We start from the raw sequence: 72,089 nt of genomic DNA, 5'->3' as shown, positions 1-72,089 counted from the left end.
GTGCCGTGAGTGGTATATGAGTGTGCTGTATCAAATGCAGTATTGATAATGTGATGCATCAGATCAGTATGGAGCAAATTATAGAGGGTTTTGGGACCGACGTTGAAAGAACTTACTGGAATACCGTAAATACTGAGCAGGTCCATGCTTCTCTGCATCATCCCCATCAGAGAAGTCGACAGCTCCAGAGCCTGCCCAGTGTACTCTATGGAAGCCTGCAAAAGTGTTGAAGTAATTAGTAATCTACGGAATATCAACTGAAATGAAATGAATGTACAGAATGTAAAGTATAGCATATACTGGGGTCGGGCCTCGAACTCTGACGAGCTCGTGATCAGCTGGGGAAGGAGCGATGGGAATCTGATAAGTCCCTCGAGCCCATCCTCGTCATGTCATAGTAGTGGGCAGGTCTGGCCACTTCGCCCTTTGTCCCCTCCGGGAACCCCTCCTACCATGGGCCTGGGTCATCCTGGATCCTCCCACTCCTCCTACTGTGGCTACAGGTCTCTCTCTCTCACCTCGGCGAACACTGGCCAAAGGCTGCATGAGATATGTCTGGATGATGACGGTGTAGTCACCGTCAAGTCAGAAGAAGTCGGCATCCCAACCTATTATGAAATCGGTCATCTCCTGCGGGGTGTACCTCTCTGTAAACCTCATGTGCGAAGAAGGCGGCATCGGAACCACCGGCTTGGGTAAACCAAGGCTCTGTCGCAAGAAGCATTCACCCAAGTACCATGCTCGACAGACTGGACCCTCAAGCAAAACCCAGAATCGGGAAGTCTCCCGAGCGCCCACAAACTGATCTTTAACTGCGTCAGGCAGCACTGCCCAGGGCTGCCAGGTGATCTGCAAATGACGGATATACAGGTTGTTATCTACTATTGAAAGTGCAATATAAAGCAAAGCTCAGATGAACTGTAAGGTTTGAAATACCTCCGCTGCGGCTACAGTGTCAAAATATCGGTGGAAGAATGAGAAAGACTCTCGCGGCCTTCGCTCGCATCTCACATCGTACCTATGTGGATATGGAACCATGGAAGGCATCTCTACCTCCGGCTCTGGGGCAAGCCTCGGGAAGTAGGCATATACCCACAACTACAGAATGTGAAAGGGTAATAATGAATATGTTTATCAGTAAAGCAGTACACAGATAAAGTAGAAATCAGAGAGTGATATGTAGCGTCTCGTGCAGTGTGTGCAGTGTACAACTAGCGTAAAGCAGATTGCATGTTATGCAGTGTGTGTGGTGTATAGATAATGTAAAGCAGGACTGGAAAGAAGAAGGGAAAGATGTACCTCTCAGGCTCTCCAATAGCCTCCTAGCAGGTGCCTGCTCCAGCGAGATGAAGAACTCATGTATCCATACAGTATGGCCAAGCCCGCGCCACCCCAGTCAGAGCGCTGGATGCGAGACAAGTCTACCAATGCACTCAAGAGGTAGAGACCAACGGTGTTCGCCCGGTGTGGACACCCCATTTTTGATCGTCCTCAAGACTTGGACGTCACCGTTTGAACACCTGGTGATCATCCATGTTTGTGTTCGTCTTGAGTTCCCGGAGGTCTCGGCCACGCGCCCTGCCTCAGGATCTCTCGACTCAACTATTTTGTGTTTCGTTTTGCATCAAATACTTGTGTTTTGCCTTTGAGGGGCAGGGAATGGCTTGTTGGCCATTCCCACACATCACCGGCCATGGCTTGAGGCCACCGGCTGAGTTTTGTTTCCATCGGCCAAATATTTAGTCGGTCGGCACTCTGGATGGTCGGTCGGCCATCTATTTTGGTCAAGTTGCATTTTTGGCCGACCGACCACTGTTCATATGCTTTTGCAGATATTTTTATGCCAGCTCTGCTAGCTGGCATACACTTTGCTCCCCTCCATACACGTGTATAGACGGATCCCCCTCTTGACTAGCTTACTTGAGAAGCTTTGCAAGAGGGAAGCTCTATAAGAGGAGGCCTCTCCTCCCTCTTCTAGGGTTAGAAAAAGCTCCAGAGGTCTGGTTCTTTTAGGGTTAGAAGTGTGTCTATTCTATCTCTATACTTTCCTCTCATTGTGTATAAGTGTGTGTTTGTTCATAGTTTTGCACATAAACACCTACCATTACACCTTCCCTTAATTGCTGAGGCTTTAGAGGTTTGATCTTGGACTTTTTGAGCTGGTTTTGATCCAAGAAGAGGTCTGCCCTTGTGATCTTGGAAGTGTTCTTCAAGGGTAAGTGTTCTTGCCCTTTATTCTCCATTTTTGCATAGCTTTTTGGCCTATCTTGCAACTATTTTTAGACTTTGTGTATAACTAATAAAAGTCTTGTTTTTCATTGCTTTAAATAGTTGCTTAAGGGTGTTTTGAGCTTTGAGGTTGCTTGACCCCTCTTAGGCCTTGTTTGGCCCCATTTTTGTGCTTTTTTGGTGAGCTCCGGGACCACTTTGTTTGGGCCTCCCCCCCACTGAAATCTTGAGGGATTTCAGTGGTGAGGATGGTGCCTTGAGGTCCCGAGAAGGAGAGGGTCACCCCCTCTCCTTGTTGTCCTTGAAAAGGGTCATTTTTGCCTCATGTGTGAGCACCTAGTTTAGGTCCATGTTGGCCATGCCTAAACTGTTATTTGGTAGTATTTTGCCATGTATTACCTCTGTTTCATGTTGGTTTAGGTACACCATGCTTGCTTAGCATACATGCCTTGTAATGCCATGAATTGCCTTAACATGCCTTGTGCTTTGAGCCTTGTTTCTAGCATGTTTTTCGTTTAGCTTTGTGAAGCTTTTATGCTTGTTTTAGCATGCTAAAGATCTATTTTTGGTCATTTGAGTCATCCATCTTTGCTTTGTATAGCTACCATGAAACCTCTCTTATATGCCCTAAGCATTGATCCCTCTAGCATGCCATCCTTGCTTTGTTTCAATGGTTTAGCACCACTTACTATGCCATTTCAGTCCTTATGGCATACCTATATGCTTGCATTTGATGCCCCTTTAATGTGTTAAAAGGTTGTGTCTTATGCTTCATGTTTGGTCATTATGCATGCTTTTGGATTTAAGCCATTTAGATGCCATCTAGGTGTGTTGTTGGCTTTGTTTTAACATGCTAAAACTCTGATTTTGATTGCTTAATTCATGCCATGTTCGATTTTGCTAAGTGTAGTTCAATACCCCTTTAGCTTGCCTTGAGTTTTGGCTATGCTTGCATGCTTTGCTTGTGTTGATTAGTTAGTTTGGCACCTCTTTTCCATTCAATTTCAGAGCTTATAATGCATGCTATTTGCCTATGTCTGTCTCCTTTTAAGTGAGCTTAAAGGTTGTTCTTCGATGCTTAAGTGTTGGCCCATTTTGCATGCATGCTTGTATGTGCATTTGGCCCCATCCCTATAGCTTTCGGCCACTGTTTTGGGCCTAGTTGAGGGCTGCCCAAATTGGTTTAAGTTCATTCTAGCATATGGTTGCATGCTAGCCTTGCATGTTGTTGCATACTTGGCCTATCACATGTTTGTTTGCATGCTTGAACATCCACATTCGCATCTTGCATGCTCGCTGAATGTTGATTGCTTCATGCTTTGCATGATTAATTTGCTTAGGTTGTGTGCCTAGAGTGCATTATTTGTTTACATGCTCATGTTGCATACTAGCTCATATGTCTAGGTTGCATTGCATTGACATGCATGCTTAGCCTCTTGAATTGAGTATGATAGAGGTTGAGCTCCTTGCTTGTTTATATGCATTTCATTTGAAATCAAAGTGCATAACTTGGTTTCTTGGGCCATCACGCATCGAAATGCGCGATTGGTGGTCCAAGAACCATGTCCCTTTGAGTCATAAACATGAGAAGGGATGTGTTAGTGCATACATTTGCTTGGAATGCATTGCCATGCCTTGTTTTGCCCTCTGTTGCTGTCAAAACAGGATTCTGCAGGAAGATTTGGCCGGCCGACCATCTTTAGTGCAGACCGACCAACAATTGGTGGCCGATAGCTTAATCAGTGGCCGATGATCATTTCCTTTGGCCGGTGACCATTTCCCTTGGTCGGTGGTATCCCACAGGGTTCATAGAGTGCACCTTGGGAATTTTCCAGTGATCAGAGAAGGGAAACAGTGTAGACAGAGGCAACTTGTGCATGGCAGTGGACTTCCGAGCAGAGCCGAGCGTGCATGCATTAGGTCCTCTTCTCGAGGCTATTTACTGCTTAAATTAGCTTAGTTAATTTGCTTAACTAGTTAATTTTCTGTAATATTTAATTAGCTCGATTAGTTAATTAATTGTATTATTCTTTCGGTCCCTCCGAGTGAGGGTGAATTTGTAATAAGTGTGGGTGCATGTGTGCATGTCTTCCAACCCCCACTTCTTTCTCCCTTTTACTTACCTACTTTTGACGGTTAGTATTAGGGCATATTTAAATTAGCATACCTTATGCCATGCATGCGTGCATCATTCATCAGTATTGCATGCACCGGGCTCGGCACATCATACTAACTGCATAGTACTTCAAATCTAACTTGAATACATGCTATCTGTGCATTTCACATGCCACTCTTAGATTAGCCGAGCCTATTCTAGTGACATTCTGTATGCGATGCATTAGTCATTTTAACATGAACTAGAATCATGCACGATTACTAACTAGTTCATTGTTTTGGCACGGAGTACTAGGTGAGCATTTATGCTTTAGCATCTCGCATGAGTGTGAATGTTAACATGACAACATGCTTACCATGTGGCTAGATGCTTACGTGATATAACTGCATAAATGCCTGTGGGTGAAGGGTGGATTGTTTGAGTTGGAACAACTCGTTGAAATCTGTATTTTAGCCTACTTGCGAGTAGCAAATTTCAACCACTTTTCAAACAAACGGATATGCAATGTTTCGTCCCAAATTAGACGATTTAGTCTATACTTGTTTGCTGCGCACATCACGTAGTAAATCTAGGCTAATAACCGGAATAAGAACACGTAATGTTTTCAAAACAAGATATCATGGTTAGTAGAGGCGGATCTTTGATCGGGCGAGCGGGGGTACTCATAGCTGACCTTTCCCAATCGTACGCAAGATCCCGAACCGAGGCAACTTTGGTGATGACGGACACGTGGCCTTAGGCAAACGAGTCAGGGTTTCCTAAATTTTCCTAAAATAAAATATTTAGGTGGCGACTCTGTATCTGGCAAAGCAGTCCATGTTTGGCACTTCTTTTTCTAAAAATCTGTTTTCTCAAAAACGATTTGTCGGATTCGGACTCTTTGGTTCAGATTAAGAACCGTGACACAAATCGAGTCCGAACTGTAGCACCGAGGCCCTCACACGAGGTGCATCTACACCCGGTCGGCGAATAGAGTAGTGCCAAGAAAGAACATGAGGAACCCCCGAGCGTAGTGGTCGACCTCCTCGAGGGTCCTCGGCGTCCCCCCCTTGAACTGGTCGGCAAACCACGAATATCGCACCATCCTTGGTTGGGAGAGAGGTGGGTGAATCCCTAGCAAAAAGATCTGAGCAGCATCCCACTCGCCCATATCAGTGTCATAAGGGATCGGATCACCCCCTACTCCTATGCCGGTGAGCATGGAGAAGTCGAAGGGAGTCATCGTCATCTCCCCTGCTGTAGAAAGGTGGAAGGAATCGGTGGTGTCCCACTACCTCTCCACTAAGGCGCCTAGAAGAGGCCGACTCGCAATGAGCCGCGAGAATCCCATGCAGAATACACCAAAGCCGGCCTCATCGATGATGTGCCGAACATCATCAGGTAGCTCCATGTACCAATCTCGTGCAATCGTGTTCCCATAACCCTGGAAGGCATGAGAATCTCCCTGTGTTCAAGATAAACAGATGCAAAGTAGTGTCAGGAAATATAGTGTATGCATGTGTTCAGAATTGATAGAAATGCAGTGTGTAATATGTTCGAGTTGACAGAAGTATCATGTATGAATGTGCTCAAAATGAACTAGGCATGTGATGTACAAGTGTGTTTGGACTAATCAGATGAAGAGCAATATTGGCTATCCAAGACATATGACCTACATTGCAGAAAGTAAAGAGGAAGAGCATACCTCAGCGGCGCCATAGGATAAGTGTAACTTCGGCTCGCGTAGTAGGAGGTCCTCCGGAGTAGCTCACGCAAATCTCCTGAACTAGTGAATACCGTCAGGAGGCAACACGTGTACGTCAGGATCGTACGTCGTCAGGTCGAAAGGCCGAATGTCGAGTGGCAAAGGCTCGAACTCGGGATCCATCTCCATCCCTGGAGAAGCCCCACCATGTGGAACATCATCCGCCATCTCGAGAAGAATGAGAAATATGGTCGAAGGTATGGAAAATGGGCAAGAATACCAAACGTCAACAAAAAGTCAACTCCGCGGGGTGAAAAATGGAAGAAAATGTCGAAGTGCGGAAGAGGGCACGAAGATCAAGGGTAACTCGGGGAAAACAAACCCCAAGTGATGGAAATCAAGAATGAGGCACCAAAAACACTTTTCAATCGGTTCAAAGTGTTTGAAATCTCAAGGGTTTCGCGAATCGAATGTTTGTGGGATGCTTGAAAGTGTGTATAAAGCGCGGATCGAAGGAGAAAATTGGCCTAGAGCACAAGGGGAAGAAGTTTCAGGCTTGAGAAAGTGAAAGAATAGGGTTTGGAACCCTATGCTTAAAGACCCATGGCAAAATGCCAAAACTGCCCCAAATCTGCCACTTCTGGCCGACCGGCCACTTTGTTAGCCGATCGGCCCCCACTGTTGGCCGATAGAGTTTTCTTGTGGCCGATGGATAGCAGATGGCCTCCTAGGGTGGCCGATGGACCCTCAGTTCCCTCCTTGGTTGTTTTTAGGATGGTTAATGCCCTCAGAGCTCAAGAAAGTGCAGGAAAGTGTACCTTTTGAAGCTTAAGCAGCCTCCGTGGTGACCTCGAACCGTGTTTTCCGTGTGTGGCACTCGATATGCACAAAATGTATCCTTTTTCATATCCTTTTGCATATTGCTAGATTCAAAAATTATCTTTGAATGCATGGCTTTACAATGTTCTTATCACGTTCACGAGGTTTGCATTTGTTATATGCCTTTTTCACTTTTGCATCGGACATGCATCATCGCGTTTGCATAACATATACGCGTTGTGTCAAATAGGTATTCGTGTTTACATTGCATAGAGTATGTACATTGCATGGCGCACGTTTTAACCTTGCTTGCATAGAATGTGCAGTTCTCACTCTGGCATGAAATACACATCATGGAGCATACATTTCTCGCACTTGCCTTGCTATGTATGTTTCATGTGCATTGTCATGCACCTTTTCACTTGCTTTGTTATGCACCGTTTCACTTGCATTGTTATGCACCGTTTCACTTGCATTGTTATGCACGTTCCACTTACATTGTCATGCATCGTTCCACTTGCATTGTCATGCACCTTTTCACTTGCATTGTTATGCACGTTCCACTTGCATTGTTGTGCACCGTTTCACTTGCATTGTTATGCACCTTTTCACTTGCATTGTTATGCACCGTTTTATTTGCATTATTATGCACTTTTCACTTCCATTGTTATGCATGTCTCCCTTGCGTTGTTATGCACCTTTTCGTTTTCATCATATATGCACGTGTTTATCTTGTATTGAAGTTATATCTTAATGTAACGTCAAACATGTGTTTTTACTATATTGTACCTGTCAAAGTTTCTTTTTGTACAGACACGATATTGCATGGACGGTTCATTTGAAGCTAGCACAACCAGACAATGTTGTATGTGTTTCAGTCAGAGGAACTCCGGGTGAGATCATTCCTGTTCCCTCGAACTCTCTTGGTTACCTTTCTCCTCTCGCGTTTGACATGCGTTTGGACGTATCTTTCTCCTTTCGCGTTTGACACGCGTTTGGTCATCTTTCTCCTCTCGCGTTTGACATGCATTTGGACGTACGTTTTTCCTCTCGTGTTTGACACGCGTTTGGACATACCTTTCTCCTCTCGTGTTTGACATACGTTTGGACGTACCTTTCTTCTCTCGCGTTTGACATGCGTTTGGACGTACCTTTCTCCTTTAGCGTTTGACACGCGTTTGGACGTACGTTTTTCCTCTCGTGTTTGACACGCGTTTGGACATACCTTTCTCCTCTCGTGTTTGACATACATTTGGACGTACCTTTCTTCTCTCGCGTTTGACATGCGTTTGGACGTACCTTTCTCCTTTAGCGTTTGACACGCGTTTGGACGTATCTTTCTCCTTTCGCATTTGACACGCATTTGGTCATCTTTCTCCTCTCGCGTTTAACATGCGTTTGGACGCAACTTTCTCCTCTCGCGTTTGACACGCATTTGGACGTATTTTACTCCTTTCGCGTTTGACACACGTTTGGCCATCTTTCTACTCACGCGTTTGACATGCGTTTGGATGCATCTTTCTCCTCTCGCGTTTGACATGCATTTGGACGCATCTTTCTTCTCTCACGTTTGACACGTGTCTGGACGTATCTTTCTCCTTTCGCGTTTGACACACGTTTGGTCATCTTTCTTCTCTCGCGTTCGACATGCGTTTGGACGCATCTTTCTCCTCTCACATTTGACATGCGTTTAGACGTACCTTTCTCTTCTCACGTTTGACATGCGATTGGACGTACCTTTCTCCTCTCGCGTTTGACATGCGTTTGGATGTACCTTTCTCCTCTCGCGTTTGACATGTGTTTGGACGTACCTTTCTCCTCTCGCGTTTGACATGCATTTGGACGTACCTTTCTCCTCTCGCGTTTGACACACGTTTGGATGTATCTTTCTCCTTTCACGTTTGACACTCATTCGGTCATCTTTCTCCTCTCGCGTTTGACATGCATTTGGACGCATTGTTCTCCTCTCGCGTTTGACATGCGTTTGGACGTATCTTTCTCATTTCGCGTTTGACACACGTTTGGTCATCTTTCTCCTCTCGCGTTCGACATGTGTTTGGACGCATCTTTCTCCTTTCGCGTTTGACATGCGTTCGGACGTATCTTTCTCCTTTCGCGTTTGACACGCGTTTGGACGTACCTTTCTCCTCTCGCGTTTGACATGCGTTCAGACGTACCTTTCTCCTCTTGCGTTTGACATGCATTTGGATGTACCTTTCTCCTCTCGCTTTTGACATGCATTTGGACATGCCTTTCTCCTCTTGCGTTTGACATGCATTTGGATGTACCTTTCTCCTCTCGCGTTTGACATGTGTTTGGAAGTACCTTTCTCTTCTCACGTTTGACATGCGTTTTGATGTATCTTCTCCTCTTGTGTTTGGCATGTGTTTGGACGTACCTTTCTCCTCTCGCATTTGACATGCGTTTGGACGCATCTTTCTCCTCTCGCGTTTGACACGCGTTTGGACGTACCTTTCTCCTTTCGTCGTTGACACACGTTTGGATGTACCTTTCTCCTCTCGCGTTTGACATGCGTTTGGACGTACCTTTCTCCTCTCGCATTTGACATGCGTTTGGATGTACCTTTCTTCTCTCGCGTTTGACATGCATTTGGACGTACCTTTCTCCTCTTGCATTTGACATGCGTTTGGACGTACATTTCTCTTCTCGCGTTTGACATGCGTTTGGATGTACCTTTCTCCTCTCGCGTTTGACATGCGTTTGGACGTACCTTTCTCTTCTCGCATTTGACACGTGTTTGGACGTATCTTTCTCCTTTCACGTTTGACACGCATTTAGTCATCTTTCTCCTCTCGTGTTTGATACGCGTTTGGATGTCCTTTTCCTTTCGCATTTGGTACGCGTTTGAGTAGTTTCGTTTGAGACTTTGGGTGTTCCAGATAGTCGCTTCTAGTCTTTTCTGCGTGAGCGCTGTGAAGATTGCATAATTTTCTTATATCCTTTTCTACATGAAATATAGTTTGGCCTGTAATTCCCGCGCGTGGCGTGTTCACTTACTTGCTTATGTACGAATTTGCTGCAATATTTCTTTGCATAACAATTGCATGATATTTCTTTACAACCCTCTTTGCATAATCATAAGTTATTTTCTGTATTGTGCATGTCATTTTCATTTTGCCCCAGCCCGCGGGCGCATCTTTGTGTTATTATTTTGTATGTTTGTCTAAGTCTTCAGCCTTGTCAAAAATGGTCATCTCTGGGCTTTGACATTCACTCCCGTTATCTCATGACTTTCGAGTTCTGTCAAATAAGGGCAACTGTAGACACCCCATTTTTTACCGTCCTCAAGACTTGGACATCATCGTTTGAACACTCGATGATCATCTATGCTCGTGTTCGTTTTAAGTTCCTGAAGGTCTCGGCTATGCGCCTTGCCTTGGAGCCTCTCAACTTGTCTGTTTTGTGCTTGGTTGGGGACCAAGAGCTTGTGGCTTTGTTTCTAAGGGAAGAGGGTGGCCTGTTGGCCAGCCCTATAACCCATCGGCCAAGCCCCACGCCCATCGGTCGTGCCTTTTTTCCATCGGCCATTAGTGGTGGCCGGTCGGCCTCACTGATGGCCGGTTGGCCCCTTTAATGGCCGGTCGACCTTTTTTTTTTGGTTAAGGCCCTTTTCTTTGCTTTTGCAGATATTTTCATTGTTAGATGTGCTAGCTATTGGGCACAGAAGGCATCCTCCATACACATATATGGAGGGATTGTAACAAGCTTCCAGCTTGTCCAACAAGCTTGAGACTTGTGATTCTATATAAGGGGAGGCCCCCCTCCCCTTTCAGAGGTTGAGAAAATTGGGTTTAGGGCTAAACATATCTATCCCTCTTTTGATTTCTCCCTCTCTCTCTCTATATTTGTGTTATCTTGTGCCTTAAAGTGAGTTTTCTTCACACTTTTGCACTAAAGCACCTAGTGAAACACCATTACCTTGTTGCTGAGGTACTTGAGGGTGTTGTTTGGACTCAAAAAGCTGGTTTTAACTCAGAGAACTTGCTGTCTTAAAGTTGTGCTTCAAGGGTGAGTATTTTCCCTCTTTAAGCTTTATTTTGATCAAGTGTTTAGCCCCCTTTGCATACTGTTTTAGGCCTTGCTTTCAACTACAAAAAGATCTATTTTTAAGTGTTAAGGATGGCTATTTGAGGCCCTGTGGGAGTTGGGGGTGTTTCACCTCCTTGTTTGCCTTATTTGTTAGGCTTTTGAGCCATCCTTTGAGGCTCTTGCTTTAGCCTTTGCATGGCCTTTCTACCACTGAAACTCAGAGGAATTTCAGTGGTGGAAAGGCATTTTTGAGGTCCAAATGAGAGGGGGTGGTCCCCTCTCCTCTTGTCTTGCTTCCATGCCTTGTTGGCCATGTACTTGAGCATGCTTTCCTACTTCTTTTAAGCTGAGTCCAAGCATATTTTTGTGACTTTTTGAACCTGCCATAACTCTGTTTTGGGTTGGTTTGGTCATTGGTTTCTTGCTTTTGGTACTTGTAGTGCAATCATGCTTGTTGGCCTAACATGCTTCACGCTTTAGTTCATCATTCTAGCATGTGTTAGCTTTGCTCCAGCACATTTTTGCCACTGATTTTACATGCTTGAGGTCTTTTTTAAGTGGACTTGGTCATAAATGGCTTGCTTTGTATAGCTATGGCATAGTTGACTTCACTAGCTTTGTGTTTGAGGTCCCTAGCATGCTTGCAATGTGATGTTTGCGTGGTATAGCCTTATTTCTCACATGATTTCAGAGCATATTTCATTGCCACACTCTCACATTTTCCACTCCTTCAATGTGTTTGAGAGTTGTCTTCATGCCTTGTTTGTGAGTCAATGTGTATGCATGCTTGTATAAGCTTTTGGACTCCCTTTTCAGCATGTTTTGGCCTTTGTTTTGGCATGGTTGAGCTTTGTCCAGAGCTGGTTTAGTTGTTTAAGCTTAGTATTGCATCTCCCTGTGCACTTCACTAGCCTTGTGCTTTAGGGCCTCTTGCATGCTATACTTGTGTTGTTTGAGTGATATGGCATCATTTAACACATAATTTCAGAGCTTATAGCCTTGTTATACTCTCATGTTTATCACTCTTTCAATGTGTTTGAGGGTTGAGCTTTGTGCCTTGCTTGCGAGTCATGAGTTGAGCATGCTTTTCTTGCTTCTTGTGTTTAAGTTTCAGCACATTTTGGCCATTGATTGGGCAAGCATGAGGTTTGTTTGGGGTTGGTTTAAGTCCTTTGAGCATTGTATTGCATGCCTCTTGTATGATGCTCTTTACTTGCTCTGATGCTTTAGCCTCCAAACATGCCTTGCATGCATTGCTTATATGATGGAACCTCATAAGTGCCACTTTAGCATTGATAGATAGCATGTTATTTGCATGTGTGATGCATTACATGTGTTTGGATCGGACGTTAATCCAAACACGAGAAACGAGGGACGTTTCATACTTGAAGTGATGAAACGTGCCTCATTTCTTTGTCATCGTCCCCCTTGATTGTGCATGATAGGGTGGAGGCCTATCGAGTCTTGTGTGTTACTTGTGCATTCATCAACATTGTGCAAGCTTGACTCTTTGGCCATCATGCATTGAGATGCGTGATTGGTGGCTCAAGAGCCGAGCACTACATTCCTTTAAACTTGAGACATGATAAGGAGTGTAGTTGCACACACATTTCCTTGTAAATACACTTGTAGACGTCCCCGAACGTCCCGGGAGGGAGATCCCCCCCGTTTTGTTCATTTATGTTCACTGCAGTTCAGGACTCAATGTCACGGTCCTGTATCTAATCTCGCAGAGTGCAATGCAAGACCGATGAATCATCAAAGAGTCCAAATCCGGCAAATCATTTTTGAAAACAGATTTTTTTGAAAGAAGTGCCAAACATGGACTGCTTTGCCAGATACAGAGTCGCCACCTAAATATTTCATTTTGGGAAATTTAGGAAACCCTGACTCGTTGCCTAAGGCCACGTGTCCGTCATTACCAAAGTTGCCTCGGCTCGGGAACTTGGGTACAATTGGGGAAGGTCAGTTATGAGCACCCCCGCTCGCCCGATCAAAAATCGGCCTCTATTAACCATGATATCAAGTTTTGAAAACATTATGTGCTCTTACTCCGGTTATTAGCCTAGATTTACTATGTGATGCGCACAGCATACAAGTATAGACTAGATCGCTTGAATTGGAACAAAACATTTCATGTTTGTTTTTGAAAGCGGTTTGCCACTCACAAGTAGGCTTAAAATATAGATTTTGCCACCCTCGGGTGGGCTTTAGAAAAGATGATTTTGCCACTATCTAGTGGACTTAAAACTCACAGTCAATGCATTATTCCAATTCAGATAATCCAACCTTCACCCACAGGCATTCAGGCAGATATATCACACAAGCAATTGGCCTCATGGTAAGCATGCTATCATGGCCATCACTCACACACATGCAAGGATGCTAAAGCATAAACACTTACCGAGTACTCCAAGCCAAAACAGAAGCTATGTTAGAAATCCATGCATAATCCTAACTATACAGAAATGCCTAATGCAACACATGCAAAAATGCAACTACAATAGGCTCGGCTATTCTAAACATGGCATATGATGATGCTACAGCTAACACGTATTCAATTTGGAATTGAAATACAAATGCAGTTAGTATGATGCGCCGAGCCCTGTGCATGCAATACAGATGAATGAATGCAAACATGCGAGCATAAGTATGGTAATTGAAACATGCCCTAATCTAACCATCATAAGCTGATAAATAAAAAGGAGAAAGACGTGGGGTTGGAAGACATACATCACACACACGCACACTTATTACAACATTGCCCTCGCTCGGAGGGTCCGAATAAATGATATACAGTCCGAATAAATAACAGCTACAGCTAATTATTACACAACATTAACTAATTAACAAACTAGCTAAGTAAGCATGTAAACTTCATGAATGTGACTGCCTCGGCTCTGTTTTCGGTGACGATGGATGCATGCATGCTTGAGTCGCCTCATCGGGAAATTCCATCACAATGCCTCGTCTCGCCTTTGTTTGCAATTGATTTCCGAAAGTTGCACAAGGCTCCAGAAGGCTGAAACTCCACCCTGGGAAGGCTGCCGACCAGCTATTGGCTTGGGAAACACCTGCCGACCACCCTTTGTGGTGGATACCAAAAAAAAGGTGGTCGGCCTGCTAGAAAACCTGGTCGGCCAACCCTTTTCTGCCCCTGGACCCTGGTTTTCTGCAACACAAAGCAAGAGAGAGATATGGCAAGGTATTTTCAACAAATGGGTGCACGACCACACTCCCCGTCTGATTGCATAAGCTCTAGGGAGCGTTGTCCTCGATCCTCGGGCCACCAATCACGCATCTCGATACATGAGGGCCAAGGGACCGAATTGCACAACTCGATATGAAATGAATGCACATGAAAACACAACAAGACCTAAACTCCATCATGGGTAATCCAGAGTGTCGGAGACCGGGAATTGAGACACATTCCATCACTCGAAGTACAAAATATCCCTCATTTCCCGTGTTTGGGCTAACTCCTATCCCAAACACAATGCAAATGAGATGGCATACATAATGCGACTAACATGCAACCTAGCATACACAAAGCTACGAAATGGCATACACAATGCTCTAACATGCAACCTAGTATACACAATGCTATGAAATGGCATACACAATGCAGGATGGACTTACACCAACATGAGTGAACCTCAGCCACACTCACATCAGTGGCCATTAGATGAAAATGAGACAACCGAAATGCGTACAAACATGCACGGATGCAATGGACCGATCCTAAGGCACAAATGCCATTCTATCAAAGCATGGCAAAGGATGCAAGATGGCATAGAATAGGACATGATACATCTCTGAAATGGCATAGAAGATGGTCCCGAAACATGCAAATATGGCACACAATGCAAGCTAGGGGGCCCGGGTACCGAAACTAGTGAAATGCGTTACGCTAAAGGTACCCAAAGCAATGCACCAAAGGCAAAACCAACCCCAAACAGACCCTAGGCAGGTCTGAAACAGTGGAAAATTGGCCTAAAATGATGGCTCAACAAGCATGAAAATGAAGCTCATTCAATGGTCGGTAAACAAGGCATTCAAGCCCGACTCTCAAGCACACTTAAAGAGATGAAAACATGGCAATATGGCATTCATATAGGCTCTTAAATGTGATGTAAAATGGCCTCCAAACATGAAAACACCTCAGCACATGCATGCAATGGACCTCAAATCTCAAAGTTAAGCATGGGTATTGAACTACAAGCATGCAAAACAAACATCATTCAATTATGAGACCCAAAAACAGAGCTAGGGCAGTCCAAAATAAGCACAATATCAGTTTATGACATGGCCAAAAAGTGCTAAAATCAAGGGCCCACAAAGCATGCAAAGAAAGCTAGTGAACCATGAGTTGTTCTACAACTATATGAAGCATATGAAAGCTCATTAAACCAGCCAAAAACAGATGTATGCCATGCCAAAATATGCCCAAATAACCACTGAAACTGAGTCAATGCATGTAAAAATGATGAGCTCCTTTGGAGGGCCATGCAAGGGGTTACTCAACACATGCATCAAGGACACTTAGCATAGCAAAACTAGCTCTGGAAATCAAATATGACAGCCCTAAAACTCCCCAAAAAGGGACTGAAATGGCTCAAGGAAGTATGCAATGAAAGGTCCCCTTGAAAGGCCTTAAGGAGGATTGCTCTACACATGCATTATAGACATAAAATATGGCAAAATGGGCTCTGGATAGAGTCAAGGCAGACCTTAAAACTCACCAAATAGGGCCTGAAAAGTGACTTCACAACATGCAAGATGGAGCCCCTTTGGAAGGCCAAAAAGGCCAACAAACATGACAATGAGAGAGGGTGTCACCCCCCTCTGATTTTAGGGCTCAAAGACACATCTAAGCCACTGAAAATCCACTGGATTTCAGTGGCTAAAAGGCCAAACCAAGGCCAATGCAAATGCTCTAATGCATAGCCCTAAACATGAGGGAATGAAGCATACAAAGGGGAAGGTGACCCCAAACAGAAAAGTGACCTTAAGTAAACATGTTTATAAGCTCAAAAGGAAACTTTTTTCAGTTTATGACAAATCTCAAAAATGCTCACAAGTAGGGCTAAGATATGATGCAAAATAAGCCTACAAAGAGGGATAGAGCATACAAGGAGGTAGATGGCCTCAAACAGAAAAGAGTCCTTAAACAAACATGTTTAGAGGATCAAAAAAAGGCTTTTTCTAGTTTATGTCGAAACCCAAAAATGCTTGCAAATAGGGCTAAGATAGGAAGCAAAATAATGCTCAAAAGAGGGAAATGGTGTGTTACCCTTGAAGCTCGAGAAGACAGCAGAAAAAGGGGTCCAAACTCTGAGCTAAAACTAGATTTTGGAGCTCAAAATGATCCTTAAAGAACCTCAGCCCAATGGTAGTTGAGTTTGATCAAGGGTGTCTAGGCAAAGGAGAGGTATATCTCCAAGTATAGCTCTTGCTATGCACACAAAGGCAAGAGAAGGAAAGAGAGGCAGAGATTTGGCTCTGGAATTTCTAGTGAGAGAGGGATTTTTTAGAGTGAGAAGCTCCCAAAACTTTCTTAGGAAGATTGTCCTTGAAAAATGAGAGATATAACTCATATATAGCCAAAAATGAGAGTTGGCTCGAAAATATCTGATTATCGGACAGCTGGAGGTTGTGGAGGAAAGCTGGAGGGAAAATATCTATCAATTCTGAGCTTTGTGGGCATAAGTGGTCGGCCGACCACCTTTTTTGGTCGGCCTGCCACTTTTTCTGGTCGGCCGACCACTTTTTCAGGAGAGGGTGGTCGGCCAGCCACCTTTTCAGGTCGGCCAGCTAGTTTAGGAAAATTCTGCTTTCCAGGTCCAATTTCAAATGGCCATAACTCCTTCATATGAACTCCTTTTCAGGTCATTCTTGTGTCCAAATTGAATCCCCGGAAGTTATCTTTCCAATGGAACCAGCCTTGCATTAAAATTCCGCTTGTGCAAAAAGTTATGTCTGTTTTGGTGAAGCCGCGCAGATTCGGTCCAACCGGATTCATGCCGAACTTCTCCCAAACTAGTTTTCCTCTCTCCTTTCCTCTTTTCTTCAACTCCAAACCCCTAAACAAAGTGTTTTGAAAGATTTTTCAAAGATTTCATCTCACTTTCATTCATTTCTACTTTGTCCTTGCTTGGTTTACCGAAAAGCGCAACATTTGACGAAATACGAGCGTCGAAACATCGTAGGAACTTTATTTTCAAAACATTTTGAAAGAGAGGATTTCAAGGTCCAAAATCTTTTGATCAAGATTGTTTCGGTACAAAAGGGGTGTGAAGTTAAGATTTGACTCTCTCCTTGCTGAAGAAACTGAACCTTTGCCTTGCACATCTTTCTCCACCAAGTAAACCATCAGTAGTGCCCAAGTCTTAAGGGCGGTCAAAAATGGGGTGTCTACAACACTGCCATACCTCTGTTTGTGCTCAGTTGCAGCAAAAGGAGAAGTGGTCGATGGTCAGTTGCAGCAAAAAGTAGTGGCTGACCGGCCATCAAAGCTGCCGACCGGCCACCAAGGCTGCCGATCGCCTATCAGAAGTGGTCGATGGTCATCCCTCTTGGCCGACCATCCTTCAGCATGTTCCTAACGTGGGACAGAAGCATTCTGGAAGTTGGCATAATTTTCAGGAGTACAGAAGCATGCAAACAGAAGCATTTAGAGGCAAGGTAGTGGATTTCCGGGATGGCGCCAAATGAGCATGCATCTTTTTCTCACCCGCGAGGCCATTTCATTGCTTATGTTTAGTTCGTGTAACTAGTCATTTGATTTGTTTTGTAATATTCTAATTAGCTTAGCATAGCTATTTGTTTCAATTTTGATTGTAATATTTAATTAGCTAGAGTTAGTTAATTAGTTTACTTGTAATAAGTAGCTTAGTTTAGCTCTTATTTATTCAGACCCTCATTCGAGAGAGCGAATGTTGTAATAAGCATGCGTATGTGTGATGCATGTCTTCCAACCCCATTTCTTTCTCCTTTTTACTTATCAACTTTCGATGGTTAGTTTAGGGCATGTTTCAATTAGCATACTTATGCTTTGCATGCATGCATCATTCATTCGTCTTGCATGTACCGGGCTCGGCGCATCATACAAACTGCGTTGTACTTTAATACACTTTCTTGAATACGTGTTTCAAAGCATGTTATCAAGTGTTGCATTCACATGCCATTCTAGATAGCTGAGCCTATTTAGCTACATTTTTGTATGTGTTGCATTAGGCATTATTAGCATAGCTAGGATCATGCATTAATTACTAACTAGCTTCTTTTTTGGCTCGGGGTACACTGTGAGTGTCTAGGCTTTAGCATCCTTGCATGTGTGTAAGTGACTGCCATGAGACTATTTGCTTAATTACTATAACTGTATGAATCCCTGTGGATGAAGGCTTCATTGCTTGAATTGGGACAATTCATCAAAACGCGAGTTATAATCCCACTTGAAATGGAAAATCATCATGTTTTAAGCCCACTTGAGGGTGGCAAATCCGCACTTTAGCCTACTTGAGGGTAGCAACTTCAAACCACTTTTCGAAAAACAAACATGAAATGTTTTGTTCCAACTTGAGTGATTGAGTCTATATTTGTATACTGTGCGCATCACATAGTAAGCTAGCTAATAAACCGGAATAAGAACACATGTGTTTTCAAAAATAACATATCATGTTAGTAGAGGCCGATCCTTTGATCAGGCGAGCGGGGGTGCTCATTTCAGGACCTTCCCCTCTCGTACCCAAGTTCCCGAGCCGAGGCAACTTTGGTGATGACGAACACGTGGCCTTAAGCACAAGTCAGGGTTTCCTAAATTTTCCAAAAACAAAATATTTAGGTAGCGACTCTGAAATCTAGCAAAGCAGTCCATGTTTGGTGCTTTTTGATTAAAATCGATTTTTCAAAGTGATTTGCCGGATTTGGACTCTTTGGTGATTTATCAGTCTTACATTGCACTTTGTGAGATTAGATTCAGAACCGTGACAGAAGTCCGAACTGTAGTAGCTAGAACTACAATTCGTGCCCTCGCGCGTGGAGCGAGTTTGGGCGGTCTACATATATATATATATATATATATATATTTTGTTCTTCAAAAGATGGGAGGAGAAAAAAGTCCCACTGGACGTGCCAGAATTTGTAGACACAAATTTTAAAACATGAAGTGTTTCAACACATTTCAAAATTTTATGTTACAAATGTCCACTGTTTAGTTTTTGGACTAAACAGTGCTAATTATTTGAATAGTAGGTTCCTATTTCTGATCTGTATTCTAGATCATTAATTACACATTTTATATAAATGAAACCTCCGATTAATGAAGAACAAAATAAATAACGAAAGACAATTTAAGAAAAATAAATATTTTATTGAAATTGTTATGGGTTTTGAACCCTCGAATACAAAGTATAGTTCTTGGGTTTGGAACCCTTTACATATTCATCGTCATTCTGCGTTTGTAGCGTAGGCTCTTTAGTTCTCTGGGTTTCTCTTCTTTTTTCTTGTAACGACTTCTTTAACTCTTAATTTCTTTCTGTCTCTCTCTCTCTCTGATCTTCTCACTTTTGATTTTCTGATCTTTGATCTTGTGTGATGGTTCTTGTATTTATAAAGGACCAAATAGGTGATAAGAATGTCTCATTCTCAATTTGAATTTCAAACTGAACGATAGCACCATTTGAATTTTAAATAATAGCGCTATATGATTAATCGTATATCTGATTAACCAAATTGATCTTTGGAGTTTCATCATGTGTAGTGTCCTTGTTGTAGACTCTACAGATGTCATCTCTCATAAACTCCACGTGTCATTTGAGTATCTTGAATAACGTCATTGAGATACAACGTTGTTTTATTTATACACTTCAACGGAACAAGTTGATCATTTTGGGAAATGATTGCCTACAACAATCTTATCATAGGCTTTATGTGTGTCATTGACTGTATTTGAAATTTAACATAGATTTTGTTGAAATTTATGTGCCAACAGGAGGAGCATTAAATTAGAAGGTAGGTTTATGTAGATGATTGCCTTTTCACATATTTCCATAATTTTAGTTTGAAATGTATTTTCTTCTAATGTATGTGTGTAGGAATAGTATATGTTGATTAGGAAGATATACTAGTAGAATTTTGTATTGTCACGTCACATCTCTGGTTGGAAAACAGAAGAAGGGATTAAATTAAACTATATGAAAATTGTCTATGATGCTCTAATTCTCTACTACTTTTTTTATGCTATTATTTTCTAATAAAGTGTGTTTTGTGCTTGTGTTGTATAATCATGGATAAATTTACTTTGTGAAAAGTAACTAGGGTGGTTTAGTGACTCAAGTACATCCGACTTAGGTGAAAGATTAGGGGGTTGGCAATCACAATTTCGAAAAATATTTCTATAAATATAATGAAGGTCTAGTATCTCAATTAATATAACTGTTCAGTTAACTATTCTGATAATTCCAACTTATTTTCAGTAAAATGGTTTTCATGTTCCCTTAAATGACGAGTATGAGTGAAGAAGATTTACAATGAGATTGTATAGTATATTTGGCAAAGATCTAGCATCAAATCCATGTAATGATGGAACCACTGCCTATTTTCTGTTTAAGAAACAAATGTACTCTAAACTTGTTTTTAACAAGAAAACCCTTGGTGGAGTTCATTGAAACTTTCTTATTTTTGCTATTTGCTATCTCAAGGTTTATGTTTTTTACTATACGACACATAGTGAGTGAAACCATTTTCTGAAATAGCCAAGAAAATTAATGGGTTACATTGCGTAGTGTTGCGTGCACCATTGGTTTCTAATGAGTTTTATTTTTTCCATCATTACAGTTTCTTTGACTTGATTTGGGTGCTTACTGGTCTTAAGGTCATTGCGTGCCATTTGCACATGCACACACACGTAACCAAAAAAAATACTTTTCTTTGGTGGTTGCAGTGGCGACTCTAGGAATTTTTGTCAGTGGTGTCAATCAAAAACTTAAATATCATATATCTTACAGAAAATTCACATTAATCATTATATCACCTATGGAGAAAAAAATCAACAAATTAATTTAAATTTTAAAATTATAAACAAAAATATTTCAATATATTGATACTATTGTTTAAGCAAAAAGACATACTAATATCTAATATGAGTTCAAAATTGGTGGGTTCAAAAGAGTAGGACTTAAAACTATGGGTTCAAAATTGTATTTTAGTGGGTTCAATTACTAATTTTTTTCCTAAAATCTAATATTTATATAATAAATAAATAAATAAAATTCAGCCAGGGGGTTCAGGTGACACCCCTAACCAAGCCTTGGAGTCGCCCCTGGGTGGTTGAAAGGACAGAATTTAGACAATATCAGGTCTATGCAGGGTTTTAAGCCTGTTTCAATGGTCCATTATTCTCTTTATTTCCATAATCTCTGTGTAGAGGAAGAAAAAAGAATGATGGGTGACTACTTGCATTATGATCTCTTTAGTTGATGTCCCTCCCATTACAACAAAGTCATATCCTTCAGTGATTCACGCTCATCTGCAAAACATGGTATTTTTTGTTAAAATTGATGTATTATTGATTGATGTATTATGTTTACAATGAGTCCTATATATAGAAGATTAGAGGAGGTAGGTATGTAGTAGGTGGAGTAGTAGGTGGAGTAGGTGAAGTGGGTGGAGTAGGTGTAGTGGTAGGTTTTGGTAGGTTTTAACAGCCCCTCGCAAACTCAAGGGGGATAGGAACTAACCAACTTGAGTTTGGAGAGAGTAACAAAACAAGAAAATAGACTAATACATAAAATAAAAGAGGATAGGAGACACTGTATGGTCGTGTCAGACCGTTGGTGAAGACACTGGATGGTTGTGTCATAACGTTGTAGAGGACACTGGATGGTTGTGTCATAACGTTGTAGAGGACACTGGATGGGTGTGTCATAACGTTGTAAAGGACACTGGATGGTTGTGTCATAACGTTGTAGAGGACACGGGATGGTTGTAGCAGACCGTTGTAGCAGATAAAGTCTGGACAGTTGACAAGGTCACACCGGACCGATGGAGAAGCTAACCGGAATCAATGTCGGGACAGTTTATGGGGTCATGTCGGACCGTTGGAAGAGTCGCACCCTCAAAAGGTGTGCCCAATCTTTCAAAAGGCGTGCCATCAAAAGGCGTGCCCAATCCATAAAAAGGTGTGCCGGACATTATGGCGAGGCGCGTGACTACCTTGGCTTGCGTGCCCGTTTTGTCGTCTGGTGTCAAGTGGCGCACGATGCGCGTATCTGCCTTGGCTATTTAACCAAGACGGAGGCTGAGGCGGAGGCTGAGGCTGAGACAAAAAACTGCTAAAAACCTCTGAAAAAACTCTTCGTTGTCTGAGAGAGAAACTCTGTAATATTCTGTAACACTCTGTTGCCCAGAAAATGGCCTCGTCTTCCCGTGGTCTGCTCACTCTCTTTCCCGACCTCAACGAGTCAACAAGAGAGATAACTGGTGCGGGGGCCAATGAACCTCAACCAAACACCTCTGGTTTTGTTCCGTTGAACTTTCCGATGCGGTCTGTGGAGCAAAAAATGGCAGTGCAAACGGATATTGAGGCCAATCAGTATACATTGAGGTCATGTGTGGAGACCATGACGGCGGTCACAAACTTGTCGCACCGGCTTCAGAGTTGGACAAATGAGGTGCAGCAGTTAAACGCCCAACTGGCTCTGCTCCAGTGCATGTATAAGGATGCGCGAGCAGAGATAAGTGTGCTAAAGGCGGAAAATAAGGAGCTGAAGCGGAAGGCCACCGTGATGTTCCGATTTGGAGGTCCGCCATATGCTGCAGTGGAGGAGTATGGGGGAGTGAACGTGCTCGGTGGAGGAGGAAGCACAGAGGCAGCACCGGCAAGGGCCGCTCAGGACGGAGGCAAGAAGAAGAGACCAGCAGCAGAGTAGAGAAGAAAAATCCCGCTGTGGGTGTGGTTTTTTTTTTTTTTTGTGTTTTGTGGAAAATGGTGATCGCCCCTGACATGAATAAAATGAGTTTGGTGTGCAGTTTTGCGTCTGCTTTTTTTTTTTTTTTTTGTGTAGGGAAAGTAATAATAATAATAAATAAAATTAAGTGTTGGAAGCTAGTGGGGAAGATGAGTGTAAAGAAAAGTTGAGTGAGGGGAGAATGGGGACAAGCCCATGTGAGTGAAAGATGGGTTTAAAGAAAGTGAGGGAGTGGGTTGATTAAAAAAAGGATTGGGGGTTGGAAAGTGGAAAGGTGAGAGAGACAGGGAGTGAGACCACTTTCAGGTTTTTTTTTTTTTTTGAAAGAAGGAAGATAAAATAAAATAAATAAAAAGGATAGTGGGATCAGATGGAGTGTTTGGGTAATATAGTATAATAAAAAGATATATATATATATATAAAATAAAAAAAGTTGGGGAGAGTGGGAAGCATAATAATGAGTCTGTGGTGTGTTGTGTATGGGTGTCTCTTAAAATGGGTGTTGTGTATGGCCCTCTCCCTCCCTAACCCGAGAGAGAGAGAGTGAGGTGGCAGTGTGTGTGTGTGTGATAGTTGAGTCAGTGAGACTGAACCAGCATCACCCTTCATGACTCCATGGCCTCGAAGAGAGAGAGAGAGAGAGAACCCGTGTACCAAAAGTCATGTCGAGAAGAGAGAGGGAGAGTTGTGTGTTGCTCTGTGGTCATGCATGGTGACCGAGAGAGAGTTGATAAATGCATGGTTTGATCAGGAGAGAGAAAAAGCGACTCGGAACAGCATGGCTCTCGTCCCTGCACCAGCCACCGACGGACCACTGTTCACGGAGGTGGATATGGGCGGCAGCGACTCCGCTCCGACGGTTCGAGCCACCGTGGTCCAAGCCTCCACCGTCTTCTACGACACCCCTGCCACCCTAGATAAGGCTGAGAGATTGCTGGCTGAGGCAGCCTCATTTGGTTCCCAGCTAGTTATGTTTCCGGAAGCCTTTGTGGGTGGTTATCCTCGTGGCTCAAATTTTGGTGTTACAATTGGTAACTGCACAGCTAAGGGTAAAGAGGAGTTTCGGAAGTATCATGCTGCAACCATTGATGTGCCTGGACCTGAAGTTCATCGATTGGCTGCTATGGCTGGAAAATATAAGGTATATTTAAAATGGGTGTGTAGAAAAAAACAAGCGGACTAGGTTGAGGTCCGGCGGGCGGCCAAGGCGAGGTTGCCGTCCGCCGGTGAAGTGAAAAATACTAAGTGCTTAACCTTGCTCTGATACCATGTTAAAATTGATGTATTATTGATTGATGTATTATGTTTACAATGAGTCCTATATATAGAAGATTAGAGGAGGTAGGTATGTAGTAGGTGGAGTAGGTGAAGTGGGTGGAGTAGGTGTAGTGGTAGGTTTTGGTAGGTTTTAACACTTTTAATTCCCCGGTCCTAGTTTTGCTGCTGAACACCTTAATCACTCTCGTGCTAAAACTAGGATCGCTTGCAAGTAGAGGGTTCTTTTCATTGTCCTTTTCTTTTGACTGTCTAAACTAGTATATTGGTGTACACATTCTCGATATTGATAATTACTAATTAGTTTGTTAACATTAATCTGCAATATTATTGTTAGCAACTTGCCTATCTGTCTATCAACTCCACTTTACAGGTATTGCTTGGGTGGCTAAACATGCCAACACCTTCATTACCTCCTCTGTGCTGCAATGTGCACTGCCGCACTCATTTATGCACATTAATCTTTTCACTAACTATTTTATTTTCTTCTTCTTCTTCTTCTTCTTCAGGGGTTAAGGATCTCTACACAGCTCCGGCTTTGACTCCAACCACTTTCTACTTTTATTTTCTCTCCCAAATTTTGCACTGCTATTACATATCACTGGTGCAAAAAAGATGGTGAATGGTGGGCATAATCTATCTCGTTTTGCTGCACAATTTAGGATTCCTTCCACAGGTGCAGTTTTTGTTCCTTATGATTTGATAGAGAAACAATGGCAATGTTTTGGTAGAGTACATAGATGATATTGAGTGACACCTATGCACGTTCTAGAGACACTCCTGCTCTTAATGTATTTTTACAGAAGATGTGTGATTTATAATTTTCTAGAAAGTACGGATACAGATACGGATAGGATACGATACGGATACAACAATATAGCAAAACTTTAAAAAGTAGGATATGGGTAAGGTTAGAATACGTTTGTAAAACATAAAAAATAAAAATTATTAGCAGTGAGTTACACATAAGCTCAAGAATGTTGAGAAACCACAGTAACTTTATAATGCAAAATACTAATATTTAAGAATTAAGTATTAATTTAAGTCAGTAACTAGTGTGGTTTTTAAATTTTCAATAGGTCTTGCAAATATTTCATTTCAATATCAAGTCTAATATGTTGATATTATAATATCAAAACAATTCACAACTTTACCCTATGCTTTTTCCTTTTGCACTAGTCAAAAATATTCTATGTAAGTTTATTTGCTTATTTATTTGTTGTTATTTAAATGTATTATTGTTATATTATCTTATTAATCCTTAATTCTATGTAGTTGTAGGGGACATGCATGATACAATGAAGATATGTCAATTTGATGAATTCTATTACTTTAGTTTACTATGTTATTTTTATAAAAAAAAAAAAAAAAAAAAAAACTAAGCAAAGTATTGTAAAAATATTCTTTTTATCCTCGCAATTATATTATATTATGATGCTATGCAAGAAATGATACAATTCTAATTTCGTAAAAGAAGTAATACATGACTTGGAGTATTTGATACTTCAAAATCAATTAAGAAGTATCTGATAATATGTGACTTGAAGCATCCGATACTTCACAACTAAGTATCTGATACTTCAAAATTAATGAAAAATTAATTAAGAAATATCCGATACTTTTAATAAGTATCCGATACGTATCCGTAAGTATCCGAGGAGTATCGGTATCCGATATGGATATGATATGAGCACGTCTTCCTATTTGAAGTATTTGTGCGTCATAGATAATTTTATACGCCTACCGTTACTTTGTTTTTTCATCAAATTTAATATAATTTGAGTTCTTACCTCTTGGATGTTTAAATTTTAATTCTAGAATGTGGTTCCTCCTACCATTACTTTTAATAGAATATGAACATAGAAATTTAACCTCTAGACTAACGTCTTATTATATAACCAACGCCAATTTACTTTGTAACTACATCACTTTGAATATAACTAATACCACATTTATTATAACATGGCCACTTTAAATCATAGCTAGAACCACATTTGTCATAACCATGACTATCAAACGTGTAAAAAGTCTTTGGGCACCACTGTGATGAGTTGATCATTGATATATATATATATATAACTCGAGACAATGACCCTCTGTAAAAAATTATTATATTGACAAATCTTAAGTAGCTTTTGGTAGAGTTTTAGAATTATGATTTGAGAATAAAATTGTATTTTGAGTTTGTGAGTTTTAGAATTATGATTTAAGTGTGAAAAATTTATTTAGTTATGAGTTTTGAAAAGAGTTTTGAATTAAATTTAAAATTTTTGATGCAACATATGATATTTTATTGAAAACCATACAACTCATAACCAAATAAACAACTCAAAATTCTATTCAAAGCTCATAAAAAAATTTTTAAAAAAATCCAAAACTATATATATTTTAAAATATAAAAATAACAGGTGCCAAAAAAAAAATACTGTTCCGGTCAACCGGCCAGACGTCTTGGGGGACATCTGGGAGGATGACCAGGTAGACATGTTTTCAAAAGTGAGTATGAAATCAATGTTTGAAAATTGCAACCAAACAACACACTCAAACCAATGTGTAGAATTAAGTTTCCAAAACTCTACCAAACACAGTCTTAAGCTCTCCATCTCCACTCTCTAAATATAGACGTCTAACAAAGACATCAAAGGATCTTTGGCCGGCACTATACCAATACCCTAAAGACTCGTCTCATCTTCTTTTACAAGTCATCAGATCGAATCCATACAATTTGATTATCATGAAATATAATCTCATTTTCATAACAAAAATCGATTTCCAAGCAATTAAGTGGCACTTGTCAATGCTCACTCTAATCCATAAACTAATTGATTGTTAAAATAAAATAAGAGATAATATACTACTAGTCCATTAACTAATGGATTATGACAAACAAATAATAATAAAAAATTGCAGAAGAAATCGGCTCAGTGGGTAATCCATTTTTTATTATTAGAATATTTAAAGTTTTTTTTATCATTTTATTATTATTTTTAAATCTAATGGTCCAAGTTGGGGGTGGGCGCGGGTCGGTTGTGGCCACGGAACCTCCAATTTTCCATCTGTCCACTAAATAGGCAGATTAGAGAAAATCAATTCGTATCCGTCCGCCAATTCGGTGGATGCGGATTGAGCAGATTGGCGGATGGATACGAATCGATTTGACAGTTTAAAATTTTATAAATTTTCAACATAATTCAACTTGTGCACTTCTTCACAAAAAATATATATATATTACAATCAATGACTTAAAAAAGTATTACAATCACTGCATACTTCATCCAAAGAAAAAAAGTTTGAAACTTTAGAATATTACATTATTGCATGTCTCATCCACATATTACAATCATAGCATGTCTCATCCACATGAAGTATTACAATTTATGATTCTTAAAATATAAAAACAATTCAAACCACCAAAACCATAAACAAAGCAGTAGTAGAGATTATATACCTCTGCATTGTTACATCTATATCTGTTTTTGAAAATAAAAACAAACCAACATATATCATCTTTTTTATTTATTATTTTTAGAGTTACATTTAAAAGCCAAAAAATATAGATAAATAATACATTTATTTTTTTTCAATTCAAAAAATATATTCGAGTTAAAAACTCTTTTTTCAGCAGAATATATTCAACATAATATTTAAACTCTTTTTCAATTGAAAACATAAATAAAATTTATAAACAAATTGAAAACACAAAGTCTTACAAATTACTAAGGATGCTCGTGGTTTGGTGGTTCGGTTGCGGCCAAAGGAATCTCAAATCCGTCATCCATCCAAAACTAGAAGGATTGGAACAAATCAATCCGCAACCGTCTGCTCGTCATCACGCATCCGTCCAAAATCCGGTGGATCGGTTCAGTTCGATTGGTTTGGGCAGATCGGTATATCCACTACTCACCCCTAGTCCAAGTATAAGGCGCCCAACATCTATTTAACGGGTGTGTATTGCTAAAAATAAAATCTTTCAGTGTGTTTGGTTTCAATTTTTTTAATTCAATTTTTTTGAAAATTGAATTTTTATTTTTCGTATTTTTTTTTGTTTTTAGTGAATATTTTTAAAATTTTAAGCATTTTTTTTTTTTACTTTTTTAAATACACCTTACTTTTTTTTTTTTTTGGTGAATAAGACATAATACACCTTACTTAGATGTATCTAAAAAGTAAAATATTTGTGAAAAAATATTTTAAAAAAATAATAAACATACAAAAATACAAAAAATATACTGAATTTTTATTTTTATTTTTTTGTATTTTTGACATTTAGTGAATTTTTTAAAATATTTGTTTCACGAAAATTATACTTTTTAAGTGTATTTATGTTAGGTGTGTCTAAAAAAATTTTAAAAATTGCTTAAAATATTAAAAAAATTGAGCAAAAACAAAAAAAAATATATAGAAAATAAAAAAATAGAATTTCTGAAAAGTGTTTTTAGAAAACCCAAACCAAGCAAAGTGATTTTTTTTTTTTTTTTAGTTCACTATCTTCCTAATCTAGCATATCCTTAAGGCCATGTTTTTTTGGGCTAGTTGGATAAGGAAGGATTGTTATCTATCGGACTATTAAATCTTAGACATATAGTCTCTGAACTATTTGATTGAAAAGAATGTGTATCCCACGCTTATTTTTTTATTGGATTAGATGTCTGCAAATGACTATTTTATTGAATTTAATATTTGATTGAAAGATTATAAAAAGGGATAAATGCTCAGACTATTTTATTCTTTTCAATTGTTTACTAAGTAATAGCAATACTAATCTGTCTTTAATATTTTAATTTTTTTGGCAAGATTAAATAAATTTTTTTTTTATTTTTTTTTTTAAAATTAAATAAATTGAATAAATAAAACATCAATAAAAACTTATGTTATTTTTTAAATAAAATTATTGTAAAAAATAGTAAAATTAAATAAAATACCAACAAAAATTTAAAATAAAACATCAATAAAATTTAAATAAATTTATTTTATTTTATTTTTTAATTGAGATTTTTTTATATTATTTTATTTTACTAAATACAATATATAATGAAATCAAATACTTGGAGAGCAAATGCGTCATTTTATAATTTAATCTGATGAAATTACAATCCCACCATATCTATCTCACATCACCCTAGGACATAATAGTCCAACATATATGGAATTCATAGTTCGGTGGCACTCTTAATTCAGCCTACAAATTCTCAACCAAACAATGGACTCCATGATGGATTGGACATGGAGTCCAATCCCACCCTCCAATCATGTGTTTGGAATCCACCTAAAAATGTAACATATTTTTCAGCATTTTTGTGCCTTGAGTGATTTCTTTTTAAAATTTGTCAATTTTTTTTGACTTTTTTTGGTTTGTCTAGTGTTAAAATAAATCTCAAATAGTGACCTCATAAACTGTTTGATTATCCGTTTTTTTCTTATGAACCCAAATGTCTAATTCTAGTGTGAATTACATAAAGGACCAAATATAAACACTTGTGTGTTATGTGTTGGGGGATAAATGTAGATTTGCTCATAATGTTAAAATTATTGAGCGTAACATTCCAAAAAAATTCCTTAATGTACTTTTACCAAACGTAACATTCCAAAAATATGACATTCCAATGTAACACACTAAAACTTCTTAGTGTACTTTTCTTAAACGTAACAACATAATATTCCAAAAAAACTCCTTAATGTACTTTTCCCAAACATAATACTTCAATCAATGTAACGCACAAAAACTTCTTGGTATATTTTTCTCAAACGCAACAACGTAACAATTTTAAAAAACTCCATAGTATATTTTTTCTAAACATAACACTCTAATTAATGTAACACACAAAAACTCCTTAGTATACTTTTTCTTAACGTAGCACTCTAATACAAAACCAGAAAATCATACTAATAGAAATATAGATTTTGACGCTCAACAACCAACACTTCAGTCACTACTCCTCCCAAAAAGAATCTTCAGCACCTCACATTTTCATTCTCATCCCAAAAACAAATTAGAAAATTGAATCACAAAAGGACATTCACTTATTCAAATAAATACAACTTTTCAAAACAAACGGACTAATTGGTTTAGAAGAAAACTCTTAGAACTAAATGGATCACTACAGGAAAAATGAGATATAACCACGTTTTTTTTGGTGGCGTTTTTGACAAATGCCGTCCAATCTATGAACAAATCTTTTAAATTCCCGATTATGCTATACTAGTTTATTGGCAAACGGTGGTATAACATGGTATGAAACGGAGGGTAACATTTGTGCCAGTGAAACGGCACAGTTTTGTGTATGTGAAATAGGGGATTTTTTTTGCCCTTTTACAAAGGTAATTTTACCTATCTAGATATGCTTTTCGATTTCAATCGATTCAACAGAGACTCGACTTGAGAGAGAGAGAGAGAGAGAGATCGAGGGCTGGTTCTTTGATTTCCATCGATTTTTGGTGATTTTGATCTAGAAAATCTTGTTCTCTCTTCTGACCTGAGCGTATATCTTCGAGATTGTTTGAATCCTTCTGATCTAAATCGATCTAGGGCTCACGGTAAGGGTTTTCTAACCTAGATTTGCTAAGTTCACTCAAGATCTGTAAAATCTCATGGTTAAAACAACGATTTGGAATATATTTTTGGTTGATGTTTGTAGATTCACTTGCATTTTTTCCCCAAATCTAGCTTATTTCTTGCATTTTTGCTTTTGTTTTGTGTTCTGTCTCTTCGTTTGTGGTCTCTTGCTCTTTCTAGCCCATGCAATGGGATACATGGAAAGTTTTTCTCGTTCATGGCGAATGAATTTTGTCTAGGGTTTCGCGTGCAATGTCAATGTCTCCAGGCAATTAGCGGTTTAACGATCTAGAGACGTAGATCTTATTCTCAGATCTGCTATCTCTTCGATCAGATCTGTAAATATCAGCTCTAAATTCTGTTTGTTACTTTCTTTTAGTGTTGATTGGATTTATGTTTCAGCCACAATACTATTTTGAGCAGGTGGAAATTGTGTTTTATGTTAGTTGTTGACATAGAATTTAATTTGTTGACATAGAATCAAATCCTCAAACCAAACACAGCCTCAAGGATTTTTAATTTTTATTTATAGTGATATTTAGAAATTCCTAATTCCTGAAGTTTAATGTTAAAAGTTGTTGATTTTTTCTTTCTTTTTCTATATCATCTCTTGACCGACCACTTGATCAAATTCTACTGGTCTATTTATTTTTTTTAGTGATTTTGGAGCTTTTCTTGTACATATATATTGCTTTGCCCTGCTTTTAATTCATACAAATGTTGAAGTGTGTGGAAATTATTAGATTGTTGGCAAATGTTGCAAACAATAGCTTTCATGATTTGGAATTGTGTTGAATTTTAGTGTTTGAGGAAACGTGCAATAATAATCTTTTAGTATGGTGAAAGCTTATTGAGCTATGATGTAGCAAGCAAAGGACCATTTTTTATTGTTCACTATGCAATTAATTATTGAATGACATGAGTTGTGATGATTGTCAATTATCCATTGAATTTGAATGCTGAAACTTTTGACAAGGAGATAAAAAGCATGATTACAGATACTTTTTGTTCACAGGTTTTGAAAGTGTTCCCATATCCAATAACTATAACCACCGTTCAGTTTGCCATTGGGACTATACTTGTTCTTTTCATGTGGACATCTAATCTCTACAGACGGCCAAAAATTAGTGGTGCACAGGTATTGTTATGTATGACGGGATGAATGTCTCATGTATTTAGGTTGCCATTATCATGATGACTCTGATTAATATGTCTTTTTCTATGACAGCTTGTAGCAATTCTCCCATTAGCAGTGGTGCACACCTCAGGCAACCTTTTCACAAACATGAGTATTGGAAAAGTTGTTGTTTCATTCACTCACACAATTAAAGCCATGGAGCCCTTCTTCTCAATTGTCCTCTCTGCTATGTTTTTAGGGGAGGTGTGCATTTCATATGTTTTCTTCCCATCCTGAAAAAAAAAAAAAAAAAAAAAAAAAAAAAAAAAAAAAAAAAAAAAGAATAGATAAATATCAATTTTGTTAAAAATTATTTTGTAAAATTGAAGTTATGGGATTTTAAAATTTTTTAGATCAAAATAAATACAAGGGCAAATCTGTCTAAAAAAAAATAATTTCCTTTTGGTTTTAAGAATTTAGCGTCTGGTAGTTTTACTTATGCCATCAATTTATCTTCTTACACCATTTTTCTAATTACACTTTTTACAAAATTGAAATTTTTAAATTTTTCTCTTACACTTTCCATAATTCTAAACCAATTAATCCTCATTATTACTATTTTTTGTTAGAAAATTTTAGAAGTGAATGGGAATTGACTCTATTTGAATGATTTCTCTCCCTTGCCATCTGGTTGGAGTGACAAATTTTTTTTAATTATTATTTTATTATATAAAATAACAATGAAGTTAGTACACCCATTTAATTTGCCATCAATCATTTTTTTATATGTTTCTGAAAATATTTGCTTGTAATTTCTTATTTTTGTTGTTGACTACTATTGGTGGTGCACACAACACAACATAGGAATGTTGTATGAAATAATTTAATGATTTGTAGAGTTCATAATGGCAAATGTTCATTATTGTGAAAGTTGTGTTTTAACTTTTAACCAATCTATTTCTTCTGTTGCAAGAATAGATACCCACCTTGTGGGTGGTTGCTTCTCTGTTACCAATTGTTGGTGGAGTGGGACTGGCGTCAATGACAGAGGCATCTTTTAATTGGTGAGAAAATACACACACATTTGCTTTAAATTGTTACTCACCTTTCTTGTTGTCAAAGACTCTGAAAAAGGGGGAAAAAAAGTATATAGAGATCACACAGCATTCTGCCTGTAGGTTCCGTTTTACCCATGTCCAGTTTGGATTTTTCTATATATGATCAAAAGTAGTCGAAGTTGTTATCCCAAATTCTCATGCACAATCTCACTTATTTTTTTGTTTTTCTGTATGTGAAACAGGCCCGGGTTTTGGAGTGCAATGGCTTCTAATTTGACCAACCAATCTCGTAATGTCCTTAGCAAAAAGTTTATGGTCAAGAAAGAGGTATTCACTTATGGTTTCATTTCCTTGATGTCATGTACTACTAACTTGGTATAGTTTGTTCTTTTCCTCATTGATGAAATTTGATAGATCGAAGTGCTGTAAGGTGGAACAATTTGTTATTTTCTTTATTTACTTTGGGTACTTCTAGAAAGTTGGTAGCAACAAATAATTTGTCATGATTATATATATAGATAAAATTATTCTTGTTCCCCAGTGAAAAGGAAGATTATTGTGTGTGTGTCTATCTCTGCATGTGTTCTATTATTTTATTTTATTTTCTCAAGTACGTAACTAATATTGATCTTTTGCAGGAATCTTTGGATAACATTACTCTCTTCTCAATTATAACAATTATGTCCTTCTTCTTGTTGACTCCATTTACTCTTTTCATGGAAGGAGTCAAGGTCACCCCTGCATACCTACAATCTGCTGTGAGTAAATCTAGAATGCTACGAATTGCTTCTGTTCAGTTATCTATTTGTTCACATAACATGCATCATTTTTGCATTAGGTTTTCTGATTTTTTTTTTTTTTGCTTGTCAGGGGTTGAATGTCAGACAGGTTTACATTAGATCTCTCCTTGATGCACTCTGCTTCCATGCATATCAACAGGCAAGAAGTTCAACTTCAATGTTTCTTTCATTTTCGATTTTTAAATTCATATATTATATGTTCTTGACGTCTTTTTGTGCATAGTTTGTGATCAGTAATTGGTTCAAATTAAAGTTTGAAAATATTATACTTGTTGTACCTTGAACTTGACTGTAGAACCCATTGCATTGCATTATTAAACTGTAACATTTACTTTTAATATTTCTTTTCTGTACCAGAAAATTGAAAAAAAATAAAAGAAAAAAAACGAACTATGTAGAAGAGTTAAGATGGTCTGAATGTTGACGAGTTCAATTGAACTGTGTAGAAGAGTTAAGATGCTCATGGAATCAATGTCGGAGATGTGAAGAAGCTTCAAGATGCTGGGATCTACACTTGCAATGGCTTGATGATGCACACAAAAAAGGTACATTGATTTTCAATTTCAATTTTGTGAAGTTTTTAAGTTTGGCATTTGCATTGATGTTCAGGTAGCCAAAACACGTTTGATGATTATTTGATGATTTTGTAGATCAACTGATACTCAATTGGAAGAAAACTTATATATATATATATATATATATATGTATTTGAAATGTTTAGTTGAATTAATACCTGTTGAAAATTTGATGAAATTTTTTTGCTATGTTAAATTAAATCTAATATTTGGACTTTCGAATTGGTCATGCTAGCAAAAAGCAACTACATTTATTTGTTATTTATTTTAGATTTTCGATCATATGATCAAATTCTCCTAAAACCGAACTAATTGGTACATATATATGTACCAGATCTGGTGCAATGCATTTTAAACAAATCGAACAAATCAGACTTTGGTAACCAAAACCTTTCTCTCATGTAACTTTGTTAGAAAAAAATACCACCTTTTTGTGTCTTTTTTTTCTTGATTGGCAAAAATATCACCTTTTGTTAGGAAAAAAAAAAAAGAAATATTACCGAAATTTTTATACAAAATTAGAGATTGCCCCCATGTAGAGGAAAGATGTGCATGGGAAAGCGGCCAAGAATGGCACAAGATTTCCCATATTCCATCCATCAACATATCCCACATTGAAGATTATCCCTGAGATCAGTAATTTCCAATTGCCCATATTCATGATTTCTTCTCTTCTCTTCTCACCCCTATCCCCACCACCCGTTTCTTTAATTCTTCATAAGATCTATTCTCATGAGTCATGATTTTGAAAATGAAAAGATCATTCAACTGTTACTTTTGTAATGCTCTACTGAACCATACTGTGTGTGTATGGATGTGTTAAAAAAGTAGCAAATTGAAATTGTTATGTAAAGTAATTCCATTGACATGATTTGTTGGGTTTCAGGTTATGAGACATTTGTGTGAGATCAAGTGTAACAGTTTCCTCTGCAAATCCACTTCTTCAAGATCAAGCATGAAAAGTCTTCACCAATTATGTAATTTCTCTCTGTCTCTAACCAAACAAACAATTTAATTAACTTCTGAAAAAAGAATTAGTTAACATCCTCTCTCTCTCTCTCTCTCTCTCTCTCTCTCTCTCTCTCTCTAAGGTCAATTAGCTATAATCCAACTTTAGTACAGAGGTAATATGTGGTAGAGTTTCTAACAGAGTGCACAAGGTGATCCATCATTTACGTTTTGGGATGGAATGATAGCGTCACATGATATTGAATTGAATGCCTTAATTTGTGAATCATCATAACTGAGCAGTTCTTTAATCTAGTGTAGTACCACCACTGTTAATTTGCTTTGAATTGATGATATATGAATTTGGACCATATTGTTCATCTGAATCTTGTTAATTTTTTAATTCTGCTTCCTTAGTGGAGTTCATTCATCTTAATATGAATTTGGACAAGGTGTGCTCCCTATTTATGTTGTACATTGATCATTAGTTTTTGACTCAAATGTTTGTACTTTTGCATTTTGTTAGATGACTAAGATTCTTCTGGTAGGTAGAAAAAATATCTAATATTTCCTTTGGTGGACTAGTTTCGTTAAACTCTGAACATTGGCATCGATACTAATATTTTCTCTTACAGAGCTTGGTGGGATGGATTGGACTGAGTTTCCTTTTTACTAGAAATACAAGTGTTGCTACTATAGTTTGCCCCTGTTTATTTTTTCTTTTATTTTATTTTCCAGAACTACTCCTCAATCATTTTCGTCCATCCAGAAGTCATTGATGGAAGACCAGGGACTCTGGTAATAGAATTCTTTGTAGTAGACGTGCCCGAGGGAAACACCAAGGATGAAACCCCCCTGAGGTCTTCTGTTGAAGTGAAAAATAAGGATGGAGTATAATCAAATGCTTATTGTGTTTTTGAATTATTTTGTTTCTAATTTTGACAGAATTAAGCTCTATTTATTTATTGTTCTGCAGATCTAAATTTGTTTTTGCTATGAGAACATTATTTATTTAATTTTACATGATTCTCATCTGTGTCTGTATTGTCTTTGGGTATGCCCTTTTCTTTATTTAGTGCTTCTTAGTATGTGATAAAATCTTCTTGTTAGTGCTTCTTCAAGTTTTAAGTACTGTTTATAAGTATTGGGTACAAATTCTTCAATTTGTGTTTATTTTGGTGAATTTGATTGCAGTTTATGTTCTGATGTAGACATGTAGACCAGTGAAGACTACAATTTTTATGCTAAGACATGATTTTTGGATATATGTTAGTTTGTGGTTAATGTTAAAACATGATTTTTGGATTTTGGATATGTTGATTTTGTGGGTAATAGTGATTGGATATTAATTGAATGAGAAAGTGAATTAATGGGAGTTATTATTTTATATTACTACTATTATAGGTATTTTTTTAGTTCAATCAAATAAAATTAGCACAATTTTTTAAAAAAAAAAGCGGGGGGGGGGGGGGATATGACGGCGTTTCTACAAACGCCTCCTAAACCATGCTAACGGTTATATTTTTAAAAAAAGATACGACGGCGTTTTTCCAAAACGTCGCTAAATAATTAGTTAGTGAGTCAGTGTGCATTGTGTAGGACATTTGGCGGCGTTTGTTTTGAAAACGCCGCCTATACTAAATATTACGACGTTTTTAAACCGTCACTAAGCTACAGCGACGGCCGCGTCTTCGGCGTTTGGTGCAAAGCGTCGCAAAAAGAATTGGCGGCGTTTTTCACCCTTATAGTGGCGTTTTTTAAACGCCACTAAATATTGAATTTCCAGCAGTGCAACATTCCCTCATATAGAATTTATCAGTAAATTTTCTTAAAATTTTTTAAAAATAATTCACTATAGATTAAAAACAAAAACAAAAAGCCAACTGCTTTTGGCTCTTTTATTTTTTTGTCTTTAAGATTTTTTTTTAATTTTTTTTTTTACTTTATTATCCGTCATATTGAGTAAAATCCAAAAATATAAATTTTTAAGAAAATTCCAAAAAAAAAAATCCTAAGATTTGACCTTAATAACAAATAAAACCTCACATTTTCAATTGTATCAGTTTACATCCGGAATTTTTTTTTTATTTTTTATTATTATTTTTAAATAGACTCAATTCCAACCATCCGTTAAATAAACTAATAAAAATTTTGTTTGTAACACACGTGACACTTTATATAAACGGAGATGAACGGATGGTTAGGATTATATAAATGGAGATGACCAGGTGGTTAGAATTGTATATAAATTTAAACTGTAGAATTTAAATTGATACAATTACAAATGTGGGGTTTTATTTGTTATTGAAGTCAAATTTTAGGATTTTTTTTTTTTTGTAATTTTTCCTAAAATTTTATAACAATTTTTTGCAAAAATTCACTAAAAAAAAATGAATGTAAAAGTTATAAGAAAGACATTACTATACAAGTTTAAAAATTAGATCCAATTTTTAAGCCTAATTATAACACTTATATATCATTAAATCTAGAAAATGAGTCTAAAAGATGGACTTGTATATCCATTTCCAAAAGAATGCATATCACCTATCCCAATGAATTGAACTTTTCATGTCCCATCATCAAACTCAGATTTTTTTTTTTTTTAAATGGCGAATTATATTAATGATCCATAGTTTGATACTTGTATCATTTTGATTCATGACTTTTCAATTGTGATACAATTGATCTTGAATTTTGAATCTTATTCTAAAGAAAGACAATCGAAGATATTATTGGCAAAATAGTCAATTTGATAAAATATAAATTAGTTTGAGAAAAATAAATTTTAAAAAATTATTTTTAAATTTTTTAAATTATTTCTACATACCAAAGATAGAATTATATAAAAAAAGATAATTTTTTACATTTTTATTTTTTTTATTTTTTTACCAAATTAATTTTTAGTATATGTTTGAATGATGGTCATGTAATGAGCAGTTGTATTTGTTGATTTTTTGGATGATTAACATGTAATATATAGTTATATTTGTTATTAACAGATATTTTTTTATGGTTATCATTTAATAGATGATTATTAGACTTTTAATGTGTAATAAATATGTTTATTATACAAAATGTTTTCAATTTTAGATTTTTTGATTTAATGGATTGCTTTAATCAGGACATCAAATTTTTCACCATGTTTGACTTTTGAAAAAATAAAAACTAATTTAACAAAACAAAAATATCAAAAAAAATTATTTTAAAAAATTATTTTTACCCTCTCAAAAGATAAAATTATATAAATATTATGTGTTTTTAATTTTGATTTTTAGTTTCTTAAAAGATATTTGAAAATAGATTATGAAAACCAAACCAAACACAACTTTATTACCAATAAAGTTATAACATTATTCATTAAAAAAAAGAAGAAGACCATTACATTTCAAACATACATACAAGTTAACCACCACAAAATAAATTGTATGAGGATTTTGCCCTTAAAATAGACCATTTGTAAATGAAATATCTTTGATTGTCCTTATTTGAAACAAGATTTAAAATTTACGATCAAATGTATCACAATTGAACATAAGCCCCTACAAGGACTAATTAGCCCTTAAAAAAAATTAAACCTCAACCATACAATATATATACATATATACTAATTTAAAAAGGTCCGTGCAAGGCACAGATTGCTATTACAATATGTTTAAGTACAAGAAATGGAGAACGGTGGGTGGATACCAATAGCGAAGAAAAGGAAAAAGAGTGAAGTATGGAGTAACCAGGGCAGTAAGGGCTTATTTAGCGATCCCAGTTTTCCCTTTCTGTAATCGTCGTGTTCCGGACTTTGGTTCCGTGGAGTTGGTGGTTGTATACCTTATTGTCATCCTTTAAATTCCTTATGTTTGAGTTTTAGGATGCGTTGGGCATGTTTCGAACAGGTAGGATGAGTTTTGGTCTCTAGTGTTATTGCCCAGGTTTTTGGTGTTATGCTCGAGCGGGTCATTCTGCGCTCGAGCGGAGTTTGGTTTTTGGTTGTCCGCTCGAGCGGTTGTTCTGGTGCTCGAGTAGAGATTGCACACTCCCAGTATTTCGTCTCCCTGCAAAACTTCTGCAGGTGTGATTTCTACGCTCGAGCAGGTTTCCTGCGCTCGAGCGAGTCGCGCTCGAGCGGGTTTGTCAGCGCTCGAGCGGGTAGTACTGTCTTGGTGAAAGTTCTGGGAGAGGGAAATTTGTGCTCGAGCGGACTGGTTTTCTCGCTCGAGCGGATGTACTTTATTCTTGTGTCTTGGCGCTCGAGCGGGCCTTCTTGCGCTCGAGCGGACCTAGTTTTTGTTCTTGACGCTCGAGCGTTGTGTTTTCCGCTCGAGCGGGAATGTCGTATATCAGTTGGCTGTGGGGCATTTTTTTAATCACTTTTTCTCATTCTTTCTCTCTCTCACTTTTCCGAAAAAGCCATTAGAGAGCACCTCACTCTAAAACTCAAACTTCTCTCTAAGTATTGATCTAGTAGGAGTTGTTTCCTCACCTTTGGCCTCTGTAAAAGTTGGGTTGATCGTCGAGGGCTACGTTTTGATCCGAGAAACTTGTGATTTGGAGCAACTTCGTTTTCGTCATCTTCTTCGTTGGGTGTCATCTTTTGAGGTAGGGATTCCTACTCACTACTATGGGTTTTGACCTAGATTTCAGGCATTTTGTTAAATGGTTGATTTTGGGAAGTTAGGGTTTGAAAATGTTGAAAAGGGGTTTTGTTATTTTGATTCTAAAATGTGTATTTTGGGTTTCAAAATAATGATATTGTTGTTGGTTGTCGATATATGGACCATTGGGTCATTACTGAAAAAGGGGGTAAAAAAACCCTAAATTGTTGTATAAATTAATTGGTATAATTAATTTGAGAAAGTTGTGATCATATGGAATTGAGTTGGAAATAATGAAATTGGCTCATTATATGGTAGAATGGTGGAGTAAGATTTATTAATCGCTCACTTTTGAAAACACTGATGTTTTATCTGCTGGAGCTTTTATTATCTGTTTAGAAATAATTGCTTGGGCTACCGGTGGAGGGTAGTTTGGATTGTTGTAGACAATGCATGACGATTAGGTAAACTAAAACTAATCAATTGAACGTGTCATATAGTATGATGGTCGATAGAATACATTTGCGTTATGTATTGATTGATTGTGTATATGACCTATGTGTATATACGTTGTGTGTGTGGGAGGAGATAGGGGATGTACTCCACGGTTTAGAGGGAGATAGGGGATGGACCTCTAAACCGGATGTTGTTTGGGAGGAGATAGGGGATGGACTCCACTGATACAGCTCATATGCTTGTCAGATAATGTGGTGATACAGCTCATATGCTTATCTATAGAAGTGTTGATATAGCTCATATGCTTATCTGTTGAAGTGTGGATACAGCTCATATGCTTATCTATTGAGATGTTGATATAGCTAGTAGGCTTATCTATTATGTAATGAGAAACGTTTAATATGAGTCACTGTCTCATGAAATTGTTGGCTAGGTTCTGAGCCGTTGTTGTAAATGGGAAATTGGATAGGAATGGAAAATGAAACAAAACATGGACATAGCAGTCATGTAATGGAAATGGGTTATGAATTGATTTATGGGAATTAAACATTTATCATTTGCTAATGTCTTAGTTATTGCTCATACTGTGTTTAGCATATCTCTACTGGGCGTTGGCTCACCCTATATGGGACATTATTTTCAGGTACAGGTAGAATGCCACCTCCAAGGACATAGCTTGGATGGATATAGAAGTTGAAGACTCTTTTTGATTATTTTGTTTGTATTACACGTATATCAAGCCAAGGGCTTACTTTGTATAGAGTTAGTACTCTTCTTTTGTGTAACCAAGTGTTGACTTGAAAAGCTATAAGCCTGTAGGGCATTTGCTTTTGTTGTTAACATGTAATACTATTGTAAGAACTACTCTGATGAATAGAAATGGTTGATTTCTTTTGTATCAATGCATGTCTAAAGTGATGGATTCTATGTATTATTTTAAGGGCGTTACAGCTTAATCTCTATTTTTGTGGATAACATCCCTTCCAATATGGATCCAAAATCATTGTTTCATCTGCTCTCCAAGTTTGGTTTAGTGAAGGATGTGTTTATACCTCAAAGGAGAAGGAAGAATACCAATACTCGATTTGGTTTTGTTAGATTTGATTGCTCAGTAGCCACAAAGGTGGCTGTACAGAAAACAGATGGTTTGTGGGTGGCGGATAAGGAACTTAAAGTCAATATAGCTGAGTATGGTCGTATTGCGAATAGATTGGTGAGAAGGGATCAGGTTGGAAGGAATAGTGGTGATAAGGTCGGTGAAGGAAGGTATAATAGGGATAAGGTGGGTCTTCGAAGATCATTTGTTGATGTGGTAAAAGCAGGCGCTAAGGGACAAGGGGGTAATGAAGGATATACGATTCTGGTTAATGAAGAAGGGCATGGCTGGTTGTATGATAGTGTGTTGCTAAAGTTCAAATCGGAGTTCTCGATGCAGGGTATTGCGATGGTGCTAAAAGAGAATGGACTGGGGCATGTGTTGGTTAGAAATGGGGGTGGTAGGACTGCTATATTGACTTTCTCATCAAAGGAGGATATGCTGTCACAGTTCAAATTGATAAAAGAATGGTTCAAGGAATGGTGCGAATCTGTCAAGCTTTGGGAACCAAGTGTATATACAGAGCAAGAGAGGTGTCTGTGGCTCAGGTGTTATGGTGTTCCTCTGAGTATGTGGAATAGAAACACCTTTAACAAGATTGAGAGTATATGGGGCAGTGTGCTTAGTTTGGATGGAAATATCAGTCAACCACAGTCCTTTAGTCATGGAAGAATTAGAGTTGCAGCGCAATATATGGAGTGTATAAATGAAACGATCAAGCTGGAATGCAAAGGTCATTTTCATTCAGTCTTGGTTTGTGAAGAACAACCGCAGATTGTAGTTGACTGTGGTAGCATTGTGTCCAGTGAGGTGAGGGAGGATCGGAGCTCAAACGAGGTAGTCCAACATCAATCTGTTGGGATAGATGTTGGTGATCAATCTGGTGTTAATTTGGTTGTGGAAGATGAAGCTGTTGATGATGCTCAAGCAACCAAACAGGAGGACACAGTGGTAGAGGAGACGGTCAGTGGAGTGGGGGACAACTTGGTGGTTGAGGAGCGTATGGAGATGGCGGTGGCAGAGGGCAGCCTACAAAACAATGATGATAATCTATGTGCTGATGAGCAGATAGCTACACCCGGGTTTCTTCAGTGTATGGGTGGGTCAGCCAGAAATAGGCCTGGTATTAGCTTGGAAGTAAACTTGGGCCATATTCAAAACCCAGTGGTGAATAATAGTGTAGGTGCTGGGGTGAGAGGCCCAAATTTAAATCTCACTAGTACTACTAATTGGGCAGATACAAGGCCCAGTGGGTGTATGGGGCAAACAAAGCATGAAGGTTGCAATGGCAACATTTCTAATGGGCTGAAGACAAAAAACAAAGGGATAGCATCGGAAGTGGATTTGGTTCATACCCAGTGTGATGGGCCTAGATTTGGGCTCATGGGTAGTCATTGTAATTCAGATAATGAGGTGTTAAAGGCCCAGGATGTTGGGTCATCATCACTTTATGTTGAGGCTTCAGTTGATAGTGGTAACACAGTTGGTAAAAAAGGGGAATTAAAACAGAGGAAAAAGTTAGTACGAAGGAATGGTAATAGAACCTCGTTAGACAAGCAAGGGAGAGCCAGGGGAGGGAGAGATGAGAGGAAATGAGGTGCAGTGGGTATGGGAAGCTGGAGCAGAGGTGCTGTCCTAAGAGGTAAAGCTGGGTTAAAAGCAAGATCGGATGCACAAAGGAAAGTCACAAGTAAAGATAAGTCTGGGGCAAGATCATAATTGGAGGTGATTGGGAGAAACTTTCATAGAGATTTGACACCTCAGGAGGAGGCAGAAGCAACAATACGTATGGGCAAAGCCTTAGGCATATGTATTGGTGGGAAGGAAGAGGAGGTGAAGGAAAAATTAAAAGCTATGGAGATCAAGGATAAAGTTCAGGCAGCTTCAAGGGCTGTACATGCACAGTTGGGAGCTGATGTGCAAAATTGATTGAATGTATCAGGTGGTTACAGGTGATATATAATGTGTCTCTATGAAGCTCTTATCATGGAATGTAAGGGGTTTGGGTAAATCTGTAAAGAGAATGAGGGTCAAATTACTGCTCAAGGATAAGAAAATTGATTTTGTTTTTTTCCAAGAGACAAAGAAAAGTGAGGTTACACCAGATTTTGTAAAATCATTATGGCCTGTGGATGAAATGGAATTCATGGCAGTCAACTCTGAAGGGAGAGCTGGTGGGCTTCTGTGCATTTGGAAACCAACTGTTTTCAAGCTATCCCAGTGTTGTAGCACACAGCATTACATTGTACTCTCAGGTACTCTTCTTCCAAATTTTAACTATGTTCTTGTCAACGTTCATGCTCCTAATGAAGTTAATGAGAGAAGTAGATTCTGGAATGTCCTGTTTGGGTTGAGATCTAGCTTCTATAATCCCTGGTGTCTAGTTGGTGACTTCAATGAGATACGGAATCTTGGGGAAAGAAGGGGGTGTTCTAGAAGAGACAAAGGGATGAAAGAGTTTAATTTATTTATAGAAAATATGGAGCTCCTTGATTTACCCATGTTGGGAAGACAGTTCACTTGGTGCAATTGTAATGATGGTGAAAGATGGAGTATAATTGACAGAGTACTCATGTCAACGGAGTGGGTGGAAAAGTTGAATTTAAAGTTATGGGGTCTAGAGAGAAGTGTTTCAGATCATTGCCCCCTGTTACTGGTCGAGGATGGCAGGGATTAGGGTCCAAGGCCATTCCGGTTCATAAACGCTTGGACTTCACATCCAAAATTCGGAGAAGTTGTGAAAAAGTCCTGGGTTGATTCTGCTTTTACTGGCTGGGCAGGTTTTTTTATTATGAATAAGCTGAAGGTTCTACGTTCAGTTTTGAAAAATTGGAATGTAGAGGTCTTTGGCAATGTTACTCATTCATTTAAAGCAGCGGAGGAGGAACTCCATGCAATTGATCTAGTGGCTGAATCTAGAAGTCTTATGCAGAATGAGGTTAAAAAAATGAGAGAAGTTCGAAAGGAAGTATGGTCATTAAATAGGAGAGAAGAATGGTTATGGAGGCAGAAGTCTAGAGTTAATTGGAGTTTAAAAGGAGATAAGAATACAAGATTCTTTCATGTCATAGCTACAAGCAGGCAGAATAGAAATCTGCTGAATTCAATTGAAGTGGATGGGAAGATTCATGAGGATCCACAAAAAATCAAATTTGAGGTAGCTAAACACTTTAAAAACAGATTCTGTGAAGAGTGGAAATTTCGACCTAAGCTCCAAGGTGTTTTCAAGTCCATTGGGCATGATAATGATTCTAATGGGCTGGTTATTCCTTTTTCAGAGGAGGAGATTTGGAGAGCTATTAGAGAGAGTGATGAAAATAAGGCACCAGGACCTGACGGTTTCAATTTGTTTTGCTTTCAAAAGTGTTGGAAAGTTTTTAAAAAGGATATCTTGCAATTCTTTCAAGGAATTCTATGATAATGGATGCTTAGCAAAAGGTATCAATAGCTCTTTCATCACATTGTTACCTAAGAATGAGAATCTAGGTGGTGTTTCAGATTATAGACCAATTAGCCTTATTGGATCTCTGTACAAAATTTTGTCTAAGGTTCTAGCTTCTAGACTAAAAAAGGTATTGCCTAAAATAATTGGAGAATCTCAGTCCGCTTTCATTGGGGGGAGGAACATTTTAGATGGGATTTTAGTATCCAATGAAGTAGTGGATTGGTGGAAAAGGAAAAAGAAGAAGGGGTAATTTTGAAACTAGATTTTGAAAAAGCATACGACACAGTAAATTGGGAGTATCTCTTTAATATGATGTCAAGCTTTGGATTCCAGGATAAGTGGATTAGGTGGATGAAGGTGTGTATACAATCAGTTAGAGTTTCAGTTCTTGTTAATGGTTCCCCGACTAATGAATTCTGTCCAGAAAAAGGACTCAGGCAAGGGGATCCGTTGTCTCCCTTTCTTTTTAATATAGTGGCTGAGGGTTTGAATATATTATTCCAAAGAGCTAAAGCATTGGAGGTAATCAAAGGTGTTGTGATTGGCCTAAGGGAGGTTAATGTTACCCATTTGCAATTTACAGATGATACAATTGTGTTCTGTTAGGCAGAAGAGAACGACATTTTGAGCGTTAAGAGAATCTTGAGGTGTTTTGAAGTGCTCTCTGGATTGAAGATTAATTTTCATAAGAGTACAGTTTGTGGAGTAGGTGTACAGGAGGCAGAGGTAAATGTTTTCGCAGGAAGATTGAATTGTATGATCCAAAAGTTACCTTTCAAGTATCTTGGTTTACCACTGGGGGCCAGCCCAAGGAAGAAAAGCACATGGTTGCCGGTAATCAATAAATTCAAGTCTAGGCTGGCGTCTTGGAAAAGGAAATTACTATCATTTGGAGGTAGGTTAACATTGATCAAAGTAGTGCTATCTTCTTTACCAGTGCACTACCTCTCTTTGTTTAAATTGCCTGCAAATGTATCAAAATTGCTGGACAAAATTCAGGCCAGGTTTTTGTGGGGAGGTTCAGAACTTAAAAAGAAGATCCATCTGGTAAAATGGGAGGAGGTTACCAAAACAAAGCACTTGGGAGGTTTGGGGATTAAGAAATTGAAGGAAGTCAATGATTGTTTACTAGCTAAATGGTGGTGGAGATATGGTAGTGAGGACCGTGTGTTGTGGAAAGACATTTTAATTAGTAAATATGGCAGCTCTGGAGGTAAGTGGAGACCAGATTCTGGTAGCAGTGACCAATGGTCAAGAGTCTGGAGTGATATTCTCAGCTTGGAACACAGCAATTCTAACCTATTTTGCTTCTTTATGGATAATTCTGTCATTCAAGTAGGGAATGGTATGAGGGTTAGATTTTGGGAGGATAGTTGGGCTTCCAGCAAATGTTTGAAGGAGGATTTTCCTCGATTATTTGAGTTGTCAGTAGAAAAAGAGGTCACTCTTAAGCAGATGATGGATAAAAGAAATGGCTTATCTGAATGGAAGCTGAGTTTCAGAAAGAATCTGAGAGTTTGGGAGGAGGTTGAGATGGAAAGACTACAGTCCATTTTGCTTTCATATGACCCGTCTTTATTAGAAAAAGCTGATGCATTGGCTTGGAAGGCGTCATCTTCAGGTGTGTTCACAGTTAATTCAATGTACAATAGAAGATGTGTAGAGCAGAGCTTGGGGACATCAAGGTTGATTTGGAATAATATTTCTTCACCAAAAGTTCAGTTTTTTGGTTGGCTCGCTTGGAAGGGTCGAATCAAATCAAGAGCTTTCCGCCAAAGAGCGAGGTGTCTTAGTTATGAGGCTCAATTGAACTGTGTTTTTTGCAGCTGTGAGGTGGAATCAGGGTGTCATGTTCTGGTGCAATGCCCTTTTGTTTGGAGGATCTGGACAAATTTGCTGAATTGGTGGGGTTTGATTTGGGTGATACCTGAAAAGCCCAAAGGGCTATTGGATTGGTGGAAAGGGTACAAATGGAGAAAGATTGAATAGAAAATCTGGGAGGCAATTCCTTTGGCAGCACTGTGGTCTGTGTGGAGGCTTCGAAATGAGTGTATCTTTAATGAAAAACAACCTATATTGAAGGAGGTTTGTGAGCTAATTAAAACTAGAGTTGCATTGTGGATTATTGCAACCTCTAGCGAGTTCCAATACTCAGTGCATGATGTGGTGGCCAATTTGGATCAGGTAAGGCATGCATTACATTGTGGCTGACTTGGTGGTATTGTTGGGGGTTTTATTGTCCACATTGGTGAGCAAATTGGGGTAAGTAATATCAATAGTCTGAAGATGTGGAGGGTCCCGAACATATGTTCTGGGTTGCCTAGAGGCAGAGAAGCATGAAGTGATCAGAAGAAGCCTATCTGATGGGGGCCTCAATAGGTGGTGACTTGCTGTTTAGAGTTGCTGCTGTTGGTGATGAGTTGTTGCTGTGTTTTGGTGCAGAGGTATTTCTAAATAAAATTGTGTATCATGTTGCTGCTGTAATCTGCCTGATGCTGATCTGGGTTGAATAGAAGTGTCCAAGAGTCTAATATTGCAAGTGCTACTTATTGAAGTGTATTTGTTCTACCTCTGGCCAACTAGCAGCAGCAGGCAATGTTTGATGGTGGAGATGGTTAGCCTACATCCTCATCTGGATTGCTGTTGAAAGCAAGGAAGAAGACTTCATCCTCATCTGTGTTGTTGTTTGTTGAGCTTGCTGGTTGCTAGTATGTCCTGTTAGTGGGCTGCTCTGCTGGTTTGCTTTTGTTCTTGTTCTATGAATGGTTGTAGCTGGTGTATACCAGAGGTTGTCTAGCTGCTGGTTTTTTGGTTTTCCCTTTTTCTCTTTGTTTTTGGTTTCTTTCTTCCTCATTGGTTCCTCACCAACTTGGGGGTGCTAGCAAATGATAGGATGGGCTTTTTGGTGCCAACCTAGTTAGGATCATTTAGCTCATTGTGATGCTCCTACACTCCTCTTTTCTTTATTGGTGTATTGTATTTTGTACCTTGTACTAATTTTACATCAATAAAGCTTCTTTTTTTGCTGATCAAAAAAAAAAAAAAAAAAAACAGTATGTTTAAGTTTTATATTTTGATCATTTTTAAAAAAATTTCAACTATTTTTTTATGAAATTGAATAGAATAAATCATTAGATATATCATAGAATTATGTGTTATGATATGTATCAGTTTTTGATTTGTTATACACTTAATGATATAGACTCCAATTCTATTACCATATCATTTTGAGTGAATTTATGAGTTTTTAACATTTCTTCCGAATTTATAAAAAAAAAATTATGGTGTATAGAGCTTTTCTCAACAGATAAATATAAAAACAAATACTAAAATAATTCTCTCGTCTAAAAAAAACTACTAAGATAATTCACTGAACTAATAAAGAAGTAGAAGAAAATACATACATATATATATATATATATAAATGACTAATTTTATTAATACATAAATCATTAAGTAAATTGACAATTTTTAATGATATAAAAAATATTTTTTAGTTAATCATTTTGTTAATAAATAAATAATTTTTTTTTTTATCGGCAAATGTTAATTATTAATTGTTAGATTAGCACCTATGGGAGAAAATCTTCTCACCCTAGCAAAGCACCTAAGTGCTTTCACTCCCTTAATTCAACCTCCCCAAAGGGAATTGAACCCATGACCTCTTTGGGACTAAGCCCTAAGGAAGGCATGGTAGCCAACCCTAGTTGGTTGTTAATAAATAAATCATTAAGGCAATTAACAGTTTTTAATGATATGAGAAATATTTTTCAATAAACAATTTTGATAAGTTATTATTGAATAGGAGGATAGTTTTTTTTTTCCCCAGAGTATTATGTTAAATTAAAATTTATAACAAACGATAGTTGTAATTTTTAGTATTATAGAACCGATCCATATTTTAAATAAACCTTATAGGTGTATTTGTAATTTATTGAAAAATAAAATATTTATGTTTCATAATTGAGGAAAATTCTATTTCCACACTCTTAATTATCTCAATTCACATCATTTCTCAGTACACACATTTTATAATTTAATTATTAATTAATTTTCTCAATCCACACACTAAATTTATCAATTATACCATTCACTCATATCATTGTAGACACAGCCCTTCAACCCTCCTTCCATACACTTGTCCTTCCTTTCACATACACTGCTACTGTTACGGTTTGTTTGGAAATTTGTAGACCCACAGTGCTACAAAAGTCAAAGTAAAGATCCACAATGAAGAACTTTGCTCTATTGAAAACCTCCCTTCTTACAGTGGAAAAAAAAAAATTTCCTTAACCCAGTATCTTCTTAATTAATTTTAGTTCCTTAACGAATTCTTCGATCATAAACCAAAAGAGATATGCAGAGAGATAAAATTAAATACATAAAAAAACTAAATTGACCTATAAATAGATATAAGGAATTGACCAAATCCAAAACCTTAGATCGATATAAGTAAAGAAAACACCATGACAGTACTCAATCTTAGATTGATTTTTTTTTTTTTTTTTTTGAGTATTTATTTAGTTTGGTTGGTTCACACTTACCATTGATTGGAGAATTAATCGAGTGTTGATTTCAAGGAATCAATGAGTGCGAATCGTTTGTGTTGTATGTATCATATCATCGTCTCATTCACTCTCTCACAGCAAAGAACAGAGCATGTTTACTATTTTTTTGAGGACTGTGCTTAGCTGGTTGAAAATCCTTAACCCAATTCTTCAATCTTCTTAATTAATTTCAGTAGAATCCCGTCCCCCCCCCCCCCCACCCCAAAAAAAATGCAATCTCTCTCAACAATGTGACAACAATGGAAAAACTAGGATTTACTCTATTTTTTTTAACTCAAAAGGTGTATATTGAGTTTTTTTATTCTTAAAAGATGTGTACATAGAATTATTTCATATAATATTATAGATGTTACTGGATATCTATTAAGGTCATTTTTATTTATGATATAATTATCATTAAATTAATATTTCATTAAGTGTTTGCCCTAAGCTAACTATGCGTGTGAAAATAGAATTTTCCCATAATTAACCAAGAATGTTTGCGTAATTATGGAAAACCTATTTCATAATTAACAAAGAATGTTTACGTAATTACAAAAAAATCTTCACTCAACATATAGACCACCCTTAGTAAATTATTCAAAATGAAAGGACAAAATCGAAAAGAAAAGACGAATCTCAAGCAGCACGGGCTATTTTTACAATATGTTTAAGTTTTATATTTTGATAATTTTTTAAAAATTTCAACTATTGTTTTATGAAATTGAATAGAATAAATTATTAGATATATCATAGAATTATGTGATATGATATGTAGTATCATTTTTGGTTTTGTTATACACTTAATGATGTCTATTCCAATTCTATTACCCTATCATTTTGGGTGAATTTATGAATCTGTAACATTTCTTCCGAATTTATAAAAAAAACAAAAACAAAATTATGGTGTGTAGCTTTTCTCAACCGATAAATTTAAAACAAATACGAAGATAATTCTCCTATCTAAAATAAACTACTAAGATAAATGACTAAACTAATAAAAAAGCACAAGAAAATATATCCATATAATGACTAATTTTATTAATACATAAATCATACTCAGATAATAAATGATTAATTTTATTCATAAGTAAATTATTAAGAAAATTACCAATTTTTAATGATATGGAAAATATTTTTCAATTAACCATTTTGTTAATAAATAAATCATTAAGTCAATTAACAATTTTTCAAGATATGAGAAATACTTTTCAATAAAAAAATTTGATAATTTATTATTGTATAGGAGAATAGTTTTTTTTCCTTGGGTATTGTGTTAAATTAAAATCTATAACAAACAATAATTATAATTTATAGTATTATAAGACTGACTCATATTTTAAACAAACTTTACGAGTGTATTTGTAATTTATTAAAAAATAAAATATTTATGTTTCATAATTGACCAAGAATATTTGCATAATTACGAAAAAGCATATTTCATAATTAACCAAGAATGTTTATGTAATTAAGAAAAAACCTGTAACATGATTGACAAAAAATGTTTGCATAATTACGAAAAAAAACTTTCACTCAACATACAGGCAATCATTAGTAAATTATTCAAAATGTAAGAACAAAATAGAAAAAAAAAGAGGAGCCATGGAGAAGAAAGAGCTTCTTGTCTATATATATATATAGATATATAGAGGATTTCAAAAATCAGATGGCAATTCAGTGTTTCAATCCAACTGTAACTATAACTCCAACTTGTCATCAATTTTACACTAACTAGATTTCTATGATATATACTCTAGATTCTCCCCTGATACTTTTGTATCCGATCCACCATGGATTTCAAAAAGAGCAACAAGAAAACAAAAACAAACCATGAAAAGACCGATGAACCAACAACATCTGCTATGATAGAGAGACTACCTCTTGATTTAGCCATCGACATTCTTTCAAGGCTACCCATAGCCTCTCTCATTCGATTGCGATTCGCAAGTCGAACCTTTCAAATATTATCAAACTATCCTCATCTCGCTGAACTTCAATATTACCGGACATCGAAGAACAAACCGTGTCTGATGTTCCATAGTTATGATCCAATCCGCAACCAGCTTTGCTTTGCGGAACTCTCTGATCACAACAATCAGATTGTGAGAAAACTCAGCACGCCTTTCTCTGATGTGTTGTTGCCTGAGTTCAACATAATAGGTTCTTGTAATGGTTTGTTATGCTTATCAGACAATGTAAATGGCGATACAATGTATATATGCAATCCTTTTACAAGGGAATTCAAAGAGCTGCCAAGAACAATACAGTTTGGGGAGCAAAAGGTCGCGTTTGGATTTGGGTTCGATCATGTGAGTCATGTGTACAAGGTTGTTAAACTGATTTACTATTGGAAAAGACATAACAAAAACCCGCCTTCCCCCTATTTTAGAATCCATAATTACCGTGCACGATCAGAGGCCTTCGTATACAGTAGTTGGAGTCCTTGTTGGAGAAGTCTCTGACGAGCACGTTTGCCTTACCAGCTTGAGCAACGATCATCAGAAGCACTGGTGAACGGAAGACTTCATTGGTTGACTTTGCGGCATAAATGTGAAAGTCGTTATGCACGGAGCATAGTATCTTTCGATTTAGGTGATGAAAAGTTTAGAGAGGTCCCAAGACCGGGTGGGCAAGAAAGATGTGACTATCATTTGATAGTGCTAAGAAAATGTCTTTCCGCAGCATTTTGTAATTACGAGGATTTGGAGATTTGGGTTATGAGAGAGTACGATGTGAAAGAGTCTTGGATCAAGGAGTTCAACATTGGAACTAGTTCCGTGCCTCGGGTGGAGTTGAAACCAGAATTGAAGCAATTGTATGCGATTTGGAGGAAGATTTCGCAGGTGAGACCTGCTCAAGTTCTCTGTCTTTTAAAGAATGGGAATGTTTTGGTACAGCATAGAGGTAGAGTTTTGGTGTCTTATGATCCAGAGAGTGGAAAATTTGAGAAGCTAACGTTTCAGGGGATGCCAGAACTGTTTCAAACAATTGTTCATTTTGGTAGCCTAGCTTAATTCAGTTGATACTCCTATCACTGTTTTTGCTCTTTATTAAAAAAGATATAATTTGAGTTTTCTTAAGCATTGCTTTGTATGAATTCTCAATGACTCATCCATGGTTTTCAATATTGGCCAATTTGCATCGCATAATTGATCCTATTTAGTTATACTAGGGTGTGCTATTAAATTTGTAAAATATAAAATTTGATTTTGAGTTAGAAATATATGTAGTGCTTGTTGATCAAGTGGTGAGGCTATTATTTTTCAAAGTTAAGATCTTAGGTTCAAATCTTGTGCACTTCACTTTATAATTTTGCTTTTTCTTTTTTGATATAAAAGCATCCACTTGGCAAAATGAGAGAGTAGACTTCAAGAGACTAAAGTGAGTTGTTCACATATATAATAGTATAGATGCATATCCCAAATACATATAGTCGATTCATAAGGCAATTCACAGCCGATGAGGGTGAGTGAAAGAGTTTTACTACGTATGTAGCGAATACAATGAGTCTGCTCGCTCAAGTCTTAACACAATCCTTTGAAACAAAAGCTTTCAATACTATAAAACTGAAATAAGCTAATATAAAACCAGGATTCAACAAATAGAAAATTGGGTCAAAATAGACCCAAATGCAAATAACACTTTGGACCTAGCAACATTTGTGACCAATGTCAATAATGGATAATAAGCATAATTGAGATTGAATTTGAGACACATCCACAATAAATCTCATCATATTGGATTCACAACTGTTTATGTAGTTCTAGTGCAACTCTGCCTAGACAAGCATGACATTCTGTGTGTGTTTTGAAGATATCAAAAGAATGACATTAGTTTCCCAAAGCAGATCTTGAGTGTACTGAACTTCCTATGAACTCCATAGAATTGTCACATTTACAAGTCAACTTAGCAAGCATGGAGGGTTAGAGCACGATTTGGAGCAGAAGAACAGAGTAGCATTGTTTTTGTACAAGGCAAACTCAACAGTACAAAAAAGTGATAATCTCTACTTTCTTATGTTACATAACGGTAGGAGTATTCATCCAATTGAGGCTGCCCACATGAGCAAACAACAATACGAAACCAATTTGGCATCCCCTAAACTATGATCCAATCCTTGAATGTACCGCTCACTGGATCATAATTAATCAGCCAAATGAAGTGAAAGAAACTATTAGGAATTTAGGATGAAAAACATAAAACTCATTGGAAATCAATGGTGGATGCAAGGCTACCAAGAAATTTTCTTGCCTATTTCAGAAAATGATTCTCTCGCAGTGTTCCATATAGTCAAAGCCTAATTCATGAGATAGCAATTGGCAAATATAAGAAAGTTTCAATGAACTCTACGATTAGTAAGTAGTAGTTCAGTCTTTTGCATATAGTCTGGGGATATCCGAGTTAGCAGAAGCAGAGGTATAGGAAGTGATCTGGGTTAGGTAATGGAGGCTTGGGATTCATGAGAAAAGGAAGTAGAAGAACAAAATGTGTGATTTACCTAATGATGATTGAGGGAAACTATGAAATATGTGCCACTCTAGGTTTGGCCTGGTCTGGGTATTGGGATTAATTTGGCCATCCCAAATCCAATCCTAGAAACATTCAAACCCCAGACCCGCCCATTATGCCATTATATATGGCTTTAAAGTGAATTTGGACTAATATGTTAATATTTTGTAAACTTTCCACTGATATGTATTTTCTCTTAGTAGTATCAGTTCAAATGCCAATCCTGTTCTAAAATGTAAACTAGGGGGTGGAAAAAATGGTGACGTGAGGTACATATTATCCCTCTGAATGGAAGTAGATGGAGTATGACATCTTTTATTGATTTCATTTTTCACTAGCTTGACTTCCACTCACTTGTGCTTCACTAGCTTGACTTCACTCAATCGTACTGTGTGGGTTGAGAAACATGGCTAGTGTGAAAGCAATGTCAGGTACATAAGTCCTGTAATTGTAAGTTATTGTAGTATTTAATTATGAGCTATTGTGGTGGTGGAACTAATAAATAGTCAAATCAAAGTTGGTTATGTTCTGCTATGATGTTTGATTTTGTCCCAAAGTAGTGTTGTATGTGATCTGTTCTTTGATTATGACTAAAGTGATTTTCGATTATAATGCATATTAGTTTTAGTACTTTGGTCAATGACTGAAATTTATTATATATATATATATATATATATTTTAATTTAATAGTTTAAGGTAAAGATGCATATAGTATGTATATTTTTTTGGGGTTAATAGTAGAACCTCAGGCTTGAATAGAGAATCTCAGGTTACAATTCGTGCTTAGGCGGGTCTGACCATCTCTGAGCATAACTTAGACTGGACTTAGACAGCCTTTCAACCTGCTCAAATTGCACCTCTAAATAGGTCCTTAGCAGTTTCTTTTCTTTTCTTCCCCGTATGGATTTTGATAGTCTTAATTTGGAGTTGGAGACTTTTCAAGGATAGAAGTTTGTTGAAAACTTGGTAGCCCAACTTCCGAAATTTGGCTGTTGGGTTGGAAGTCTTCCCAATTTGTTGATTTTAGAAAACAATCATGCTGCAGACTCCAGTTGGGGGTGACCCCCACCATCCCCACATACACATGGGGGTCCAAGAGAGGATGAAAAACAAAAATATATATATATATATATATATATATATATATATATATATATATATATTTGGGCCAATCAGCCACTGGGGGTGCTGGGGTCTCCCCCATTTTCCTTTAAAAAATTTGTGTTGCATACTCAAAAGAGTCGGTTCGTAAAACGTGGCCCCATATTGAGCCTAATTTGGCTATCCCAAATCCAACCCTAAACAAAATTCAAATCCTAGACCAGCCCACTGTACTAATATGTATGGGCTAATTTGGACCTTTGAACAAATCTTGCTATAGTCGAATTATTTGAAATATGGCAAGCCTTATCTGAGTCACATTCTTCAAAGTTTTGTTTTAATTACACAACATATAATATTTATTAGGGGGAAAAAAATTACACAACTTAAATGACTAGCTTATTCATAGTATTCCAAAAATATAATAGTAACAAAAAAAATAAAAAGCATAATTTCAAATTATTCAGGGTGGAAGTTCAAACTACCATTACTACCACTACTAAAAAAAGCTTCATTTTGTCCAAATAGTTCTACTTTCACAGCCTTGAAACAATAAGAAAACTAATCATAGCACAAAGAACATTCCAACTCCATGAAATTCCGACATGCAAAGAAGTTGTTTTTCTTTGACAATCTCACAATAACACCTATAGAAAATATACAAAGAAATTCGTAAACATGGTACAGAATAAACAAATTAAAGAATATTTTTTTACAAAAAAAAATAATAATAATAGTAACCGAAAGGAGAAAGGGTAAAGGGGGCTCACCCCTCAATCCTCACTGATACAACACAAGTAATAGTAACCGAAATGAGAAAGGGTAAAGGGGGCTCACCCCTCAATCCTCACTGATACAACACAAGTAACATAAAAAACATAGGGGAAATACAAATAAAATAAAAGGAAAAGGTTTTATTAAATTTTGTCCAGGTCAGTATCTACCCCTTGAACACAGGCATGGGGATTTGTAAGGGCTCAAGTCAGTCCCAAAAAGCCTCCAAGTCAAAGAAAAAGAAATAACAACGTTTTTAAAAAATAAAAGAATTATACTAACAGTTTTTGTAATTTGAGACTTATGCTATCTTAGTTCCTAATTTTTCAGTTGTGATATAATTGACTATGAATTTTGAATTTTATTTCAAATGAGGACAATCAAACATATTTCCTTTGTAAACAATTCATTTCAAGAATAAAGTTGGTATACAACTTATTTTGTGTTGATTAACTTGAATGTCATTTGAAATGTAATAGATTTTTTAATGAATAATATTGGCACTTTTTTGGTTATAAAGTTCGGTTTAGTTTAGTTTTCAGAATCTATTTTCAAATTTTTTTCTAACAACTAAAAATTAAATTGGTGAAAAAAATTAAAAGCACATCATTTTTATATAATTTTATCTTCTTTTGGGAGGGTAGAAATACTTTTTTAGATTTAGTTTTTTTATATATTTATTTTCGTTAAATAAGTTTCTATTTTTTCAAAATTCAAACATGGCGACAACTTAAATGTCATTATTAAACCAATCTATTAAATCAAAAAATTTAAAACTAAAACCTTTCATATATTAAACATATCAATTATACATTAAAAGCCTAATAATCATTCATTTCATTATGACCATCCAAAAATATTTGTTAACAACAAAAACAACCATCTATTACATGATAATTATCCAAAAACATCAATAAAAACAATCACCCATTACATGATCATCATTCAAACGCATACTAAAAATTAATTGGGTAAAAATATAAAAATGTAAAAGATTTATTATTTTTATAAAATTTTATGTTTTGGTGGGTAGAAATAATTTTTAAAAATTCAAAATTAACTTTTTGACATTTATTTTTGTCAAATTAGTTTATATTTCATCAAATTGATGAATTTGCCCTTGAAATGAAGCATTTTTTTTGTTTGCAAAGGAAACAGTATCTTCAATTATTTTTATTTGGAATGAGATTCAAAACTAAGAGTCAAATATATCACAATTAAAATATTAGGAATTAAAGTAACACAAGTCCCAAATTAAAGGAATCATTAATATAATTCGCCCCAAAAAATACATGATTGTTACTGGAATTTTTCTAATCCTACCTTATGTTCACATGATTCATATAGTAGTATTGCCATGAAGTTAGAGATTCTCTATACCCAAAATCTCATGATCCTTGTACTTAATGAACAATCAACCATATGATATGTCAAGAATCTCAAAATACAGAAAACTCAAGACACAATTATGTGATTGAGAGTGCTGTTAATACATGGGAATGGAAATTTTGGGTAAGAGGATCTATGCCATTCTATAAGTAGAAGCTAGCTAGAGTACACACTTCATCCAAAAATATATCGTGAAATATTTATACATAAATAATTCAATAAATTTAGAAATGCACCCCAAAGGAAATAACTTGTGAAACAATGCATAATCAACTTCGATTTCCGTGTCCCCTCCTTTTCTCCCTGCTCAGCTTGAGCTGTTTCCTTCCAAAATTCTCGATGAACCATTCATGATACCTTGTGGTTATTGTGTGCCCAATAACCACCCCAACTACTATCCCACTCACATATCCCGCGCATATGAAAATCCATTCAACTTTACTTGGGAACGCTAAATCATTATCTTGTTCTGAGTTCAATGGTGGTGATCCCTCTAACTTTCCACATTTCCTTGATAAAGGGTCTCCGCACAATCCTGAATTCTTTGCGTACGAATTGTTCTCGAATGTGTTGAATTGCTTCCCATGTGGAATGGGTCCAATGAGATAATTATTTGAGACATTTAAAAATTCAAGGAACGTGAGAAGTGCTAGTTGCTGAGGGATTTCTCCCGACAGCTTGTTTTGAGAAATGTCCAAAGATTCAAGGTTTGTTAGGTTCCCGAAGCATGATGGGATTACACCATTAAGGTTATTGTTGGAAAGGTTAAGCAGCTTAAGCCCCTTAAGGTTTCCAATAAATTCTGGAATCAACCCTTCAAATTTGTTGCTTGAGAGATCAATGACAGTGAAGATATTCAGGATCTTCTGATATTCTGTATTTGTACCTTTATTTGTAATGTTCATTGTGTACGAATAACTAAAACCCCCGCTGGGACCTGCAATGAATGTGTACATATGTGTCATCTTGTCGACATCAAAAAATTTCATTGCATTCCAATTTTGAAAGTATTTTGATGGCAAATCGCCTGTAAAACCATTATGAGAGAGGTCAATGATGTGCAAATTTGGTAACTCAAACTTAATTTTGGAACTCCCTATTGCACCATAGAATTTGTTGGATCGCAAGATGAGAACCTGTAAATTTGTAAGATCTCCTAACCATAAGGGGAATGTATCGTCAATCAGATTATTTGAGAGATCAAGACTCTCAAGCTCGGTACAACTTGCCAATGATCTTGGCATCTTCCCCTGTAATTTATTATCACTGAAGTCAATCAACTTCAATTTGTTTCCTCTATTGTATGAGTGAGGAATGGGACCATGAAAGTTGTTGCCTTTGAGATTTACAACTTTCAAAGAATCACTGAAGTTACTCAAACATGGAAGAATAGTTCCAGTCAAGTTGTTATTAGACAAATCAAGAACATAAAGAGAACTCAATCGACAGATCAATGGTGGAAGTTCTCCGATCAATCCGTTGTATGAGACACTATAAAAGCGGGTGGATAATGGTGGAATTGGCAGTGGTCCTTGCAGCCTGTTATAAGAAAGATCTAATATGACTAAATTATCCCATGGAAGGATATCTGGATGTTGCTCAAAGCCTGTTAGAAAGTTATTCTGAAGACATATCCACGCTAGAGTTTCTACACTTGTGTTCAACATCCATGCCGGAATTTCGCCATGAATTTTGTTTTCAGCAAGAAATAAAATATCAAGTTTGTCTTGGAAGCGCAAGAAATTTGGGAATTCCCTCAAGTTGCACGATTCCAACACTAACTCCTTTAATTTGTTAAGAGTGTTATTTGAAGTTTTTTTGGTTAGAACTGTTAAATTGTTACCAGACAAATCGAGAGAAGTAAGATTTTTGAGCATCAGAAAAATTTCAAGTTCCAAGCTGCCGAGGTTATTGAAAGAAAGATCTAGAATTTCAAGATTCTTTAGCTCAGAGAATGACCTTGGGATTGGGCTTCGCAATTGATTAGTTGAAAGATCTAGCGAAATTAGATGGGTTAGGTTGGTTATATGAGAAGTTATTTCACGACTTAGGTGATTGGAGGACAGGTACAAATGAGTAAGTTGAGTTAGGTTTGAAAGAACTGATGGGATCGAACTGTATAGATTGAGGCCACTAAGGTCCAAGTGAGTGAGTTCAGTTAGCTTACCAAGCAATTGTAGGGTCCCTACATTAAATTTGTTGAATGAAAGCGACACGTAATTGAGTTGGGTCAAATTACCGAGTGAAGCTGGAAGGGACCCTGAGAAATTGCAGGCAGAGAAATCTAATTGATTCAAGAAATTAAGATTTCCAATCGAAGACGGTATCTTTCCCAAAAAACTAGTCGCAGAAAGCATCAACTGCTGAAGGGGGCTACTTGGGTGAAATTCGGACAAATGGCCAGTGAGATATATATTCCAACTTACATCAAGAACTTGAAGGTTTGGTAGATAAAATATGCTTATTGGAAACTCACCATGCAACCCACAATATTCAAGAACGAGAGTTGTCAAGGAAGTTAAGTTGGCCAATGTATCAGGTACTTCAGAAGATATGCTTACGTCACTGAGACGAAGCACTTTGAGGCTAGTCAAGTTTTGAAGTAGGCTTCTCAGACCAGGCTTTTCAAGTTTCAGTCCTGAATATGATGAGTCTACATTGAAAGAGAGATCAATGGAAACCAATTTGGACAGTTTTGAGATTTCCAAAGGGATTTGACCAGAAAGTACAGAGAAGGAAAAGTTGAGACTTGTTAGCCCTGAGAGATGGCCAATTTCTGACGGAATACGAGAGTAATCGAAGTCATTATCAGCAAGGTTAAGTCGCTGAAGGTGAACTAGGCTGAAGAGGCTGCTGCTTGAATTGATAGAACCGTGGAGGAAACTGCTGCTGAGGTCTAGGCCAATCACATGACCCGTATCCTCATCGCATTCGACGCCATCCCATGAGCAGCAATTGCCACTATCTCCTTGGAGCTTCCATGATGCAACCTTGGGATAAGAAGAAGGATCACTAGAAGCGGATTTGACAATTGAAAAGGTTTGCTTGAATTGCAACAGGGCGGAGCTCTCGTCTGCATGGCATAGTGGCTGCTCAGCAGACAAAGAGTTAGCCATTATTATTATAAGATGAAAGCAAGAGAGCGATAAGAAGAGTAAATGCATGAACAGAAAGAGGTGCAAAGAGGAACCCATATTCAGTTAACTTGATTTCTCTAAGCACTCTTGGATGAAAGAAAGACAATGCTAACATGGAGCTTTTTATAGACAAGATTTTGAGTGTTGGATTTGATATGCCAAAGATCTTTGTCTATAAAAGAGATTACCAAATTAAATATTACACATTTGGTCAAAATACATTTTATTAGTCGATTTATTTCTATTATTTTATAATTTTACATGTTCTTATATTTTTATATATTTTGAATATTTATACAAATATTAATGTAAATAATATGTTTTAGATATTTTATATATTATTTATGTATTATAAAATAAATTAAATAAAATAATAAAAAAAATATATCATCCCCCTTCCCACTCATATTATATATATATATAATTATATTATATTTTATTATCATATTATATTATATTATATTAATTTATTTGTTTTGTTTTGCAGGTGAAATTATCTATAAAAGGCAACGCTGGAGTTCAACGGAGGAGGAGAGCTCAACGAGGCAGAGGCTTCGGCCAACGAAAGAAAGGAAGAAAATAAAAAGAAAGGAAATGTGGGAGAGTAGTTTGTATATATTAGAATAATGTATTTATAAGTATGTGGAACTAATATTTTTTTTAGGGTAGAGGTGAAACTTTGATCAAATAATTAGGGTGAATTGTATTTGATATTTTTAGTTTTAATTTGATTTAGATAAATTATATAACTTTTAAGATTATCCGTGCAATAAATATTTTATTTAAATAATATTATACAATTATTTTTACTGTTGTTTGTTAAAATTATTAGACGAGTCATACCTAGTAAGACAAGTCGTGCATCAACCATAGTTTAGTTTAGTTTATAGTGACGATCCATGCTAAGCGAAAATGATTCGTGACTGTCAAGTTTTAATATACAAATCTTCTTGACGATGTATTTCTGATCAATTTACATTATTTTATCCAAATTAATGATTTTTTAAAAACTAATACAATTATCTCTGATTATAAGGTTAGTAATGGATTCAAAACCCTAAGATATTTCTTATTTTATTTTGTTTATTTTATGTTTTACTATTTTCAAAACCAATTTCCAAAATCAATCTTTTTAAAATAATTTAGCTATTATTTTTGAGTCAACACAACTCGATTACTCAACAGCTGGTCTTAACCACTATACTTCAGAATAGTAGTTATTACTTGATTATAAATAGAATATTTTGGTGTACAAACAACATAATCATTTTTTGGCGTCATTGCTGGGGATTAAAGGTAAGTTGTTTGATTCAGAGGTAATTTTTATTGTAATTCATTTTTTAAAATTTTTGCATATATTCTTTTTTATTTTTCTTGTGCAGGTGTTATTAATTTTTTTTTTCCTTCTCTTCTTGTGTGCAGATTGTCTTATGCAGGTGAACAAATATATATATATATATATATATATAATTTTATAACTTGATGTTGAAAAATTATCATTACCTATGCTGGACAAATGATATTTGGACTACTGTAAAGGACTAATTATTATTATTATTATTATTGGGGGCACTTTTTCATAAATCCCTTTTTACCTACTTATATTCCATTTAGTTCACATTATTTTTTTATATTCCAATAAGTCCTATGAGTGACATAGTTACCAAAATACTCCTAATAATATTCACATTTACAATGTCAATGTTCCGTGATGTGAATGTTCACAACGTCAATGTGAATGTTCATACTGTCAATGTGAACATTCACACGTCAATACGAATATTCACATTGTAAAATATGAATGTTCACATCACCAAATTACAAACCATTCAAAAAATATTTGTAAAGGTAGAAATGTCCATAAAATACTTTAAATATGATAATTATGATTTGGTAGATCAAATGTTCAAATAATAGGACATATTATAATACAAGAATATCTTATGGACTAACTGAGACACAAACACTTGAAAAAAGATTTTCTAATAAATCTCCCTTATTATTATTGTGTTTTTGCAAGATTTTTAGAGCGGACTACCACCTAATAGTCTCGTAAATTTTTGTTGTAATTTATTTTTCGCAATTTTATTTTCCTTAAAGGGTAGTTTACAACTCCCTACATATTGTACATTTATTTTATTTTATTGTGTTCTTTACAAGATTTTTAGAGTGGATTACTGCCTAATTATCTTATACAGTTTTGTTCTATTTTTTTTTTTTTTTTGGGTACTAATTCACAGGTTTTTCTTTTGTGTGTTTTTGGAAGGAGGAAACCAAAAAAAAAAAAAAAAGAAGAAGAAGAAGAAGAAGAAGTAGTGAGTTGTGCATTCTTGTAAAATCCTTTTGACGGAAGTAAGGGTTGGAACTATCTAGTGTTTTGGAGTCTTGTGTATAATTGTCACGTCCTCAAAATAAACCCATTATATATTTATCATTGACATGCATTATTTAAAGAAAACAATTCATTATCTCATTCATCAGAGTATTACTAAATAAAAGCATTACATGTAACATCAAATTAAATGCCCTATGGGCTTACATCTTTCCAAGCCAACACTTGGACACAAAAGTATGAGTTCTAACTCAAATACAAGTAAAGCCCTAGGCTTGAATGTTTACATGTACTACCAAATAAAAACAACTAACTAAAGATAGTCTTCGAAATCCAAAAGTCAAATCCTTCCAAGCTAAGTCCTTGGAGGTAGCTTATCACCTGAACCTGAAAATGATGTTCCCATATAGGGTGAGCCACAGCCCAGTAGAAATATACTAAACCAAATATAACCATTGAATAAAGCAATGGCATTCAATAGATGGTTAACCAAGATAATCAATTATATCATTTTACAGTCTCATGACACTAATGTCTATGACACGTTTCACTTTCCATTATTACCAATATGGCTCAGAACCTGGCCAAACTTACAACAGTGAACTATATCTCATATTCACATTACTTTCAATATCAACAAAACAAATGAGACTCAGGCTCATATCAAAACACTTCATACTTCCCGTTTGATACACATTTTAGTGCTGTATCAATAACATGTAAAAATACTTCAATATCAATAAGCACACATAATAGTGATGCTAATGGAGTCCATCCCCTATCTCCTCCCAAACAAAATCCGGTTTAGAGGTCCATCCCCTATCTTCCCCTAAACCGTGGAGTACATCCCCTATCTCCTCCCAAACAATATGCATATGCAATGCTCAATCAATACATGTATTTTCTGTATTAATTCAATAGTCTAAATTTATGACTTAAACAAATTGATTAGTTTCAATTCTTCCCTAATCCACATGCAATGTCTACAACAAACACGACTATCCTCCACCGATAGCCCAAAACAGTTATTTCTAGACAGGAAATAAATATATCAACAATTCAATAGGCGAGTGATTTAAATTATCCAACTACACCATTTAATCAGTGAATTCCTCAATTTCATGAATTTAACCAAATTCCCCAATTTCCTTAAATTGATTTTACAAATTAATTTATTAATACAACTAGGGTTTTTCCCAAAATTACCAAAGTACTCCCAACATATCAAAATACCAAAACTTAGAACAAAACTTATAAGATGGAGTAGGAAATCCCTACCTCGAAGAAAATAACCCGAATGGAGAAGATGGAGATAATGACCCAAACTCCAAAGTGCTCCAAATCCTCTCTTTTTCAAATTAAAAGAAAGCCCTCGCGAAGCTCTACCTTTCTTCCAAAGAAACTAGGGTAGAAGACCACTGGGAATAGATCAAATCTTAGAGAGAAGGTAAGAGTAGAGAGAAAAACTCTCAAGGGGCGGTTTTTAAAAGTTAAAAAAGAAAAAGTAGGTCAAAAAGTGATCCAAAAAGTGAAATCTCGTACTGATGTAGTCGACTCCCCGCTCGAGCGTCCAAACTCCCGCTCGAGCGTCGAATACGCACTCCTAGTACTTTTGCAGAACCAGGTCCCCGCTCGAGCGTCAAACTCCCCGCTCGAGCGGCACTCACACACTTCCGCTCGCGCGTCCAATCCCACGCTCGAGCGTCCAACACTGCACAGGAAATACTGGATGGGTGATAATCCCGCTCGAGCACCAAAACCCCCGCTCGAGCGGACAAGCAACAAAAGGGATCCCCGCTCGAGCGTCAACCTCCCCGCTCGAGCGGACAGGTCAAAATCTGGGCAACTAGTTTTGGCATCTAAACTCAACCGACCTGTAACAGACCCGCCCAACACATCCTATAACTCAAATACAAAGAGATTAAAGGACAACAACAACCAATATATAATGACAGGATACACGGAACCTAAGTCCGGATATAATAATCTAAAGGAAAAGACCGGGGTCGCTATAATAATGAAGTTATGGCGTATTTTAGAAATGATTTTTGGAGATCTGAGAGTCAATATGTCGATTATTTTGAAACCCCTTTTGATTATTTTCAATATCAATGTTATACTCTACCTCCACAATATTCTTCCTATTTTGAAGAGACAGTGTTGCAAATTCTTCAAAATATGGTACCCAGTATACAATTGTTATAGTCCCAAATCTCACCTCAACAAAATTCAAATCACAAGGATAGAGTGTTAACATTTCTTCAAAACACCTTAGATTGCACCAATGAGTTATTGCATATTCATGGTCAATCGATTGCCAAAATGGAAGTCCATTTAAAGAAAATAGCTAATAGTCTCGCTAGGAAAGAAGAGACTGTCTCCCATTTTCCAATAGAAAATTCTTTAGGAGAGTCTCTGGCTTATTTTGATTTTGATGACAATGATATGGATGAGCCATTGTCTACCCTTTTTAGAAAATCACAATTTTCTTCCATTGAGAATGATCCACCCTCAACCCCATTTTTATATCATGTGTAGAAGTACCCCATTTGGAGTTAAAACTTTTACCTGCACGTAATGAATTTTTAGATAGGGTCGAGACTATCTCCACGAATACTCTTCCACCTGTTTATCTAGTGTCTGAGAAAATAATGAGTGAGTTGAGTGGATTAGACAGTGATTTGGATTGGGATTTCTTGATTGGTAATGATCTTTTGATCTTTGCTCCTAGGATCTATTTATATGATTTCCTACTAAAAGATACATACCCTAAGTTTACATATATTACTCATGTGTTGTTAAAGAATGAATTTTTAACTCACTTTTGTCCACTTTTGGTTGGGTTACATACTCTTTGTTGGAATGACGCATATCTCATAAATTATAAGAAGCAAAAAAAGCGAAATTGCTGCACCCAGGTAAAATAGATTAGTTTCTTTTGTTTGTTTTATTTTTATTTTATTTTGTGTGTTTTTAGTATTGTGTGTCAAGGCAAAATAGACGAGTACACCTTTTAAGGGAACCGCTGAGTAGGACCAAAGAAATTTGGTCTGAGACGGGTTACTTAAAGGAGGATAAAATTTGCAACTCTAAAACGTTTTGGAATCTGACGAGAAAAGACCAATTTTAATTTTTATTTTTATTTTATTATGTTTTCCTTCTCAGTCCTTTGTGGCATATGCCATTGAGGACAATGTCATTTAAGTTCGGAGGAAAGGGTTTGTGTTTGAATTGTTTATTTTTTTTTACTTTTATTTTTGTTTTCAGTTTTATTTTTATTTTTTGTTGTCTTGGAAAATAAAAATAAAAATTTTAAAAAAAATTAAAAATTTTAAAATATATAAATATGTTTTGTTGTGCTGTGTGTCTCGTTTTTGTTGTGTTGTGTGTGTCGTTTTATTAAAATAAAAAATTTGTGTGCGGTTTTGTTTTTGTTTAAAAAAAAAAAACAATAAAATTTTTTTTTTTTTTGTGCTGTGTTAAAAAAAAAAAATCGATTCATTATTAATTTTGTTACCTTAGCATTTTAATTATATCTTATTATACTATCTTTTGATTAAAAATAATTTTTTATCTCATTTTCGGATGATCTGCACATGCACATAGCTACTTAAATATTCTTTGATTAATTTTTGAATTTAGACTGAAACATCTTGATGACTAATGTGGAGATTATAACCCGTGTAAGATTTTGAGCTTAGCATTCTTTTTGGAGAGTTATATTACATTTACTCTTAATTTTTATTTGACAGCTCATTATGGCCCCGTTTGGTAGAGCTGTGGAAAAGTGATTATAGATTATAACTTAACAGATTATGACTTATAGCTGTAAACATAAGTTGTTAACCTGTTTGGTGCAGCTATGTGATTATGGATTTAAGCAGCAGAATAGTGTTTGGTTAATAAGCTGTAAAATAACTTTTTACTGTATAATTATCCTTTTTGCCCTTATATGATATAAAAATGATTATTTTGTCACTTTTTTCAATTTTAATTTTTAAAAAAAAAATATTTCATTAACAAAAGTTAATATAATTAGTATTAATTAGTATCAATTAATATAAAAATTGAAACATTTGCTAAAAATGTAATGGAAGTATTATTGTTACAATTATTTTCCATTATAAATTAATTAGTATCAATTAATTACTTAATTAGTATCAATTAATACTAAAATTATTAATTAGTATCAATTAATGGCTTTATTAGTCTCAATTAATCTAAAATTATTAATTAGTATAAATTAATATTAATATTTAATTTTTATTAGTATCAATTAATATTAATAATCAACAATTGTTATTAATTAGTATCAATTAATAATTAATTCATTACAAAAGTATACAATATTAATTTATTAATAATTAATACCAATTAATATTGATTTTTTTTCCCTTTTCTTCAGAAATATACAATTTTTTATTTTTTAATTAATATAAAAATATACAATATGAATTTATTAATAATTAATACCAATTAATAATTATTTTTCAATTAATATTGATTTTTTTCTTTTTCTTCAGAAATATACAATTTTTTATTTTTTTAATTAATATTAATATTAATTAATATTAATATTTGGATATTGGCGAGGGCATTTAAGTAATTTTAGCCCCCCACACCAGCTGTGCGCTTAATTCAAAAATTTAAGCATCCCCTGACTAGCTTTTGAGATAAGCTGAGAAATAACTTGACTTAAGCTATAAGTTGGTTAACTTAAGCTGTACCAAACACAATATTTTAGCTTAAATTAAGCTAAAAACTAAAATAAGTCGCTTATAAGCTCTACCAAACGGGTCTTATGTCATTATTGAGTCTCATTATTCTTTCAAATTGGTCGAAAACATTAAAATCATCATTTTTATGTCATTTTGTCTTTGTAACATATGGATCATGCTATGTTTTGACAAATGATTTTAGGTCATCTTTCTTTGTTTCAGCCTTATCAAAAAAAAAAAATAATAATAATAATTCAATTATCCCTAGTTAGCCCATTGAGCCTAGACATAATTTTTTTTTATTTATTTAGCCATTTCCTCCGGTGTCTCACAAATGAATTTTATTTGTTATTTTGGGAGGAAGCTATCTTGTGAATGGACCAAGGAGATTGTAAAAAAGAAAAAAAAATGTGTATTTACTCCCATGTAAAAATAAATAAATAAATAAAAATCAATAACGTGGAAAGTATTTAATATGGTTACAAATCACATGTAAAAAAAGCGTTAAAAAGGGCGCCTCAAATGGAGGCACCACAGTCACTGTTGTGCTTTATGCACAACAGTGACCCCTTATCCGTTAGTGAAACAGCGTGTCAATATGCTGCATTTGTTTGACTTATTTCTTGGACGTTTGTTTTTCACCATACACCCAATTCTGTAAATAATTCCTTTTGACCTAACATTATAACTGAAAATAAAGTTGTATTTGATCTCAGAATTGCTTGGTTTCTAGTTTTCCAAAACACTTTTCAGAAAATTCTATTTTCTTATTTTCCGTATTTTTTTGTTTTTATTGAATTGTTTTAATATTTTAAGCAATTTTTTTACTTTTTAGACACACCTAATGAGAGGGTAATTTTTGGGAAAAATTGGGCCGAGCTGTGAGATGGACTTTATGGCCCAAAGTACGAAGGACAGGATAGAAAGGCCCAATAGAAATGTAAAGGTTACTCCGGCCCAGGTGAGGTAAAATTACTTCAGTGCAAAAAGATGTAAAGCTACTCCGGTCCGGGCAACTTGGAGTTAGGTCGGTCCCAGTAATAGTCCGGTTGAGACGTATTGAGGTTAGAACGGCCAAAACACTACTACTCGGTAGCTCGGTCTTGGAGTTGTGCCGGTCGCAAATTGTTAGTTCGGTCCAGTCGTGTTATGGGTTGAGCAGAGGAGAACCGAGATGAGGAGTAAAAGCAGAACCGAACTAAGAATAGTTCGGCCTAGTCAGTGGCTCTGCATAGCCAAGCTTGTTTCGGTCATATCGTAGTTCGGCCAAAGTAAAAACCATCCCACTTGGTTTAAGCAGTGGGGGGGGTGTAAAAGGATAAGCATTATCCTTAGGAGTATGAATCCTAGGAGGACTCTGCATGGAGGAATAAGAGTCCTACTAGGATTGTGCCACACGAAACTTATAAAAAGCTCACAAACATCACCTTGGAGGAGGTAACAGAACACAACATACAATTTTGCTTCCTGAATACATTGAACTTTGTCTATTTGTCAAGTTTTCTGACTTAGGCATCAGAGAGGTTTCCGGCACACACCCGACGGCTAGCTCACGTTTGTGTTTTCAGGTGACAAAGCGACGTCATACGGAGGAGCGTGGACTTAGTCAACAGGATTATACGAGGGTAATTATTTCTTCCCCGTACAATTGGCGCCGTCTGTGGGAAAAACAGACAGAACGAAACCTCTTGACTAAGCTTCTCCTTTTCTCATTCAATGGCACACATTGAAGACTTGCCGCAGTCCGCCGTCGACGGACTAACTCCAGAAGGGGGCGCAAGGCGAGAAGGATTACCTTCTGTCCCTCCCATGGCGGACTTGGAGCCCCAAAAACATACCTCCAGGAGGGATGCTAGGGGGAGACGGACTCACAGCCCCCGTCAATCCCATTCTCAAAGTCCCGACCGGCAAAGACGAAGGATTGACCCTCGAGCTCTGGAAGATCGCGTGAAAGAGCAAGATGAATTGATAAGAAGGATGGCGGCGGACATGGAGGCCTTGAAACGCCAGATGAAGAAAAAAGAAGTGGCGACAGGAGAGGGGCGCAAAAACAAGACGCCCCCTCGCCACTCCGAAAATCATAGTAGGAATACTACACCCTCGCAAGGAGAGAGCAGAAGCCTCAGGACAGGCGACACTCAATCCTTTTCTTCCAGAACTCGTCACTCCAGGTCTGAGAGGACGAGATCTGAGAGATCATACACTAAAGGAAGCACGTATTGGCCCTCGCACTTGCACCAAACCAGATCTTGACAGACGAAGCTACCCCGATCATCCGACCTACGAACCGTGCTCGAAGAAAAAGCACGATGCAAGGAGGATGCCAGGGCAAGGGATCCTCACAGAGTCTCTGCCTTACAGCGGTTGGCTCCTCGGACGCATGGAAGCGTCGAGGTTAGAATGCCAATACTGCGCCCAGCCTACGAACCAACGGACAAAGCCTTAGCAAGACTGCAAACTTCACCGTTTGTTCCAGCAATTGAAAACGCGCCCCTACCATCAGGCTTCCTTCAACCGAAATTCACCACATATGAAGGGAAGACGGATCCGTATTCACACTTGAGCCACTTTCGCCAAGTCATGGCTGTGTACAGGCGAAACGAGGCTTTAATGTGCATACTCTTCCCATCAAGCCTTGGCGACCTAGGCTTGACTTGGTTCGAAAAACTCCCAAAGGGCAGCATAGCCTCCTGGGCTCAATTGGCAGAAGCGTTCGTAACAAGGTTCCGAACAAACACTAAAACACCGGTGGAGATCGACCAGCTACTTTCCATCGACATGGGGGATAAAGAGACCCTTAGATCCTACAACAGTCGCTACTGGGAGACATTCAACCAGATTGGAGACTGCCCCACCAATCTCGCTATTGCACAGTATAAAAGAGGCCTTCCAGTCGGGAACAGACTAAGGGACTCGATCACCATGACGCCACCCCTCACCATGGAGGCCCTGATGGAAAGAGTGCATTAGCACATCAGGGTAGAAGAGGATGGCGCACGTGCCAAAGCAAAATCTAGTGCGACCGCAGTACCAGAAAAGAAAACCTCAGCGAAGGTCAACACGGTAGACCGAAGTAACAGGAACGGACGTGGCAAACGAGATAACGGAGAGGACCCAGACAAAAGATGGTTGAGAATTCGCACTGCCATAACAACGGTGTTCAAAAAACCAATATATCGGATCTTGAGCGAAATAAGAGATGAGCCTTTTGTCAAGTGGCCAGACAAGCTAGGAGAAGCTCAGAAAGACTACGACGACAGATCACGGTGCACCTTCCACAAAGAAAAGGGGCATCGAACTGAGAATTGCACACCGTTAAGACAGCATTTGGAAGAATTGGTAGCAGCAGGTCACTTGGACAAATACATTGAAGGAGGGACACAGCCAGCCCCCCAGGATCACAATAACCCCAACGGAATGCCAATCGACGCCCCACCTCAAGGCATTATCAATGTAATACATGGAGTCTTTGAACCTGAGCGTGTATGCGAGCTCAGGGGATCAATCAAGAAGGCTGAGCACTTTAGAGAGGTGCTAAGTGCCCAACCTGCCATCAAGAAGGGAAAGACAGAGGCAACAAATGTTATGTCCTTTTCGGATAAAGACTTGGATCGAATATACTGTCCTCACAATGATGCTCTGGTCGTCACTCTCCGAGTCAAGGATTTTGACGTCAAGCGGATTCTGATTGACCAGGGTAGTTCATGTGAGATCATGTACTACGACACATTTAAACAACTGAAGCTACAAGACAAAGACTTGGCGCCTGCAATTTCTCCCCTAATTGGATTCAACTCCATGCCAGAGTGGCTCGTCGACAAAATAATTCTTCCGATCAGAGCAGGAAGCGTAACAAAACAAGTGGAGTTCTGGGTATTGAAGGTCCCCTCCACTTACAACATCATCCTGGGCAGAACATGGCTGCATGCCATGCGATCGGTGGCGTCATCTTACCACCAAGTAATGAGGTTCCCCAACGACGCCGGTATAATTGAAGAAGTCTATGGAGATCAGATCATGTCAAAGCAATGTTTCGCCACGGTGAATGGCAGCCGCGCTGCCAAAGGATATGTTCATTCGGTGGAAGAACCAGAAAGTAATGAACTATTCGCGGACGTCGGTAAAGAGGCTGATCAGAAAGCGGTGGAGGACTTGGTGGAGGTAAAAATAGATGAGAAGAACCCGGATAAATTCTTCCTGCTTGGCTCATCGTTGTCCAGCGCTGAGAGATTAGAGGTCTTGGAATTCTTGACCTCTAACATCGAAGTGTTTGCCTGGACGCCCTACGACATGCCAGGCATTGATCCAAACTTCATCAGTCACCAACTCAATGTCCACCCATCCACCAGACCAGTCATTCAACGCATACGCAGATCGGCACTCCACCACGCCGAAATAGTGGCAGAAGAGGTAGGCAACCTGCTGGAGGCAGGAGCAATTAGAGAAGTGCACTACCCAAGATGGATCTCCAACCCAGTCGTAGTGCCAAAAAAGAATGGTAAATGGCGTGTTTGCGTCGACTACAAAACAGTCAACAAGGCGTGCCCAAAAGATAGCTTCCCTCTACCAAGGATAGATCAGCTGGTAGACTTAACGGCGGGGCACAATCGACTTAGCTTTCTGGATGCATACAGAGGCTACCACCAAATCGCCATGCATAAACCGGACCAGGAGGTCACATCCTTCACAACACCAAGAGGATTATACTGCTACAAGGTCATGCCCTTTGGCCTAAAAAACGCAGGGGCGACATTCCAACGGATGGTCACCAAAATGTTTGAACCATTGTTAGGCAGAACAATGGAA

General features: G+C 37.1%; 2 protein-coding genes and 3 pseudogenes across 6 annotated transcripts; 4 read left to right on the top strand and 1 right to left on the bottom strand.

The window, feature by feature from the left end:
* Nucleotides 1–23,645: 23,645 nt before the first annotated feature.
* Nucleotides 23,646–25,423, top strand: LOC145796192 (bifunctional nitrilase/nitrile hydratase NIT4B pseudogene; annotated as a pseudogene).
* A 4,928-nt stretch (nt 25,424–30,351) lies between these two features.
* On the top strand, nt 30,352–44,682 carry LOC114314522 (triose phosphate/phosphate translocator, non-green plastid, chloroplastic). 5 transcript variants are annotated; one of them, XM_082879539.1, is made up of 10 exons: nt 30,352–30,676; nt 31,711–31,833; nt 31,924–32,076; nt 32,791–32,876; nt 33,113–33,197; nt 33,509–33,628; nt 33,741–33,809; nt 34,117–34,215; nt 35,132–35,222; nt 35,932–36,214. In XM_082879539.1, the coding sequence occupies exons 2-8, from the start codon at nt 31,786–31,788 to the stop codon at nt 34,123–34,125; spliced, it is 570 nt and encodes a 189-aa protein (XP_082735665.1). In that variant the 5' UTR covers nt 30,352–30,676; nt 31,711–31,785; the 3' UTR covers nt 34,126–34,215; nt 35,132–35,222; nt 35,932–36,214. The 5 variants fall into 5 exon arrangements, with proteins under 5 accessions (XP_082735665.1, XP_082735666.1, XP_082735664.1 ...); XM_082879538.1 differs by lacking the exon at nt 35,932–36,214 and adding an exon at nt 44,610–44,682 and having other exon boundaries at nt 30,481–30,676; nt 34,028–34,215; XM_082879537.1 differs by having other exon boundaries at nt 30,481–30,676; nt 34,028–34,215; nt 35,932–36,067.
* LOC145796191 (uncharacterized) lies at nt 43,120–44,008 on the top strand. The gene is made up of 2 exons (XM_082881222.1): nt 43,120–43,224; nt 43,310–44,008. Exons 1-2 carry the CDS (start codon nt 43,120–43,122, stop codon nt 44,006–44,008), a joined length of 804 nt encoding a protein of 267 aa, XP_082737348.1.
* Nucleotides 44,683–51,113: 6,431 nt separating the features above from the next.
* LOC114314523 (F-box protein At3g07870 pseudogene) lies at nt 51,114–52,337 on the top strand (annotated as a pseudogene).
* A 4,653-nt stretch (nt 52,338–56,990) lies between these two features.
* LOC114314524 (receptor-like protein 7 pseudogene) lies at nt 56,991–60,347 on the bottom strand (annotated as a pseudogene).
* Between the last annotated feature and the right edge of the window lie 11,742 nt (nt 60,348–72,089).

This window comes from Camellia sinensis, chromosome 7 (genome assembly GCF_055761805.1).
Source record: "Camellia sinensis isolate YWXY chromosome 7, ASM5576180v1, whole genome shotgun sequence".
NCBI classification, from domain to species: Eukaryota; Viridiplantae; Streptophyta; class Magnoliopsida; order Ericales; family Theaceae; genus Camellia; species Camellia sinensis.
This window is presented reverse-complemented; position numbering and strand designations above follow the sequence as displayed.

Bases quoted from the DNA above. Each gene is read 5' to 3' on its own strand.
- LOC145796191 (XM_082881222.1), top strand. From the start codon at position 43,120: ATGGGCAAAGCCTTAGGCATATGTATTGGTGGGAAGGAAGAGGAGGTG. The intron at 43,225-43,309 runs GTACATGCACAG...GTCTCTATGAAG, and splicing joins TTCAGGCAGCTTCAAGGGCT to CTCTTATCATGGAATGTAAG.
- LOC114314522 (XM_082879538.1), top strand. From the start codon at position 31,786: ATGTGGACATCTAATCTCTACAGACGGCCAAAAATTAGTGGTGCACAG. The intron at 31,834-31,923 runs GTATTGTTATGT...TTTCTATGACAG, and splicing joins CAAAAATTAGTGGTGCACAG to CTTGTAGCAATTCTCCCATT. The intron at 32,077-32,790 runs GTGTGCATTTCA...TTGCAAGAATAG, and splicing joins CTGCTATGTTTTTAGGGGAG to ATACCCACCTTGTGGGTGGT.